We start from the raw sequence: 71,074 nt of genomic DNA, 5'->3' as shown, positions 1-71,074 counted from the left end.
CAGTTTGCAGAAGTGAAAGCCATTCAGCTGGCTTTAGACATTGCTGAATGAGAAAAATGGCCAGTTCTCTATCTCTACACCGATTCATGGATGGTAGCAAATGCCCTGTGGGGATGGTTACAGCAATGGAAGCAAAACAACTGGCAGCGCAGGGGCAAACCCATCTGGGCTGCTGCATTGTGGCAAGATATTGCTGCTCGGGTAGAGAACCTGGCTGTGAAAGTACGCCACGTAGATGCTCATGTGCCCAAGAATCGGGCTACTGAAGAACATCAAAACAACCAGCAGGTGGATCAGGCTGCTAAGATTGAAGTAACTCAGGTGGACCTGGATTGGCAGCATAAAGGTGAATTATTTATAGCCCGATGGGCCCATGACACCTCAGGCCATCAAGGTAGAGATGTAACATACAGATGGGCTCGTGATCGAGGGGTGGACTTGACCATGGACGCTATAGCACAGGTTATTCATGACTGTGAAACATGTGCTGCAATCAAGCAAGCCAAACGGTCAAAGCCTCTTTGGTATGGAGGACGATGGCTGAAATATAAATATGGAGAGGCCTGGCAGATTGATTACATCACACTCCCTCAAACTCGCAATGGCAAGCGCCACGTACTTACAATAGTGGAAGCAACCACTGGATGGCTGGAAACATATCCTGTGCCTCATGCCACCGCCCGGAACACCATCCTGGGCCTTGAAAAGCAAGTCCTATGGCGACATGGCACCCCAGAAAGAATAGAATCAGACAATGGGACTCACTTCCGAAACAACCTTATAGACACTTGGGCCAAAGAACATGGTATTGAATGGGTGTATCACATCCCCTATCATGCACCAGCCTCCGGGAAAGTTGAACGATACAATGGCCTGTTAAAGACTACCTTGAAAGCAATGGGCGCTGGGACGTTCAAAAACTGGGATACGCATTTGGCAAAGGCCACCTGGTTAGTCAATACTAGGGGATCTACCAACCGAGCTGGACCTGCCCAATCCAACCTGTTACGTACTGTAGATGGGGATAAGGTTCCTGTAGTGCATGTAAAAAATATGCTGGGTAAAACAGTCTGGGCTACTCCTGCCTCAGGAAAAGGCAAACCTATTCGTGGAATTGTTTTCGCTCAGGGACCTGGATACACTTGGTGGGTGATGCAAAAGAACGGAGAGGTGCGGTGTGTACCTCAAGGAGATTTAATACTGGGTGAGAATAGCCCATAAACTGAATTGTACCATGTTAATTAGTATATTACACTGTATGTTATCACTACCATGATTACTATAGGTGACTAATTAGAACGTATGGAAAAGAGTGTAACCTAAGCATGACATAAATGGTATGGAATAAGGGGTGGATAGATGTCCTGGTTTCAGTTAGCACAGAATTAATTTTCTTCCTAGTAGCTGGTGGAATGCTGTGTTTTGGCTTAGGATGAGAAGAGTGCTGATAACACCCCGATGCTTTAATTGTTGCAGAGCAGTGCTTATACTAAGCCAAGGACATCTCAGCCTTTTGCTCTGTCCTGCCAACGGGCAGGCTGGGGGTGCAGTAAGAGCTGGGAGGGGACAGACCCAGGACAGGTGACCCAAACTAGCCAAAGGGGTATTCCATACCATCTGACGTCATGCTAAACAATATATAGGGGTGGCTAGCCGGGGGAAGGGGGCCGGACTGCTCGGGGTTAGGCTGGGCATCGGTCAGCGAGTGGTGAGCAATTGCATTGTGCATCACTTGTTTGTACATATTATTATTATTTCCCTATTATCACCATATTATTATTATTGTTATTATTGTTATTATTATTTTGTTATTATTATTTTCCTGTCTTATTAAACTGTCTTTATCTCAACTCACGGGCTTCACTTTCCATTTCTCTCCCCCGTCCCAGAGAGGGAGGGGGGAGGGTGAGCGAACAGCTGCGTGGTGTTTAGCTGCCGGCCGGTTTAAACCACGACACCTCTGTTGTTGTGCTCCTCAGTGCCTCCAAGCCGTCTCTCCTTCTCTCCTCTCTGTGTGCCAGCTGCGGTCAGAGCCCCCAGCCCTGCTGCGCTCTGCGGAGGAGCTGCTCCTGGGCACAGCTGGCTCTCTGCACCAGGGCCCTCTTGCCACGAGCTCTCTCTGTCCCATGAGCCCAGCCCAGCTCAGCAGCACAGCACCCGACCATGGCATCGCTTGCTCTGTGCCTTTGGGCTCCCTTGAGGTGTCCCCAAGGCCTCAGGGCTGACAGCTCCCAAAGGCAGCAGGGTCTCTGCTGGGGTGTGGTGGTTGAAGCAGACTGAAGGCATCACCAACTGCTTCTCTCTGTAGATGTCCGAGACTGATTTTTTAAAGTGTGATTTGTGCTGTTGGACTGTGGTTGTCAAACAAGAGTACAAATGTTTCCCTCCCTTAACCCCTATTCTGTTCCCACTGCATGGCAGGACACTTCAGCCACAACTGCCAGGGATCATTTCACCCCTCTGAAGGTGTCCTAACAAGAGAGGGGGGAACTGAATGCTCTAAAAGGTTGTCCAAGAAGGGAATTGGACACTAAGACACCATTTGTTGAGTTTTCCTAGTAATCCACATGGAAGATCCTCCACCCATATACAAATCTCTTCTTCCTCTCTCACATGACCAGCATGGAGACTTGGATGTGGAACACACTCAACACTGTGCTGATGCCTGCAACCTGCAGATGCCGTGCTTCCTTCTGGGGACCATGTCCTACGGTCAGCCCTGGGCTGTATGCCATCCCTGTTCTCTGCAAGGCTCGAGAAGTGGAAGGTCTGACTCCAGAAGGCAGCTGTACCTGAACCAGGGGAATTTCTCTCATGTACAGGAATTATTTCTTCTCCTCCCAGCAATCCTTCTGTGGCCCCAGTGTCATACATAGCTTCTGTGGTTTTGTCCCATTGCTGGAGCTGTCCTGCAGTGTCAAGGTGATACTCACAGTCTTTGATTTCATAATCTAGATTTTTGGATCCAATCTTCCTCTTCACTCTCATGCAGTTTTCAGGTGTGTGTGTGTCCTGTATTGGCAGGCCAAGGCCTTATCCACCTGCTCTTCCGTCCTCACGAGTGTCACTGTTTTCTATGATACCGTTTCTATGATATCATTATCTAATTGAACAAAGAGTCACTCTCCATCTTTTTATAAGCTCCCTTTAAGTACTGAAAGGCCACAAAGAGGTCACCCTGGAGCCTTCTTTTCTCCAGGCTGAACAGCCTCAGCTCTCTCAGCCTTTCTTCATAGGAGACATGCTCCAGCCCCTTGATCATCTTTGTGGCCCTCCTCTGGACCCGTTCTAACAGATGCACACCCTTCTCATGCTGGGGGCACAAGTCCTGGATGCAGGACTCCAAGTGGGACCTCACAAGGGCAGAGTACAAGGAGTAGAAGTAGAAGTGACCTCCCTGTACCTGCTGGTCACTCCTCTGCTTATGGAGCCCAGGATGCAGTTGGCCTTCTGGGTTACAAGCACAGAATGTACTCTCATTGTCAATCTCACTGTCTGTCACAGATAAAGATATTATACAGCACCAGTCCCAGGACAGACTCCTGAGGTACAACACTTGTCACCAGCCTCCACTTGAACATAGAGCCATTGAGCACCACTCTCTGGGTGTGACCTTTAGGCCAACTCCTTACCCACTGAATTGTGCACCCATCAAATGCATATCTCTCCAATTTGGAGACAAAGATGTCATATGGGACAGTGTCAATGGTCTTACAGAAGTCCAAGTGGATGACATAGGTCGGTCTTCTCTTGTTGTCTGATTTGGTCACTCCATTGTAGAAAGCCATCACATTGGTCAGGCACAATTTACCCTTTGGAGAAGCCATGCTGGCTGTCTGAGATCACCTCTTTGTCTTGCATGTGCCTTGACATCGATTCCAGGAGGATCATTTCCATGATCTTGCCAGCCACAGAGGTGAGGCTCACTATTCGGTAGTTCCATGGATTCTCCTTTCTACCCTTTTTAAAAATGGGAGTGATGTTTCCTTTTTCCAGTCAGCAGGGACTTCACCTGACTGTCAGGACTCTTCAAATATGATGGAGAGAGGCTTGCCAACTGCATCAGCCAGTTCCCTCCGGACCCTGGGATGCAAGTCAGCAAGCCCCATAGACTTGTACTTGTTGAGTTCCATCAGGTTGTCTCAAACCTCCTCTTCACTTAGAGCAGGAGGGACTTTGCCCCCCAGCCTCCATCTATGGCTTCAGGGAATGAAAGACTTGGGAAGCCTGACTGGCAGGGAAGACTGAGGCAAAGATGTTGTTGAGTCCCTCAGGCTTCTCCATGTCTGTCATTACCAGTTCACCCTTCTCATCCCTCAGAGGGGGTACACTCTCCTTGGCCTTACTTTTCTGAGCAATATACCTATAGGATCTCTTCCTATTATTCCTTGCATCCCTTGAAAAGAACAGTTCCATCCATGCCTTGGCTTTCCTTATCCCATCCCTGCACATATGAAACTGAAACATGTGAGAGGTCCTGGGAAAAGTAACCCCGGATGCACAGAACCCACTTGGGAAAAAAAAAACTTTGTAGGAAGCATGATTTTGTGGAAGTGCAGAGCTGATGGGCACATTGTGCAGGATGCTGCTAAAGACCTTTGTGTCCTTTTCTCTCCTGAGTACAATGCGACTTCCTTCTCAGGAATGGAGGAGCCAACAGAGGTGAGACAGATACTCTGCGATCATGGATGTCATCAGAGAGCTGATTCCAGGAAGATACGCAGAGGTCAGGAGCAGCCTGAACAAGAGACATGTGAGATTTTGGGGTGGGAAGAGGAGCATGGCCAGCAGAAATTAGTGGTTTCATAGTGGTAAAAGCATTCCTGCAATGCCCATACTGCAGTAACAATGACTTAAAAAAGTCACATATGGCCCTTACCTAACTGGAAACGGTAATTTTAATCCCTAAACCTAAATGCTACTACAACACTCTGAAAGGAATCAATTTTCTCTCTTGATAACCATAATCCCTTCCCTTAAAACTAACATTAAAATGCTCTATTTAACCCTAGACTCCCTGGAAGACGTAAAACACCTGTAAACCACAGAGCTTGTCCATACCTGAACTACAGACATGACAGCACAAGCAGAACACCAAACAATCCCACTAAAACTTTGCTTACTCTAACCCAGAAAGTGAAAAAGAGATACCAAGGGGCCTAGAGAAAGCTCAGCTTTACCTCAGGATCTCCTGCCCCCGCAGGAGCAATGTGACTGTGGCAGGGACTGTGAGGTCACTTCTGTCTCTGCACTTGATAGGGCAGCTGCAGGAACATGTCACAGAAAGGGACTGTGAGGTCACTTGTGTCTGGAGGTGGCAGGTCAGCCTTGACTTCTCCCTGGGAGCTGCACTTTTGGGCTGACAGCTGGCAGTGGCCCTGCTAGGCCAGCAGAAGGCACCTGCTTGGCATGCTGACTGGGGGATCCCCTCTGCCTCCAGACCCAGGAGGACCCAGACACAAAGAAGGCCTCCAGATGGGTTGTCCTGTCCCTTCTGCTTGAGTCCATGAGTGGGAAGCAGCAGGCACAAGGCTTGGCTGTGTCTAGCCAAGAAGCTGCAAGGCCAGCAGCAGGCCCCTCGCTTGGAAGATGCTGCTGAGGTGACTTGTGTCTGCTTGGCTGAGAGGCCACACAGAGCCTGCTGGGTTGGGATGCCTACTTCAGGAGTGGTTTCCACCATGCTGATGCCATACGAGCAGTGGTGCTTTCTCACCAGGAACCAGGCCAACTTTCTACAGAGCTGGCTTATGTGATATTTGTGTCCATGGCTATGGCTATTGTCTCTGCCACTAAACCTTTTTAAGAGACAGCTAATCATTAAAGCACCAGAGCCTAATTGACTCCTCGTGGGCTCATTTAATTGGTGATTCCAATTCCTTGGGCTGGGTCACTGTTAATGAGCTGGGCCGGTTTTGTGGGACAGAGAAAACACATTCAAGGAAGTCCCATGAAGCAGAGAGACAGCTGTGCCCAGGAGCAGCTCCTCTGCACAGCGCAGCAGGGATGGGGGCTCTGACTGCAGCTGACATGGGGAGAGCCGAGAAGGAGAGAGTGGCTGAAGGCAGTTGGCAGTTGGCAGTCGGAGGCTGCTGAGAGCTGCCTGCAGGAGAAACCTGCACAGCCCTTGACAAGGGAAGTACCTGGCTGCAGGGCCATGCAGCTGCAGGTCCTGGAAGGGTCTCCTGCTGTGTCTTGTTTCTGGGAGGGCAGTGGGCAATGCAGTAGGCTTTGAGAGTCCTGCTGGGTTGCAGTGCGAGGTGAGGAAGTCTGGCAGAAGCCCCTTGGAGTGCCCTATGCCAAGTGCCCTTGGACAGCAATGAGCAGAGTGGCCAAGCCTCCTCCAGACTCTGCAACGCTGCAGCTGGGATATGGGACACTGCAGCTTTCAGATATCCAGCTGTCTGTGGGGCATCCTCCTGGCTGCAGGCTGCTCTCCCGCAGGATGCAGCTCTCCTGTGGCATCCTTGTGTTATCCTGGTGCACCAAGGAGAAGACACCTCCATGCTAACACCATGGCCTTGCGTCTTGATTGCTGTCTGTGGGAAGCTGCAATGACGTGAAATAAGGGCAATGACCTCTACACCTCATGCTACGAGGGAAGAGCTGAGAACTTGCTCACAATGCACAGACAAGGGGAGGTTTCTGTCCAGCTGCACTTGGAGTGGGGCTTCTCTGCTCTCAGCTGTCTCCTGTTCCTTCTCAGGGCAGCACCTGAGAGGGATGGTCTTCTAGCTCATAGAGGGGTAGCCCAGGGCAGCAGAGAGCAGGACTGATGGGCAGAGCTGCTCTGCTCAGTCTTCCCCAGAGGACAAGTCCTTTGCCTCTTGGCACCCACAGGATATCACCTGGAGTGTGGAAGTAATGTCAGGGAGTTCCACCATTCAATACCTCCCCTATGTGTTATACGGACAACTAGGATAAAATAAAGTGAGGAAAATAGTCGCAGCTTTGCTCCACAATCAGCTCAGTTGTTTGCAACAATACTGCAAAGCTCATTGGTCTGACATTTTTCTGACTTTGAGTTATCCACCCTTCCGTTTTATTTCCTATTTTCCTCAGAGAGGTCTGTTCTAACATTGCTCTGCCTTCTCCTCTTCAATAGAGAAGCAAGTAGAAAGTCAGAGAATGCCCAACAGCAGCTCTGTGAGTGAGTTCCTCCTGCTGGCATTTGCAGACACACGCGAGCTGCAGCTCCTGCACTTCACGCTCTTCCTGGGCATCTACCTGGCTGCCCTCCTGGGCAACGGCCTCATCCTCAGCACCGTAGCCTGCCACCACCGCCTCCACACCCCCATGTACTTCTTCCTCCTCAACCTCGCCCTCCTCGACCTGGGGTCCATCTCCACGACTCTGCCCAAAGCCATGGCCAATGCCCTCTGGAACACCAGGGCCATCTCCGATCAAGGATGTGCTGCCCAAGTACTTTTTTAATTTTTTTTCTTTGATGCAGAGTTTTCCCTTCTCACCGTCATGGCGTACGACCGCTACGTTGCCATCTGCAAGCCCCTGCACTACGGGAGCCTCCTGGGCAGCAGAGCTTGTGCCCAGATGGCAGCAGCTGCCTGGGGCAGTGGTTTTCTCAATGCTGTCCTGCACACAGCCACTACATTTTCCCTGCCCTTCTGCCATGGCAATGCTGTGGACCAGTTCTTCTGTGAAATCCCCCACATCCTCAAGCTCTCCTGCTCAGATTCCTATCTCAGAGAAGTTTGGGCAATTCTGTTTAGCATTTTGTTAGCATTTGGTTGTTTTGTTTTCATTGTGGCATCCTATGTGCAGATCTTCAGGGCAGTGCTGAGGATGCCTTCTGAGCAGGGCCAGCACAAAGCCTTTTCCACGTGCCTCCCTCACCTGGTTGTCACCTCCCTGATGATCAGCACTGCCATGTTTGCCTACCTGAAGTCCCCCTCCATCTCCTCCCCATCCCTGGACCTGGTGGTCACTCTTCTGTACTCAGTGGTTCCTCCAGTAGTGAACCCCCTCATCTACAGCTTGAGGAACCGGGAGCTAAGGGATTCCATCAGGACTCTACTTGAGGACACACATCTTCAGCAAATTTACCTATAATACTATCCCTAATATTAGAAATCCCAGCTCTTCTCAGAAAGAAAATAATATGATGTCTTCTATTATTAAATGTCTGTATTATTATTTTCTCTCATTATTACACATTTGATTAACTATTATTCCTAGCCCCCTACAAGTCAATTATTTTTCTGTAGAAGATGGCTTCCTGTGTAGATAAACCTAATAAGAAAGCCATCAGGAATTCATGGCTCTGAGCTGCCATCTCTTCCTATCCCCTCTGGAGCTGGGGGAACAGCCCCAGCATGCAGGAGGGGCTCATGGCCAAGAGTCCAGCTGCCACATGCAGGAGCAGCCCCGGTGTCTGTTGGGGCTGCCCCTCACTGCCCGCTGGGCTCTGCCTCTCTGCTGCCTTCGGGTCGGGGCTGCTGCTTCCCTGGAGCCATGGCCATGGCCAGCAGCAGGACGTGGCCTTTTCCCTGCTGCTCTCTTTTGGCTTCCACATTGTGCTTCTTTTTTTCTGGGTAAGCCCTGATATCTCGTGTACCTTGGTGACAGTCCTGTTGTCTCTGCAGTGGCATCCCTGTGGCTGCAGGCAGCAGCAGGCACTGTGCAGGCCTGGGTCACAGCTGCCTCCCTGCTAGCACCACAGTAACAAGAAGGGCTGCTGAGAGCAAACCCAGAAGTCTGGACACCTCTTTGAAATGTGCTATCAGGAACACAGCCAAGGGGTTGCTCCCTGTTCTTCTCTATTCTGGGGGTTTGTCATAGAGTGAAGGACACAGGGTGAAAGTCCCAGGGTGGTCCCTGAGGAACCAAGGGCAGCACACAGAGCTCCTGTTATGGCAGAACTTGCCTAAGGACATGACAGCTGATCTTAAACTTATCTGCATGGGACTGCACCCCCTGCAGCGGGGTTGACAGCCAATGCCGACCTGGAGAGGAATCTGGATCTGCCAGGAGAAGTCAGGGGGTCTCCAGGGACAGGGTGCTCAGTGAGTAGTGATTAGAACCTCATAAAATGACCGTGCAAGGTAGTGTCTGGTAACAAACAAGGTGAATCTGAGGAGTGCATGGGCTGCTCAGACTGCTCAGGCTGGGTCAGCTGTCACTGCAGGTTCTCCTCCCAGCCTCTTGCCCACCTGCAGCCAACTGACTCCTGGGGCAGAGTGAGAAGCAGAGAAGGCCTTGATGCTGTGCAACCACAGGTGACCAACACTGCTCTGGTCACATATCAAAAACACAGCACCACACGGCCTGATCTACAGAGAGAAACTCCGTCCCAGCCATGAGCCAGTATCCCCACAATGGAAAAGAAGCTCTGCAAGGAGTCAGGAAGGTGCTAATAAGCACCAGGACAATTCAGAAAGCCCAAAGTCCCTTCTGAAGGGTCACTGAATGCCACCTGAGAGGCAGTGATGGGCAGTGGGGAGGGCCAGGAGAAAGACTTGTGAGAAGGCTGTGAGAAACAGAGACACTCAGGGCTTTAGCAGCTGTCTGTGGGTGGACTAGGAAGACGAGGTCACTCCTGAGACTGGGGCAGGGCTGAAGGTCCCTGTGTGAAGCTGGACTGATGGAGGCACACCTTGCATGTGTGCCTCAGCCTGGGAGCAGGGACCTGCCCGCAGTGCGGAATGGCTGGGCTGTGCTCAGCCATGCCCCAGGAGATGACCTTGCTCTCTTCCTCCCCACACGGGGCAGGCCCTCAGGAAACACCCCTGAGCCTGGAGATGCGCCAACCTGCTGATGTGAGGTGCCACTACTGCAGGGGCAGAGGGGAGGCTTGGAGAGACACACGGGGGCTGTGGACAAGAGTGGTGTGGCCTGGGGAAGTGAGTGCCTGGGAAAAGTTACCCTGGAGCCGTAGGAGCCATTCTGGAAAGAAAACTTGTAGGCAGGAATCGCACTTTTGTGGCACTGCAGAGCTGCTGGGCACATTGTGCAGGGTGCTCTGATGGACATTTGTGTCCTTTTCCATCGTGTCTTAAGCGCCACTTTTCTCAGAAATAGAGTAGCCAACAGAGCATTGACAGATAGTCCAAGGTCATGAAAGCCACCAGAAAGATGCCCCTAAGAATATAACTGATATAAGGAGGTCAGGAGAAGCCCTGGTCAGGAGAAATGTGAGTCTTGGAGGAGGGAATAGGGGATTATCCAGGTGAAATTAAGTATTTTTTAAAATGTAAGAGGGTTCATGCTATGTGGAAACTGCTCTAACCGTGTCTTAAAACAGTTATATGAGGCTATTCCCCAGCTTCAAAAAGTAAACTTAATTCCTAAATTTAAATGCTAATCCACACCCAGACAGGAATCGACTACTCCTATGCCTGACTTCTAAGTATGCACTGAATCCAAAACTCAGCCCACAGCCTCTTTTCCTTACCCTTACTCTCTTGCTTACCTTGATCCCTACCCTTAACGCTAGATTTAAATGCTCTATTTAGGCCTAGAATTATTGGAAGAACTAAACAAACCCTAAATCACAAAGCTTTTCCATACTTTAACCACAGACCTGATACCCAAAGCAGACCACCAAGCAATCCCAATAAATCTTTCTTTAAACTCAAACCCAGAAATGTGAGCTCTAGCCCCTGATCCCATGCATGAACACCTAACAGCTGATTCCCCCGGTCCTGTGCATTGACTTCCTCACCTTCAGCCCCTCTCCTAACCCTTACCTTTAGGTACCATACTGGGTCTGGCCCTTAGTGCAGGCCAAGAACTGTGAGGCTGCAATGCAGTCATATGGCATGCAAAGATGGATGTGAGGGGTCACGGGTCTGTTATAAATTAGACCACACAATTTACTGGTCTATTGAAATTATTTTATTAATCAAGTAAGCAGACACAAGCAAAACAACGCTGGGCGGCTGGGGAGTCTCCACTCCGCAACAGCACGCAACTTCCCTTTCCAGGGTTGCTGTTTTATAGCAGAGTTCCAGCTTATCGGGACTCGTTGAACTGGCTGAGGCTGCGCAGTCTATTGTAGAGAGGGGGATCGTTGTTCCTCTGCTGGTGATCACGCGTTGTGCTAGTGTTCAGGTGGGGGTAGTGAAGCGGCAAGCAGGATGTCTGGTTTCACTCAAGGATGTTTACCCAACACACCCTCCTGTTATCTGCTTGCTTAATCCTCCCCTTTACCAAGGCCGTTAAATTGTACAACCTTATCTCCACAGCAGATTCTCCAAATTCCTCAAAGACAATGAACAAACCCCCACTAATTTATCACAATCCCTCCTTTTTCTTTTTCTAACATATTTTGTTCATTGAATTTTTGCAATATTTGCTTGCTGAGCATCAAAGTTTCTACGTCGTCCTCCTCCTGCTCAAGAGATTCATACTTAGCATGCACAAGCATAAGATGAGCAGCTTCTAATCGACTTTTTACAATTGCAATTACCCTATTGAAAATACATGGCCCAAAAGTCAATGCTATTATTAGTAGTAGTAAAGGTCCCGCTATAGTTGACAATAGTGTGGTAAGCCAAGGTGAATAATTAAACCAGGACTCATACCAATTCTGACGAGCCTCATTTTCCCTTTTGCATTTTTCTAATCCTTCCCGCAATTTAGTCATTGTATCTCTTACCACCCCAGTATGATCTGCATAAACACAACATTCTTCACATAGAGCTGCACACAGTCCTTTTTGTTGTAAGAAAATCAAATCCAACCCTCTATGGTTTTGGAGTACCACTTCGGATAATGACCTAACCAATTTTTCCAGAGCTGTTACTGATTGCTCTATACGGCCCAGATCCTCGTCTACGGCAATTAGAAAAGTAAATTCCTGGCTTTGTTTTATCAGGGAAGCAATTCCAGTTGAACCTGCAGCCCCGAGGGCCATTAAAGTGGCTAAGGTGATGGCCGTAATAGGCTCCCTCTTTACCAGATGGTATTCAGCCACTGTGTGATGGGTATACATATACTCTTCAGTGTGGTATAGAATCCTTGGTATAATGACCACCTGTACACAAAAATCATGAGATGTGCTAAACAATTTTAAAGATAGGCAAGGAGTGACTCCCAACGATGAACATACCCACCTAGTGTTATTTGCAAGAATTAACCATTTGTGTGTTTGGCCCATTTTTTTCAGTGGCATGGCACAGATCATTTTTATCTCTTGGAACTGTGCCGATACATCTACCTTTTCCCGTAACTTGAGTCAAAGTTATCCCGATTTCCTGACCCCAACTGTACTTGGAAGGATTTGACTCATTTGAATATTCAGACCTCCCCATGTCTCCTATAGCTTCATAATATGGGGGCTTAACACTTACACAAAGCCAGCACCCTTCAGTTATCTCAGGATTAGTTTGATTTAGTACCTGAAAACTAGCATTTATAACTTTCCACATACTACTCTCGGGTACAACCCCTTTCTTTTTTTTTTTTTTCAATGCTTGGAAGCAGTGTGGGAAAGGATAACTCTGTCGACTTATTAGAAAACACTGGAGTAGGTTGGGCAGTCCCAGGTATCTTTACAGTCTGGACAACCAAACCTTCCCCTAAGAACTCTTTATTAGGCCCGACTACCTTGGAAGTCCCGGGTTTTTCCTTCTTTATTAGTATGAGTCCTCCCCTGTCAGTTCCAGGTTCTGTATACCTTATTCCCCACACTCTTCCCATGTTCCACCCTCTATCCGTGGGTTGGGTAACATTTAAAAAGAGATATTTACAGTTTCCACGTCCTCCCCACCCTTGCGGTGGAATGCACCCATATGGACCCCATTGGACCCTTAGGTATTTATCTCTACTGTATCCCGGTATCCAACTAGGGCCAATAGCTGCAGTAATATTGATTAAGGGAGTTGCAGTACCCCTTTCCAGGATTCGAACTCGGGCACATATAAAATCCCATATATTCCCAGCATCGGGGCCTTGGGATCAGCTGACATAGTGTAGAAGTAAAGCTTGCCCCCCCCAATGTTATCTGGGTTACAATAATGTTGATCTTTGAATAATGTTGATCTTTGAATCAACTTAAAGTCCGTTTAAAAGGTTGGTGGGGGTGGTGTTGAGTCGCTATGCAGGATGAAATCACTGGGAGAACCCCCAAATACCGATAGGAATGGCTGAGGCCCATTTCTTTCCCCACTTATTCACTCCTCTGCCTCACTTGTCAGTTGGGTTGCAGCCAACTACGAGGTTTTAGTTCTTGGCAGCAGTAGTGTTCTTCAGGGGAGAGCCTCTACCTTAACCCACGGTACCTATTGATTTCGTCGCAATGTGAGCTTCAGGTCTTTGTTTCCTGGAGCGATCTCCCACTTCTTGTCACAGATGGGTCCTTTAACATGGCTGGCATGTGTCCATCCTTTCTCTGCAGTCCGGACGACTGTTTCTGTAGTAAGCAAAACAACATAGGGGTCTTTCCCATCGTGGTGTTAAAAAAAAAAAAAAAAAAAAGTCTCTTTCCAAGTCTTAATTAGAACTGAGGGTGATCAAGTGGCAAGTCCAAGTCATAGGGCATACCATATAGCAGGAGAAATTCCTACGTCAATTCTGGGCTGTGTCCATATGTTTAACAGTGCAAGGGGTAAGCATTTTACCCAAGAAGCCTTAGTTTCCAGCATAAGTTTTGTTAGTTGTTTCTTAATTTCACCATTCATTCGCTCTACCTTTCCAGAAGAGGAGGGGTGCCAGGGGCTGTGAAAATCCCACTCAATCTCTAAGGCCTGCTTTAATCCTTGCAGTAAAGCTTTACACCCATTCAGTCACGTGGTCAGTTAGGACAAACAAGTAACTCAGTAAAGTCTACCTGTATACTTTGGAAAGGTCAAAGCCCTGGCTCCCGTCCCCCTCTAGGTAGGTTACAGAAGACCTTTTTATTTACCTTTTGACATATAGTACATCCTCTGTATGTGTGCTTCCCTAAAGTATATATTCCTACACAGACATGCTTTCTTAGAACAACATCACACATTGCTTGCACCTCCCAATGACTCTTCTGATGTAAAACAGTTAATATTTGCCTCATTATCACTTTATTCAGCATTTCTCTCCCATCAGGGAGTATCAATTTTCCTTAAAATGATCCACATATTTGTAACATTAATACCTCCTTGGGAGGTTGTAATTGCTCCAAAATCTTTTTTAGAATTTACCCAAATAGATAGGTGGCCCTGTAAACCCCTGAGGTAAAATTGTCCACCTATATTGTTGCTTCCACCCCCATTTCAGGGTCTTTCCAGTCAGAGGTGAATATACATGTATGTTTGCTCTCAGGGCCAGAGAGCACTCCATTAATAGGTTTGATGGCAAGGTTCGGGGGGGTGTGAGGGGTGTGGGGGTGGGAAACTGCAGTGGCAGCACCTGTGAGAAAAACCCCGAAACCTCCCCGTGGTAGATAAGGGACAATTTCATCTGGCCCTAAAGGGGCCCACTGCTGCCCAGAGCCAAGCCATGAGCAATACAGTCCGTGCCTCTGTGAGAGCACATCCACGAAAACAAACAAACAAAAACCTGCGGCTCAACAGCAGTTGGGAGACCGAGAAACCCCCCCTCAGACACCAAAGTCAGTGCAGAAGGAAGGGGAGGAGGCGCTCCAGGCGCTGGAGCCAAAGCCCCCCTGCGGCCGCTGGAGAGGCCCCTGGCGGAGCAGGCTGTTTCCCCCTCCCCGATGCTTGGGAAATTGATCAAACACCACAGCAAATATGCAAATATACCAAAACTTCTAGACTGTTACTTAGATAATGCCTACATCACCTTTCCCTGCTCATTCAATTTCAAACAGCTCTGCTAAATACTACATGCCACACCTTTAACACCTTCAGCAACCCTTTTAACACTTCCTTTATCTTTCTCCAGCCCGTACTTTTCTAATACCAGCACCAAAGGCTCAGTCAGGGTCCAACATAATTCCATACCTTTTCCCTCCAAGATACAGAAACAACGTATCAATCAATATACCATATTTCATCCCATTTTCCTTCTTTCCACAAAAACAACATTGACTGTAATATGGTGCTATAATTAATAGTTCCATTTAGGGGCCACTCCGCTCCATCCTCTAGTTTATAAAGTGGCCACCATTGATTACAATATTTGATAAGAGTTCTTTTACTCTCTGTACCCTCTCACCCCACTATATCCCTCCAATGTGTTAGTATACATCCTAGGGGGCTTTTCCTCGGGATTTCTTTGCTTTGAACTTTTCCTATTGTAATCTACAGTGGTTAATATTCCACCGTTTTCCTAGAAGCTCTTTACTAGTCAATCCCAATCCCTCCAAAATCCACAATATATGGATACACAAGTAAAATCAGACCACTGTAAATTAACTGCCTGTAGACAATTACACTGAGGACATTTAAACCTGATGAGCTGATAATATGCCTGGGCAAATTTTGTTCCCTTAGATATACACCTCAATGGCAGTTCTTATATTTACATATTTACATATTTACATATTAACATATGTATAAAAGAACACTTTAACAAAAACGCCAGGGCTTTTGTATATACAATATACAATGTACAGTTATTGTTCCAGTTAGAATTATTCCTCAGCAGCTGCAAACATTATGCCAGTTGCCATTAAAGCTCGCTTACCCTCCTCCTGTCTCTTTCTTAAAATCTCGGACGTCCCCGGAGTTAATGGGGATGGCCACATATTCCTAGTCACTGGTCCCTGAGTGCTAGAATCAGAGTTGTTATTGGCATCTCCCTGGGGTTGCAGATTAAGAAGCCCAGGAGTCGGAGGGGCTGCAGGTGGGGGTGGTGGAATATAGAGAGGCAGTGGGGCTCTCGTTTTTTTCTTACGCCTCCCATCCCCTCCTTTTTCTTTTAAAGGATATAAATTGGCTCGAGTTTCCGAGCTGATTCACAAACGTGCATATTCACTTTCTTCCAAACTAAAAGGTTCCTTTGAGTTTACACAAATATTTAGGCCTGACAAACCCAATCTTCAAAAGACCCAAATATGGGCCAGTAAAGGTGGTCTCCTTGGATCTGTTTACCACCCCAAACTTCAACACAATAATGTATCATTTTTACTTTATTCCTTCCCCTCCTAAAAGGGGAATCCTGCCAATTTTTAATCATTAATCCCGGATAACCTAACATCAGACGTTACCCCACCCATGGGACCAGAAGGCTTACTCTTCTTCTGTCCCATCTTCTGGAACACCTTCACACACACACACATGAATCGCTTCCCCCTTTTTGTGGCCCAGTCCCTCGCGGGATATGGGAACCGCACTATCGAGGGGTCCACACTCGCTTCATCCGCAATTGGACGTCTCGTTTGTTGTGTTCTAGGATACCCAACCCCAACCGAACGGATCACCGGCCTATACTTACCCACCCCATGGGTCTTCGTTCGGGCTTCGTGCACAAATGTTGCCTGGGGTTTACCGGTTTTATTTGCTTGTGTCTAATTTTGGGTCCGTCTGTGAAGGATCTGAATAAAAGTAGTCCTAGCGAAGGCCGCTGATAACAGCAAGGCGCCCCCTCCGAAGGTCTTTCAACCAGGTTGCCTTCATCCGAGTCACGGCACCAAATTGTTATAAGTTAGACCACACAATTTACTGGTCTATTGAAATTATTTTATTAATCAAGTAAGCAGACACAAGCAAAACAGCGCTGGGCGGCTGGGGAGTCTCCGCTCCACCATGGCACACAAATTCCCCTTTCCAGTGTTGCTGTTTTACAGCATTGAAGTTCCGGCTTGTCGAGACCTGTCGCCTTGTCGACTTGACGAGACTTGTTCTGAGGCTGCGCAGTCTGTTGTTGGGGTTCGTTATTCTTCCTCCGGTGATCACGCGTTGTGCTTGTGTTCAGGTGGGGGCAAAACAAGATGTCTTGCAGTGGATGGGTAATATCATACAGAATCTTTGTTTTAACAAAGATGTTTACCCAACCCTCCTTCCCCATTTGTCCCCGTGTTACAATGCCGTGAGTTGTGAAACCTTATCTCCTCAGTAGATTCTTTAAATTCTCAAGGACAATGAACAAACCCCTACTAATTTATCACAGGCACAAGGCTTGGCTGTGTCTAGCCAAGAAGCTGCGAGGCCAGCAGCAGGCCCCTGGCTTGGAAGCTGTTGCTGAGGTGACTTGTGTCTGGTTGGCTGAGAGGCCGCAAGGAGCCGGCTGGGTTGGGATGCCTACTTCAGGAGTGGTTTCCACCATGATGGAGCTTTCTGTGGTAGTAGGAAAGAGCAGGAGAAAAAAAAAAAAAAAGATACAAACCACCCTAAAAGGTGGGCACTGGCCATGAGGAGGAAGAAATGTCCAGGGGAACAACTGGTCTTGCTGCTAGAGACTGAGGCAAAGAAGGCATTAAGTACCTCAGCCTTTACCTCATCTCTTGGCACCAGGTTTCCCCCCACATCCAATAATTTATGATGACTCTTAATCCTCTTTTATTTAAAGTATTTCTATAAGCAGTGTTTATTGTCTTTGACATGAATGCATTGATTAAGCTCCAGCTGGGCTTTGGCCCTTCTAACTTTGTCCTGCACAGGCCCACAACATTTAGGACACAGCTCTAAAGAAACTGACAGCATGCATGAGAATGAACAACAGAAAAAGTAGAATCTGGCAGCCTTCCACACATTACCTTTCTGTGACTGTGTTGCAGTCCCATTCAACTGGTTACTCCTGTATTATCCAAACGCTGGTTAGTGGAGGACTAGCTAGTGTTAGGTCAGAGGTTGGACTCGATGATCTTGAGGTCTCTTCCAACCTAGACAATTCTGTGTGATTCTGTGTCCCCTGTACCTGCCAATGTTGCTGTCTTGTCAGAGACAGCACAATCACATGAAGGCTGAACTGTCTGCCTGCAGACAGGAACAGCTGACAGAAGGGAGCATCAGTGTGGTGGGAGCTTGAGAAAGTACACAGTTTTGTCTAAAGAAACCTCTTGACATTTACAAGGAGAAGAGCCCAGTCCTGAACGAGAGAGAGAGAGTAACGCCACACATCAGAGCAGACTGGGACACTGCTGAGTACACAGGAGGAGGAGGGCCTGGGCACCACGAGGGATGTCATACGAGCAGTGGTGCCTGCTCAGCAGGAACCAGGCCAACTTCCTACAGAGCTGCCTTCTGAGGAGCATGGCCACCAAGAAGATCTGAGTTACCATCCTCAGCTCTGATCCGGTATGACACCACAAGGACAACTCTCTACAACTAACCAGTAACTCTCTACAACTAACCTGGTTTGGAGAGGAGCAAGGGCTATGGCAAGGTTCAAAGTCCCAACAGGACCCAGGTCTTTGTGTCCATGGCTATGGCTGTTGTCTCTGCCACTGAGGCCTATGAGGAGACAGCTGATCGTTAAAGCACCAGGGCCTCATTGCCTCCTCACCCCCAACCATGAAGCAGGCAGGGGTCGTACCATTCTCCTGCACTTGGCCATGCACATCCCCATCTCCTACTGCCCCACAAAGAGCCCTGAGCAAGGTGTGAAGGAAAGGATCTCCCTTCCTAGAGACCAGGGGTCAAGGCCTGGCGCTTGTGCTTGGTGACACACATCCAGTTTTCCTACACATCTGTGTCACCTTCACATTGCCTTTGTCTCCTTGTCCTCACTGCCTCCAGGGTTCTGCTCTAACGAGCTCCAAGGGAGGCTGTGTCAGTGCTGGCCCTCAGGGGGACACTGCAGGAATCTTCCCTCTGACTTGCACTTTTGGAGAGATGTCTTCAATTGTCTCTGAGTGCCTGAGGTTCGTGGGCTCATCAGCAAAGCCCCCAGAGGGGTGATTGCAGTGCCTTGGGCTGGTGCTGTGCTGCTGAGCTGGGCCGGGCTTGTGGGGCAGAGAAAACACATTTCAGAAAGTCCCACGAAGCAGAGAGAAAGCTGTGCCCAGGAGCAGCTCCTCTGCACAGCTCAGTAGGGCTGGGGGCTCTGACTGCAGCTGGCATGGGGAGAGGAGAGAAGGAGAGAGGGCTTGGAGGCAGTTGGCAGTGGGAGGATGCTGAGAGCTGCCTGCAGGAGAAACCTGCACAGCCCTTGACAAGGTAAGGGTCTGGCTGCAGGGCCATGCAGCTGCAGGTCCTGGAACGGTCTCCTGCTGGGTCTTGTTTCTGGGAGGGCAGTGGGCAGTGCAGTAGGCTTTGAGAGTCCTGCTGGGTTGTAGTGCAAGGCGAGGAAGTCTGGCAGAAGCCCCGTGGAGTGTCATAACCTAGCTACCCCTGGTCAGATAAGACAGGGGTGGACAAGCCTCCTCCAGACACTGCAGAGGGTGCAGCTGGGCTATGGGACACTCCAGCTTTCAGATATCCAGCTCTGTCTGTGGGGCATCTTCCTGGCTGCAGGCTGCTCTCCAGCAGGATGCAGCTCTCTTGTGGCATCCTTGTGTTATCCAGGTGCACCAAGGAGAAGACACCTCCATACTAACATCATGTCCATGCTACTGGATGGATGGCTGTCTGTGGGCAGAAGCAATGAGACCTGTCTAGGAGGGAAGAGCTGAGATCCTGATCAGTCCCCTGGAGAAAAGGTGAAGATTCTGTTCAGCTACACTTGGACTGGGGGTTCTCTGCTCTCAGCTGTCTCTTGTTTCTTCTCAGAACAGCACCCCAGAAGGATGGTCCTGTAGCTCATAGAGGGGTAGCCCAGGGCAGCAGAGAGCAGGACTGATGGGCAGAGCTGCTCTGCTCAGTCTACCCCAGTGGACAAGTCCTTTGCCTCTTGGCACCCACAGGATATCACCTGGAGTGTGGAAGTAATGTCAGGGAGTTCCACCATTCAATACCTCTCCTATGTGTTATACGGGCAACTAGGATAAAATAAAGTGAGGAAAATAGTCGCAGCTTTGCTCCACAATCAGCTCAGTTATTTGCAACAATACTGCAAAGCTCATTGGTGTGACATTTTTCTGACTTTGAGTTATCCACCCTTCTGTTTATTTCCTATTTTCCTCAGAGAGGTCTGTTCTAACATTGCTCTGCCTTCTCCTCTTCAACAGAGATGCAAGTAGAAAGTCAGAGAATGCCCAACATCAGCTCTGTGAGTGAGTTCCTCCTGCTGGCATTCGCAGATACGCGCAAGCTGCAGCTCCTGCACTTCGCGCTCTTCCTGGGCATCTACCTGGCTGCCCTCCTGGGCAACGGCCTCATCCTCAGCGCCGTAGCCTGCCACCACCGCCTCCACACCCCCATGTACTTCTTCCTCCTCAACCTCGCCCTCCTCGACCTGGGCTGCATCTCTACCACTCTGCCCAAAGCCGTGGCCAATGCCCTCTGGGACACCAGGGCCATCTCCTATCAAGGCTGTGCTGCCCAAGTACTTTTTTTAGTCTTTTTTTTTGATGCAGAGTTTTCCCTTCTCACCGTCATGGCCTATGACCGCTACGTTGCCATCTGCAATCCCCTGCACTACGGGAGCCTCGTGGGCAGCAGAGCTTGTGCCCAGATGGCAGCAGCTGCCTGGGGCAGTGGCTTTCTCACTGCTGTCCTGCACACGGCCAACACATTTTCCCTGCCCCTCTGCCAAGGCAATGTTTTGGACCAGTTCTTCTGTGAAATCCTTCACATCCTCAAGCTCTCTTGCTCAGATTCCTATCTCAGAGAAGTCTGGGCAATTCTGTTTAGCATTTTGGTAGCATTAGTTTGTTTTGTTTTCATTGTGGTGTCCTATGTGCAGATCTTCAGGGCAGTGCTGAGGATGCCCTCTGAGCAGGGCCGGCATAAAGCCTTTTCCACGTGCCTCCCTCACCTGGTTGTCACCTCTCTGATGATTAGCACTTCCATCTTTGCCTACCTGAAGCCCCCCTCCATTTCCTCCCCATCCCTGGACCTGGTGGTCACACTTCTGTACACCGTGGTTCCTCCAGTACTGAACCCCCTCATCTACAGCATGAGGAACCGGGAACTAAGGGATTCCATCAGGACTCTACTTGAATACACACATCGTCAGCAAATTCACCTATAATACTATGCCTAATATTAGAAATCCCAGCTCTTCTCAGAAAGAAAATAATATGATGTCTTCTATTATTAAATGTCTGTATTATTATTTTCTCTCATTATTTCACATTTGATTAAATATTATTCCTAGCCCCCTAGAAGTCAATTATTTTTCTGTAGAAGATGGCTTCCTGTGTAGATAAACCCAAAAAGAACACCATCAGAAATTCATCGGTCTGAGCTTCCATCTCTTCCCATCTCCTCTGGAGCTGGGGGAGCAGCCCCAGCATGCAGGAAGGGCTCATGGCCAGGAGCCCAGCTGCCACATGCAGGAGCAGCTCCGGTGACCCCCGGGGCTGCCCCTCACTGCCCGCTGGACTCTGCCTCTCTGCTGCCTTCAGGTCGGGGCTGCTGCTTCCCTGGAGCCATGGCCATGGCCAGCAGCAGGACTTGGCCTTTTCCCTGCTGCTCTCTTTTGGCTTCCGCATTGTGCTTCTTTTTTTCTGGGTTAGACCTGATATCTCGTGTACCTTGGTGACAGTCCTGTTGTCTCTACAGTGACATCCCTGTGGCTGCAGGCAGCAGCAGGCACTGTGCAGCCCTGGGTCACTGTGCAGCCCTGCCTCCCTGCTAGCACCACAGTAACAAAAGGGGTTTTATTTGGGACTTCCTGGAGCAAAGAACATAGATTTAAATTCCAACGACAGTCTGTGAGGGACCAAAGGCTTGACCAAGAGCTTTATGGCAGCACCTGACAACAAATGGTCTTGGACTCATCCGCATGGCACTGCCCCCCTGCAGTGGGGCTCATGGCCACTGTCAGCCTGGAGAGGAATCTGGAGCTGCAAGGAGATGTCAGGGGATCTGCAGGGAAAACATGCAACGCTGAGTTGGTAGGGATTAGAACCTCATAAAATTAATGGCCATCCAAAGAAGAGTTTGGTAAAGAAAAAGGGGAATCTGAGGAGTCCATGGGGTAAGGACAGCTCTGCCATGCCAGGAGTGGTGGTGATGTGCCAGCATCAGAGACCTCTAAGTGTGTAGAGTAATTGAGGATAACCTTCTTGAGGTCTCATGGACCAGGTCTGGTGCAGCACTCACCTGCCCTTTGTGCTCTCAGAGACACCCCATGGCCCTGCCCAGCACTGCCCTGTGCTGCTGAGCCATCAGGGCAGATGGAAAGGGGCTCAGCAGCAGAGATCCCCACGGATGTAGGTCTCCTGCCCAGCCTGAGCAGCACAGGCAGGGGAGGAGACCCCCGGGGATCCAAGGGCACCACAGCCCCTGGCTCTCACAGCAGCACCGCCAGCTTGGGGCCTTGAGGGGAGTACAGGGAGGGAAGCAGCAAGGGCTGGCCAGGCCAGCATGGACACACTGCCCTGGGCAAAGCTCTCTGGGAACAGGGATGGCCCTGGGGAAGAGCAGGGCAGCATTTCTGGGCCTGCACTGATGGGGAAAGGGCAAAGGGAAAGCTCTTTGTGCAGGCCCCTGCTCGGGGCAGGCTGCACTGTGTCTGGGCCAGGCCTCTTGTGCTGGCCTGGGGAGCGGGGCTGGCCCTGCGGGGCACAGACACTGTGTTCTGGGGATCTGCCAGGCAAGAGAGCAGGGCTCCTGCAGCTTCACGGACCTTCTCTTTATAAGTACATTAAAGGAGGCTGTAGTGAGTTGGGGGTTGGTCTATTCTCCCATCTGCCTGGTGACAGGATGAGGGGGAATGGGATAAAGTTGCGCCAGGGGTGTTTTAGTTTAGCTATTAGGAAGAATTTATTTACCGAAAGTGTTGTGAGGCATTGGAATGGGCTGCCCAGGGAAGTGGTGGAGTCACCATCCCTGGAAGTCTTTAAAAGACGTTTAGATGTAGAGCTTAGTGACATGGTTTAGTGGAGGACTCGTTAGTGTTAGGTCAGAGGTTGGACTTGATGATCCTGAGGTCTCTTCCAACCTAGACGATTCTGTGATTCTGTGGGAAAAAGAGCTTGGCCAGCAGAAACTTATGCTTTCATAGAAGTAAGACGGTTTATGTAATGTAGATGCTGCAGTAACACTGACTTAAAACAGTCACCTATGCCCCTTTCCTTACTTGAAAAAGTCATTTTAATCTCTAAACCTAAATGCTACTACAGTACTCTGAGAGGAATCCTTTTATCTTTTTTTTTTTTTTTTTCTCTTCCTAACCTAATGCCTTCCCTTAACACTAACATGAAAATGCTCTATTTAACCCTAGACTCATTGGTAGACCTAAAAAACCCTAAACCATAGAGCTTGTCTATGCCTTAACCACAGACCTGACACCACAAGCAGAACAACACACATTCCCAGTAAAACTTTGCATAGGCTCTAACAAAGAAAGAGAAAAACAGGTACCTAGGGGGTGCGAGAGAAGTCAGCTCTGCCTCAGGATCTCCTGCCCCAGCAGGAGCAATGTGACTGTGGCAGGGACTGTGAGGTCACTTCTGTCTCTGCACTTGATAGGGCAGCAGCAGGAATGTGTCACGCAAAGGGACTGGGAGGTCACTTGTGTCTGTAGGTGACAGGTCACCCTTGACATAGACCTGGGATCTGCACTTTTGGGCTGATATCTGCCAGTGACCCTGCTAGGCCAGCAGAAGGCACCTGCTTGGCATGCTGACTGTGGCATTCCCTCTGCCTCCATAGCCAGGAGGACCCAGACTGCAATGTAGAGGACACTCAGCAAGCACACAGCAGGACTCCAGACAGGGAGATAGACAAAGGTCCTCTTGAAACAGGGAATTTAAGGCTTTCACTGGGAATTAACTGAATTTTGCTGAGACATTACTCGTGACACTCCCTTATTTATATTTTTTTCTCATTTGGCAGTGTCCATGTGCAAATCAGCAAATGCCGAACATCAGCTCTGTGAGCGAGTTCTTCCTGCTGGCATTCTCAAACAAGCGCGAGTTGCAGCTCCTGCACTTCGCGCTCTTCCTGGGCATCTACCCGGCTGCCCTCCTGGGCAACGGCCTCATCCTCAGTGCCGTAGCCTGCCACCACCGCCTCCACACCCCCATGTACTTCTTCCTCCTCAACCTCGCTGTCCTTGATCTGGGCTGCATCTCCACCACTCTGCCCAAAGCCATGGCCAATGCCCTCTGGGACACCAGGGCCATCTCCTATCAAGGATGTGCTGCACAGGTCTTCTTTTTTGTCTTCTTCTTTGGAGCAGAGCTTTCCCTCCTCACCGTCATGGCCTATGACCGCCATGTGGCCATCTGCAAGCCCCTGCACTACGGGAGCCTCCTGGGCAGCAGAGCTTGTGCCCAGATGGCAGCAGCTGCCTGGGGCAGTGGTTTTCTCAATGCTGTCCTGCACACAGCCACTACATTTTCACTGCCCTTCCGCCATGGCAATGTTGTGGACCAGTTCTTCTGTGAAATCCCCCAGATCCTCAAGCTCTCCTGCTCAGATTCCTATCTCAGAGAAGTTTGGGCAATTCTGTTTAGCATTTTGTTAGCACCTCCTGGTTGCTGAGGCTGCTTCCCCAGCTCCAGAGGAGATGGGAAGAGAGGGATACTGAGACCAATGGATTTCTGATGGTATCTTTATTGTCTTTATCTATCACGGAAGCCTGGTTCTCTATGTATGTTAGAAGATATGGTCAAAGCAAACACAAAATGTAACATTTAGAATGGTAAGAATTACATTATTAAAAACAAAATAAATTATTTTTACAGTTCTAACAGAGAAAAATAATTTTTAAAATATTGTATCATTTTCCCAAATAACATTTTATTTCTGTTAGGATTATTATTAATTAAAATGTTTTGATAACACTAGTAATGATAAAAATGATATGATATAATATGAATCAAAATTGCATATTATCAGAAATACATCTTCTGAACACAGCACTGATGATCAAGAAACATGTATTGAAGAAGTTTCCTCACTGCATCCTTCACCTCTTGGTTCCTCATGCTGTAGATGAGGGGGTTCAGTGCTGGAGGCAGCAGCGAGTACAGAAGTGCGACCACCAGGTCCAGGGATGGGGAGGAAATGGAGGGGGGCTTCAGGTAGGAAAATATGCCAGTGCTGACAAACATGGAGACCACAGCCAGGTGAGGGAGGCACGTGGAATAGGCTTTGTGCCGGCCCTGCTCAGAGGGCATCCTCAGCACTGCCCTGAAGATCTCCACATAGGACACCACAATGAAAACAAAACAACCAAATGCTAAAAAAATACTAAACAGAACTGCCCCATCTTCTCTGAGGTAGGAATCTGAGCAGGAGAGCTTGAGAATATGGGGGACTTCACAGAAGAACTGGTCCACAGCATTGCCTTGGCAGAGGGGCAGGGAAAATGTGTTGGTGGTGTGCAGGACAGCATTGAGAAAGCCACTGCCCCAGGCAGCTGCTGCCATCTGGGCACAAGCTCTGCTGCCCAGGAGGCTCCCGTAGTGCAGGGGCTTGCAGATGGCAATGTAGCGGTCATAGGCCATGACAGTGAGAATAGAATATTCTGCTGCTATAAAGAAGAGAAAGAAAAAGACCTGTGCAGCACATCCTTGATAGGAGATGGCCCTGGTGTCCCAGAGGGCATTGGCCATGGCTTTGGGCAGAGTGGTGGAGATGCAGCCCAGGTCGAGGAGGGCGAGGTTGAGGAGGAAGAAGTACATGGGGGTGTGGAGGCGGTGGTCGCAGGCTACTGCGCTGAGGATGAGGCCGTTGCCCAGGAGGGCAGCCAGGTAGATGCCCAGGAAGAGCGCGAAGTGCAGGAGCTGCAGCTCACGCGTGTCTGCAAATGCCAGCAGGAGGAACTCGCTCACAGAGCTGATGTTGGGCATTTGCTTACATTGGACATAGTTGTCTGTTGAAGAGAGAAGGCAAAACAAATTTAGAAGAGGCTTCTCTGAGGAAAATCTATTGCAAGTTTTGGACCAACCCTCTGCCTTAGCCTCTCTTTGCCAGAGAACCTTTCCACACCTTCCTTACTTGAGCTTGCAGACGACTCCTTCCTGCTGTTCATCATGTGGAAGCAGGAACATGGGGGAAACTCTAGTTCAGTTCACCGATCAGGACACTGGAATTCGCAATGCTGTTTCAAACAATGCATCTCAATGCAGAACAGAGCTTCAGATGTAACTGCTGAACACTGCTCTTCTCAGCTGCCCTGTGTCAGCCCTCTGTGAGTTGCAGGACCACCCCCCTTAGGTGTTTCCCTGAGATGGAATTGGAGAATGGTGAGAGTAAAGAAGCCGCAGTCCAAGTGCAGCTGGACAGAAACCTCACCTTGTCTGTGGGTTGTCTAGCCAGAGGTGCAGAGGTCATTGTCTTTATTGCACCTCATTGCAGCTTCCCACAGACAGCCATCCAGCAGCATGGACATGATGTTAGGATGGAGGTGTCTTTTCCTTGGAGCACCTGGATAACACAAGGATGCCACGAGAGAGCTGCATCCTGCTGGAGAGCAGCCTGCAGCCCAGGAGGATGCCCCACGGACAGAGCTGGATATCTGAAAGCTGGAGTGTCCCATATCCCAGCTGCACCCCCTGCAGGGTCTGGAGGAGGCTTGGCCACTCCTCTCTTATCTGACCAGGGGTAGCTAGGTTATGACACTCCAAGGAGCTTCTGCCAGACTTTCTCACCTCGCAGGGCAACCCAGCAGGACTCTCAAAGCCTACTGCATTGCCCACTGCCCTCCCAGAAACAAGACCCAGCAGGAGACCCTTCCAGGAGCTGCAGCTGCATGGCCCTGCAGCCAGACCCTTACCTTGTCAAGGGCTGTGCAGGTTTCTCCTGCAGGCAGCTCTCAGCATCCTCCCACTGCCAACTGCCTCCAAGCCCTCTCTCCTTTTCGTCTCTCTGTGTCTGCCTCTGTGTCTCTTTCCTGCTGCGCTGTGCAGAGGAGCTGCTCCTGGGCACAGCTGTCTCTCTGCACCAGGGCCCTCTTGCCACGAGCTCTCTCTGTCCCATGTGCCAGGCCCAGCTCAGCAGCACAGCACCAGCCCAAGGCACTGCAATCACCCCTCTGGGGGCTTTGCTGATGAGCCCACGAACCTCAGGCACTCAGAGACAATTGAAGACATCTCTCCAGAAGTCCATGTCAGAGGCAAGTTTCCTGCAGTGTTCCCCTGAGGGCCAGCACTGACACAGCCTCCCTTGGAGCTCGTTAGAGCAGAACCCTGGAGGCAGTGAGGACAAGGAGACAAAGGCAATGTGAAGGTGACACAGATGTGTAGGAAAACTGGATGTGTGTCAGCAAGCACAAGGGCCAGGCCTTGACCTCCAGCCCCTTGGAAGGGAAATCCTTTCCCTTCACACCTTGCTCAGGGCTCTTTGTGGGGCAGTAGGAGATGGGGATGTGCATTGCCAAGTGCAGGAGAATGGTATGAGCCCTGCCTGCTTCGTGGGTGGGGGCAAAGAGGCAATGAGGCCCTGGTGCTTTAACAATCAGCTGTCTCCTCTTTGGCCTCAGTGGCAGAGACAACAGCCATAGCCATGAACACAGAGGCCTGGGTCCTTTTGGGATTTTCAGTCTTGCCATTATCATTATTCCTCCGAGCAATGATAATGAGGATATCCTAGTGACTCCCAGACCTGCACCTCTTTACTGGCTAGTTGTTGGCACTTGTTCGTGTGGTGTCTCAAGGGATCTGAGCTGAGTCTGATACCTCAGATCCTTGGTGGCCATGCTCCCCAGAAGGCAGCTCTGTAGGAAGCTGACCTGGTTCCTGCTTAGCAATCACCACTGCTCGTATGGCATCTCTCGTGGTGTCCAGGCCTTCCTCCATCTCGCTACTGCTCACTCAGCAGGGTCCCAGTCTGCCCTGATGTGTGGGGTTCCTCTTCCTCTGGTTCAGGACTGGGCTCTTCTCCTTGTAAACATCAAGAAGTTACTTTAGGCAAAATCCTGCAGTTTCTCAACATTCCCCCACACTCATGCTCCTTTCTGTCAGCCATTCACGTCTGCAGGCAGATGGTTCAACCTTTGTGTGACTGTGCTATCTCTGACAAGACAGCAGCATTACGAGCTGTGGGAACATTTGGATAATACAGGAGTAACCAGTCGAATGGAACTGCAACACAGAGTCACAGAAAAACAGTGGGTGGAAGGCTGCCAGATTCTACTTTTCCTGTGCTTCCTTCTCATGCATGCTGTCAGTTTGTCTGGGGCTGTGTCCTGAATGTTATGGGGCTGTGCAGGTCAAAATTAGAAGGGCCAAAGCCCATCTGGAGCTCCATCTGTCTTTTACTGTCGAAGACAATAAAGACTGCTTATAGAAATACTTTAAATAAATGAGGATTAAGGAGAATCATCATCCTTCATTGGACATGGGGGAAATCTGGTAATGATCTAGAGATAAGGTCAAGGCTGAGGTACTTAATGCCTTCTTTGCCTCAGACTCTAGCAGCAAGACCAGTTGTTCCCCTGGATATTTCTTCTTCCTTGTAGCCAGTGCCAACCATCCATGGTGCACTTTGTGGCAAGTTCTTCTCTCCTGCTCTTTCCTACTACCAAAGGAAGTTCCATCTGGTAGGAAACCCCTCCTGAAGTACGCATCCCAACCCAGCAGGCTCCTTGCGGCCTCTCAGCCAACCAGACACAAGTCACCTCAGCAGCAGCTTCCAAGCCAGGGGCCTGCTGCTGGCCTTGCAGCTTCTTGGCTACACACAGCCAAGCCTTGTGCCTGCTGCTGTGCAGTCATGGACTCAAGCAGAAGGGACAGGACAACCCATGTTGGGGCCTCCTTTCTGTCTGGGTCCTCCTGGCTCTGGAGGCAGAGGGGATCCCCCAGTCAGCATGCCAAGCAGGTGCCTTCTGCTGGCCTAGCAGGGCCACTGGCAGATGTCAGCCCAAAAGTGCAGCTCCCAGGGAGAAGTCAAGGTTGACCTGCCACCTACAGAAGTGACCTCCCAGTCCCTTTCTGTGACACGTTCCTGCTGCTGCCCTATCAAGTGCAGAGACAGAAGTGACCTCACAGTCCCTGCCACAGTCACATTCCTCCTTCTGGGCCACGAAATACTGAGGCAGAGCTCATCTCTCCCTTGTCCTCTATGGACTGGGGCTCACCTTTCTGGTTTAGTGATTAAACAAAGTTTTAGTTGGAAGGTTTGGTGTTCTGTTTGTGGTGTCAGGTCTCTGGTTAGGGTATGGGCAAGCATTATGGCTTAGGCTTTTGTTTAGGTTTGTGAAGAATTCTAGGGATAAACAGAGCATTTAATGTTAGTGTTAAGGTCAAGGAATTAGGGTGAGCAAGAGAGGAAATGTATGAAAAAGGGGCTATGCTCTGCACTTTTCTTTAGGTGATATTTTGAGTTCTGCTTTACAATAGTGGATTCCTGTCAGGATGTTGCACTTATGTTTAGGTTGAGGGATGCTGTTGAAAATAGTTTACAGGCCCTACACGAATGTTTGCAATCAGTTTTACAACAGCATCACATTACATGAACCCTCTTACCTCTACAAAGGTAAGCTTCTGAGCTCCTCTTCCCTTCCTCTTCCCTCCCCCAAATCTGACATCTCTCCTGGCCAGGCTACTCCTGACCTCCCCATATCAGTCATCTAACTGGGATCAGCTTTATGATGGTTGTCATTATATCAGAGGTTCTGGAGTCATGTGCGATGCCCATGATATCATGTGAAAGACAATGATATGACACCTTCCAGTGTTTGCACAGGGATAAAGTAGAATACATGGTCCCAATGCCATGAGTATAACACGTCTCCTCACAACCCATGGCTAAGGGGACAAAGTTGTCAGTGCTGCTGCAGCCTTCTATTCTTGTCAGAGTCACAGAATCACAGAATCACAGAATCACAGAATCACAGAATTTCTAGGTTGGAAGAGACCTCAAGATCATCGAGTCCAATCTCTGACCAACAGTAACAGTCCCCACTAAACCATATCCCTGAACTCTACTGTCTCCCCTGAGCTTCCCCTTCTGCACACTAAACAATCCCAGTTCCCTCAGCCACTCCTCATAAGACCTGTGCTCCAGAACCCTCAACAGTTTGGTTGCCCTTCTCTGGACATGTTCCAGGATCTCGATGTCCTTCTTGTAATGAGGGGTCCAAAACTGAACACAGTGCTCGAGGTGTGGCCTCACCAGAGCTGAGTACAGGAGAATGATCACCTCCCTGCTCCTGCTGGCTGCACTATTTCTAATACAGGCCAGGATGCCCTTGGCCTTCTTGGCCACCTGGGCACACGGCTGGCTCATGTTCAGCTGAGCATCCATCAACACTCCCAGGTCCTTTTCCTCTTTACAATTCTTTAGTCACTGTGCCCCAAGCCCATAGCGTTGCATGGAGTTATTGTGGCCAAAGTGCAGGACCCTGCACTTGGCCTTGTTGAACCTCATCCCATTCACCTTAGCTCAGCAATCCAGCCTATCCAGGTCCCTCTGAAAGGCCACCCTACCCTCATGCAGATCGTCACTACCTCCCAACTTGGTGTCATCTGCAGACTTACTGAGAGTACACTCAATCCCATCATCTAGGTCATCAATAAAGACATGAAACAAGATAGGTCCCAGTACCGACCCGTGGGGGACACCACTTGTAACAAGATGCCAGCTGGACTAACCAAAAATCTTGGTTAAAATCTCTGAGGGGAGACATTATGGGCTGCAGAAGGACAATGGTAGCAGTGTCACAGATAATCATAGAAACATGGGATCATAGAGTCATAGAGTGGTTTGGGTTGGAAGGGATCTTAAAGATCCTCTTATTCCAACCATCCTCCTACTAGACCTGCTTGCTCAAAACTCATTTCAACCTCTCCTTGAACACTTCCAGGGATGGGACATTCACAGCTTTTCCAGGAAATCTGTTCCAATGCCTCACCATCTTAAGAGGAAAGAATTTCTTCCATATATCTAATTTAAACCTGCCCTCTTTTAGTTTAAAGTCATTACTCCTTGTCCCATCATTACACTCCCAGACAAAGACTGCCTCCCCAGCTTTCCTGTAGGTCCTCTCTAAGTACTGGAAGGCTGCTCTAAGGTTTCTCCGGTACTAAGTAGTACCAGTTCTCTCAGCACGCCTTCATAGCAGAAGTGCTCCAGCCCCTTGATCGCCTTTGTGGCCCTCCTCTGGACCTCTTCAAATAATTCCATGTACTCAAACTGCCGCGTTAAACCACAGAAGTCTTTTTGGCACATGGTGTGGGGCACAAAGGGTTGAGTTAAGGACAGATCTTACCACAGAGTGCTAAAGTTAAATTGTTATAAGCATTAGACCAGTTTAATAGTTGTTGATCACAAGGTCGACATTTTGGATCTCAGGTCTGTTGGGCTTTCATTCAGAAATGTGTTGTATAGCACATTACTTACTGCATGTGTTCCCATTGTGCTGTTTATCATTTTTGGGTCTGGTTTAAAGATATTTTGCTATGTTGTGTAACACTACCTTATGAGTCTATAAAATTACTGGTCATGTGACAAATCTGTTCTTTGTACTGAGCATTGCCATCACATCCATTCCTCAGGAACCATTACTCAGAAACTTAAGAATTACACGTTTGACCTTTTTGCTTTAGGGAGCCAATCTAGGAGAGGAAAAGGGAGGGACACTTCTCCACTTCTTCAACTCCCCCTTGTCCTCCAGGCTAATTACACTAGCTCTACAAAGCTTAGAATATCCATGGGATAGTCCTACTGTGATGTCTCCTGAATGTGTTTCAACTGTTGTTTAAGGATAAACAACTCTTGAAGAATGCCCTCCAGAGACCTGCCCCAAGGCCGGAGAGTGAGGAGTGGCAGGGAGCATGGGAGGATTTGGGCAGGCACCTAGAGCAGTGGGCACCTCCAGTGCTTTGGAACTTCCCCCCTGAGCACGTGCAGAATCCTTTAAAACTGCAGAAGTGCTTGAAAAGGAGAGGTTATCACCTTGGCAATTCCAAAGGGAATTCCAAAGAGAGACTCAGTCAGTGCCACTCCAACCCCTGTGATGGGCCCTGAAGCTACTCCAACACCTCTGACATGTCCCGCAGCCACTCCAGACCCTGGGACGGGCCCCAGCTCTACTTTGGGGACTAGACCAGACCCCCCAGGTCTGCTCTTGCTAGGCCAGAGCACCAACCTGTGCCAGGATCCGTTCCCTCTACATGCAGGAGAAAACAGAGGGTGTGAAAATCAGGCTCCTGAGAATGGAAAGAACTACTGCCCAGAAAAGAAAAGAGGGAGAAGAATGTTGATCTATGAAACCTTGACATAAACTTCCCCACGAGAGGGTATTTCCAAGATTCAAAAGGGTACAGGTGGGGTTTTGGGATAGCTGCCTTCGAAAGAGAGGATGTTAAAGAGCTGTCTACCTTTCCCAGTCCCTGGGAGGACCCTTCCATTTGTGGACTTGTTGAAGGTCAAAGAAAAACAGGTGCAGATGTTTACCGCAATGTTCTACCAGATGGGGACAGGCTGGACATCAGTCAGTAATGAGCAATTGCACTGTGCATAGCTTGCTTTGTACATAAGAATAATAGTACTAAAAATAATTGCTATTATAATTCTTTCTCTACCATTTCAGTCCTTTCAACTGCCCTGACCTCAACCAATAAGCATGTGGGGGGGTTGGTGTGAGCTAAAAGCTGTGTGGTGCTGAGCTGCCTGGCAGGTTAAAGCACATCATGTTTGACAACCACAGTCCAACAGCACAAATCACACTTCTAAAAATCTTGTGTTCAGAGAGGAGCAGTAGATGATCAGTTCAGTCTGCCTCAATGAGCAGAGACCCTGCTGCCTTGGGGAGCTGTCAGCCCTGCGGCCATTGGGACACCTCGAGGGAGCCCAAGGGCACAGAGTAAGCGATGCCATGGTCGGGTGCTGTGCTGCTGAGCTGGGACGGGCTCCTGGGCCCAAGGGGAGCTCCTGGTAAGCGCTGCAGAGAGACAGCTGTGCCCAGGAGCAGCTCCTCTGCACAGCGCAGCAGGGCTGGGGGCTCTGACCGCAGCTGGCACACAGAGAGGAGAGAAGGAGAGAGTCCTTGGAGGCACTGAGGAGCGCAACAACAGAGGGCAGCGTGTGGCAGGACACATCTGCAGGCTCTTGGCATTGTGAGGCTCTGGCAGCAGGGCAATGCAGGTGGGGCTGCCAGAGGGGTCTTCTACAACTGGCACATCCGATGGCTGATAGCATCTGTCAGGGTTGGTCTCTCTGTTTCTGCAGTGCTTTAGATAATGGCATTATGAGGGGCAATTCAGGAGGAAGATCGAGGCTTGGCATATGTGAAGGGGAAGACTTTTTCTGCAGAGTGTGCCTGCAGACTCCTGCAGTGGACGGGAGGCAGGTTTCATTTTCAGGATTGTGCAGGAGACTGAGACTGCTGGAGCATTGCATTGAGAAATCAGTAACTCGGTGATCAAATTTGTAAAGTACCTTCCCAGACATCATCTGATGGACTGCACCAGCATCATCATAATGTGGTCCTCTCAGGTTTTATCCTAGCTGATCTTTACGAACTGTAAGCTCCCCGATGCCCAGTGCTGGGAGACATCCCTGTCTTTCTGAGGTCTCTGCTGGCTTGAAGTGAGCACAGATCATTTGCAATGAGCATGAGTTGCTTCCTCTGCAGGCAGAGCTGCAGCACAGGAGGGTCTGCTGAGTGTCCGTCTGTCCCTCCCTGGCCTTGCCTCCCCTGGCAGCAGCACGCTGGCATTCCTCCTGGCTTCTCCAGCTGGCCGTGCTGCTGCTGGTCTTGTTCCCAGGCTGGCTGGGGATAGGGCTTTCACATGCCCATGGAGTGAGCCCTCAGTGTGCTTGAGGGAAGGGGAGTACAGGGACATGGTGATGGGACTGGAGATGGGCACTTTGAGCCTGGATTCCTCTGCTCTCAGCAGGGTCTTTGTTCTTTTCAGTCAAACGTGTAGATCTTCCCTGCAGCTCTCACAGGGCATCCGAGACCGTACTTGATGGACAGACTGGCTGTCCTCCCTGAAGAACACTGCGCACTAAAGTGTTGGTGAACTGGGAGCAACGCTGGGGAAAAACTCTTTGAGATCAGGAGGGAAGTGAAACTGACATTTCCACATGTTCCTCTTCACCTCTTGCTGTAGGACAGGACTGACTTCTGCACTGCCCACAGTAGACCCCCCTGTTCCAACAGAAACCCTCAGGCAGAATGAATTAGGAAGCATGAAAGGGATCTGCCAAATGTCTGCCAGAAAGTGCACAATATAAGTGATGATTTTAAATGAGAAATTGAATTCATTTTCCTCTGATATGTTTCTTGTACTTTGTTACTCTCATCCCCTTCCTTGTTCAGGATCACATCCCCAGAAAAGCAGATGTCCAACAGAAGCACCATCACTGAGTTCCTCCTGCTGGCATTCGCAGACACGCACGAGCTGCAGCTCCTGCACTTTGCGCTCTTCCTGGGCATCTACCTGGCTGCCCTCCTGGGCAACGGCCTCATCCTCAGCGCCGTAGCCTGTGACCACCGCCTCCACACCCCCATGTACTTCTTCCTCCTCAACCTTGCTCTCCTTGATGTGGGATCCATCTCCAACACCGTCCCCAAAGCCATGGCCAATGCCCTCTGGGACACCAGGGCCATCTCCTATCAAGGCTGTGCTGCTCAGGTCTTCTTTTTATTCTTCTTGTTTGGTTCAGAGTATTCCCTTCTCACTGTCATGGCCTACGACCGCTACGTTGCCATCTGCAAGCCCCTGCACTACGAGAGCCTCCTGGGCAGCAGAGCTTGTGCACAGATGGCAGCAGCTGCCTGGGGCAGTGGCTTTCTGTATAGTATCCTGCACACGGCCACTACATTTTCCCTGCCTCTCTGCCAAGGCAATGCTGTGGACCAGTTCTTCTGTGAAATCCCCCACATCCTCAAGCTCTCCTGCTCAGATTCTTATCTCAGGGAAGGTCAGCTTCTCATCTTTAGTGCCTTCTTAACCATTGGATGTTTTGTTTTCATTGTGCTGTCCTATATTCAGATCTTCAGGGCAGTGCTGAGGATGCCCTCTTCTCATGGCCGACACAAAGCCTTTTCCACGTGCCTCCCTCATCTGGCCGTGGTCTCCCTGATGATCAGTACTGGCATGTGTTCCTACCTGAAGTCCCCCTCCGTCTCCTTCCCATCCTTGGACATTGTAATAGCAGTTCTGTACTCGGTGGTGCCTCCAGCACTGAACCCCCTCATCTACAGCATGAGAAACCAGGAGCTCAAGGATGCAGTGAGGAAACTTCTTCAATACATGCTTCTTAAGCATCCATGATGTATGTTCAGAGGATGTATAATTACTAATATTATGTTCCATATTGTGATTCATACTATATCACATTATTTTTATCGGAAGTAGTGTTATGATAACATAATCAATAACAGTAGTCCTAACTGAAATAAAAGGGTATTTGGGAAATTAATAGCACAATTTTTAAAATTATTGTTCTCTGTTAGTATCTTAACAATATTTTATTTTGTTTTAAATAACATGGTTCTTAGCATTCTGAAAGTTACATTTTGTGTTACCTTTAAATATATTATCTAATGTGCATACGGCACCAGGTTTCCTTTTTAGGTAAGACACTAAAGAACTGAGCAGAAATACATTGGTCTCTGTTTCCTTCTCTACCCATCTCCTCTGGAGCTCGGGGAGCAGTCCCAGCATCCAGGAGGGGCTCAGGGCAAAGAGCCCAGCTGCCAAAGGTTAGAGCAGTGTATTTGGATTAGACCTTGTGGATCTAGGTGACAGACCTGTTGTACCTGTCGTCTCTATAGCAGGGCCAGCACAAAGCCTTTTCCACATGCCTCCCTCACCTGGCCGTGGTGTCCGTCTTTCTCAGGCCTGTCATGGTGGCCCATCTGAAGTCCCCCCCCATCTCCTCCCCATCCCTGGACCTGGTGGTGGCAGTTCTGTACTGAGTGGTGCCTCCAGCTGAGCACGTCCTCATCTGTAGCATGAGGAGGCAGGAGCTCAAGCATGCCTTGTGGAAATTGATGGCAAGATGTGTCTTGGATGCAAGAAATGTCTGATCTGCTTCTGCATGTGAGTTGCAATGTCAATAATTGGAGGAAGAGCCAGTATACCTGTTTTATTTTATTTTATTATTTTTTTTGGTGGTTGTGTTTGTGCATATTCTTATTACATTAATTCAGCTAATAAGCACCCATTAAAATGATATGGATGTACCTGTTGAATATACACGTAGCTCATAGACTCTGTGCTTGTGAAGCCATGCTCTCTGTGACTTTAACCTTAAGGAAGTTCAGATTTAACTCCCTTTTTTGTCTGACATCCTTCCTCTGAGACCAGGCCTGGCTCTGCAGGGGCAGTGCCCGTGTGCAGGGGTGCAGAGGAAAAGAGTCCCATCCCAGCAGCACGGCCAGGGAGCACCAGCGCTTGGGGCATGCAGAGCTGCTCTCTTGCCACTGCCGCCCTGTCCTGCTGAGCCCTGCTGGTGGGGTCAGGCCCGGCTGCTCCTGGAGCTTGGTGCCAGTGCTGCTGTGGGGCTGTGCTGGAACTGCAGGCAGGGACAGGCAGTGGGCACGGCAGTGGCACAGCTGGCCTCCACTGCAGCACTTCCCTCCTAAGGGGGGATCTCCTCCAAGGTAGACTGAGCAGAGCTCAAGTGCTCAGTCTGCTGTGAGCAGGCAGAGGAGAACTCTGCAGCCCCAGGGCACACAGCAGCCCCAGCAGAGGAGCCTGGTGAGTGATTCCTTGCAGCCCTGGGGCAATGTCAGTGACCCCAGGAGCTGGGTCTGCCTCCCAGCCTGCCCAGCACAGCCCTGCAGAGTGCCCCCATGCCCCGGGCACCACAGCCCCCTCACTCTGCAGAGCAGCATCACCAGCTGGGGTTGGGGTTCAGGCTGGGGCTGGGAGGGTGCTTCCCCTGAGTGTCTTCTAGGCTGGCTTCAGGCTTCTGGACTTGAGTGTGATCCCCACTGTGCACAAGGACCTGAGAGGCTGCCAACAGGCATGGGCCTGGAACTTTGCCTGCAAGGTCCCTCCTGACCTAGAACCACCCAGGACTGGCACAGAACTGGCTCCTGTGTGTCAGAGAAGCTGGGAGCCCAGCAGGTGTGCCATGTGCTTGGAGGATCACAACCAGCTCACTTTTTACCCGGGCAGGTCCTGGCCCAAAAAGGGGGTGTTTTGTAGGTGTGGTATTACAAGTTCAGTGGTGCGTCAGAAACACTAAGTCCAGCAGGAAGCAAATGGCTGTTAAATGGCCTGTGAGTTGAGCTCTTTCTGAAGTAGCTGACAGGTCACCCTTGACTCCTGGCTGGGATCTGTGCCTTTAGGCTCACATCTGCCAGTGTCCATGCTAGGGCAGCAGAAGGCACTTGCTGTGCATGTAGTTTCTGAGATCGGCTCTTTCTAAGTACCTGGTAGGCCCCATAGAGGAAGAGGTCTTGGATAGGGGTTGTCATGTCAGAGGTGTCAGCTTTTGCCTGAAGTCATCTTTTAGGACTGCTTTCAGTTTTCGACACAGAGGGGGCCACTGCCTCCAAGACGCTTGGGGCAAACTGAACCATGCATGAGGGTTTGGAGAAAGGTTCCCTGGGTGCAAAGAAGGTTTTCCGTATCCAGAAGTTGGAGGTAGGAAACAAAATTTTGGGGTGGTACAAGAACTGCAGGACACATTGTGCAGGGTTCACCTACAGCCTTTGTGTTCTTCACCATCCTGACTTAGGTGCCATGTCAGTCTCAAAAAAGGAGTAGTTAACGGATATGAGGCAGATACCCTGAGATCATGAAAGCCATCAGAAAGCTGCCCCTGTCAGATGACTGATATGATGAAGTCAGGAGAAGCCTGGCCAGGAGAGGTGTGAGATTTGAGGGAGGGCAAAAGTGTTTGGCCAGCAGAAATTAATGATTTCTGTGAGGTTAGAACATTCAGGCAATGTTGATTCTGCTGTAACGCTGGCTTAAAACAGTCATGTAAAGCCCTTCCCCTATTTTAACGAGTGACATTCATGTTGCCTTCAGGGGGCAGTGGCGACCTGGTTCAGGAACGGCACGGCGGCCAACCCCAGGCTGCTCAGTCCATCGGCTCACAGACACCAATGTGGTGGATGGCAAATGGCGTTTATTGTCGAGTCACATGGGCTTATATACCCGAGGCCCATAGCGTCACTTCCGCTTGCTTACATCACAGGCCACACGCCACTGTCCATCAAGGGAGGGGCTCCACCTTTCCGTACATCGCGACATCTTCCGGCCGCCAGACCCTAACTACCCACATTTCCCCCCTCCCTATGCACAACCAAATTAGCTAAAATATAACAATCTTAAGACGTAGACATCATAACTTAACTAAAAAACATAAGGCACAATAACCAGGAGAAAACTAAGAGGTAACTGGTAACCCTGAGTAAATACACTCTTAAAGTAGTTGTTGGTGTTCTACCAACATAATGTTAACTTTCTCTAACCAACTTTTAACAAACAACACAAGCATATTTAGTATAGAAGGTCCAAAGATAAGATCACACAAACGCATTGCAGCCCCCCACCCACGGAGGCCGCTTCACTGGTGTCTGGATTCTGCCAGTGTGGAACTCTCAGACTTAGACAGGACGTTTGCTGACTTATTGTCTTCTCTTGTCACCGGGGTATACAGATTACGGGGGTGTCCGATGATCCGTTCCTGTGAACAGAAACTCAGTTTTCATTAGTTTTATTCTGAGTCGCGGTCAGGTCACTCTGCCAAACTGGTGCCAGTGCCCGATCCACCGTGACCTGGCAGATAGTAGGCAAGTTGATCATTCCTTGAGGTAGCATTTTCCACTGGAAGTTGGGGCGTCGGCTGTTTGGAGCTTCTCTGGCCGCATGAGTTGCCATGACTTCATGGGCCCTCAGGCCCTGGACTTGCACCTGGGGGGTGATCACTGTTGGGTCCGTACCCATTAGCCGCTGCAGACTAGAGCCATACAGTGTGTGATCTGCCCCAGTTACTTGGGCCAGTTGTCTCATACAGTTGTCCCCCCATTCTCGTTTAAAAATGATCATCCCCCCCCCGTCAAAGATCAGTCTACAAGTTTGTTTTATATCAAACGGGAGCATGTCGTCTCCCCTGAAAACACCATCTATGAGGGTGGAGACCATTGCAGAATGAAGCCCTTTATCCGCAATGGCTTTAACAATCGCTTGGACATCCTTAGGGTTTATTGGTGAGTGAACCCTCTGCCCCCTATCTGTCACCCAGACCGGGAACGCTAGCGTGGCCGATAGAGCCCAGACAGCACACGCAATCTTAATTTTCCTCCAATCTGTGAGAGGAATTTCTCTGCCTCGCGGTGCAGCTTTATTTCGGATGGGGATATTTTTGCTATCTGTCCCCATTTCCTCCTCCTCCTCTGAATTTGAATCGGTATCTGATCCGCAGTCGGAACTCGACTGACTGCTCACCTCCGAGTTCCGGTACCCTCCCATCAAGTTCTGGCCCCGCCCACCACCCCTGTGGGGGGGCCGCTCTCTCCATCATGGCTCGCCCCGCCGCCTTCTCGGTGAGGTGTTTGCCCCACAAGAGCGTATTTTCGGATGGCCGTTCCGATTGGCTCTCTGCCCCTCTCTCCCGCTTCTACCTCCTCCCCAGTCTCCCCCACAGCCGTTCTCTTTCTCGCATTTCCACGTGTTAGTAAAACCTAGCACTTCATCCCTGTTCCCTCCGGAGGCTTCTTCGCCGGACTCTTCGTCTTCTAGTTCAGCGCCGTATTGGGGCGCACATGGCGGTGGTCTCTCCCAGATTTCCTCAGGCCATGGTTCCCCACTGGCACCCCTGGCTTCCTCAGCTGAGCCACCCCATAGCTTCCATAATTTTGATACGACCTTCACAAGGGTTTCCATCTTCCTTGTTGGTCTGGGAGCGTCCTCCCTGCTGGGCTGGTCCTGCCGCTCCGGCCGCCGTTCACCCAAATCCAGGAGTTTTCCCGGGTTTCGGCACCACTACCCACAGTCCCCTTGGCCATTGCTTATGAGGAGACATCTTATACTTGCAATAAATGAGTCCCAAATAGGATTGCAATTAAAGTTTACAATTTCTTAAAGGAATAGAAGCAAGCAAACAGCACTGGGTGCGCCAGGAGTCTCCGCTCCACCAAGACACACACCTATTACATCAGGTGGCTGTTTTTTATGCTCCTAGGCTAATACATGTTCTACACCACTTTTTGAAAAAGGCAGGGTTATTATAATTAGTTTCCCGGCATCCAAACCATCCCACGGACGCATACATATCAGTCTCCTGTGGTCCCTCTGAGGGGTCGCTTGTACTGAAGGCTCATAGTCTTCCTTCAAGGCTTGGTTTTTCAATTGTTCTTCATCTTCCCCCCTTCTTCATATTTGGTCATCTCTTAGCCAGATCTCAGAGACCTGTGCAGCGCCACATGCAGTAGTTAGCAGTTATTTTGAAACCCCTTTGTTCTCTTCTCCCAGATATCAGAGACTTGTCCCATGCGAAAGTCAGCAGTTTTGGGAAACTCCTTTGTTCTCTTATCCCCTAGACCCGAGTCTCAAGGTTTACCCTTCAAACGCTCTATTGACACGAACTGCTAGACAATTCTTTTGCAAGATACAAGAACTATATACATTAACCACTCTGTTTCACTTAGACATGTGGTTATCCAAGGGTATGTAAGCCAGAAGGTCACATTCATCATACCATGCAGCCCTAGCATTTTTCCATATTGACACGAATCAGATGAACATATTTCACATACTCGTGTCATTGGGACAATGTATTCTCCTTTGAACCATGTGAAAACGCAGGATGGTGTCATAATGCTGTCCTTCACATGATATTAGGGGCATCTTCCCATACCCGACAGACCCCAGGAAGTGCCCTGAGTGAGACATGGAGGTGCTGGGGGTGCAGGATCTCTCCTCCCAGTGGCTGGGGTCAGGCCTTGGCCTTCTGCTTCAGCAAAACAAACCAAGACTTTTCTCAGCACAGTGCCTTTGCCTGTCTGTAATCAGGGCCTCTAGTTATCTGCCATAACAGTTCCCATGTGAGGCTTTCATAGAAACAGACTAGAATGACTAACAGAGTGTAGAGTATAGAGCAGTCTAATACTACGGAATAGAGTAGCCAGCAGAGGAGAGACAGGTACTTTGATATAATGAAAGCCATCAGAAAGCTGATCCCAGTTAGATGACTGATATGGGGAGGTCAGGAGTAACCTGGCCAGGAGAGACGTGAAATTTGGGGGAGGGAAGAGAAGGGAGGAGGAGCTCAGAAGCTTACCTTTGTAGAGGTACGACGGTTCATGTAATGTTAAGGCTGCTGTGACACTGACTTCAAACAGTCTTGTAGGGCCTGTAAACTATTTTCAACAGTAACAATAATCCCTCAACCTAAACATTACACAAACACCCTGACAGGACTCCACTCTTGTAATGCAGAAATCGAAGTATCACCTGAAGAAAAACTCAGCCCATAGCCCCTTTCCCTTACATTCACTCTCTTGCTCACCCGAATCACTGCCCCTAACACTAACATCAAATTGCTCTATTTCATCCTAGACTTCTTGACAGATGTAAACAAAACCCTTAAGCATAATGTGTGCCCATACCCTAACCAGAGACCTGACACCACGAGCAGAACACCAAACGCTCCATCTAAAACTTTGCTTAATCTATAACCCAGAAAGATCAAATCTAGTCCCTAGGAGAGTAGAGGGAGGTCAGCTCTACCTCAGGATCTCTTGCCCCAGTAGGAGGAATGTGACTGTGGCAGGGACTGTGAGGTCACTTATGCCTCTGCACTTGATAAGGCAGCAGCAGGAATGTGTCACAGAAAGCGACTGTGAGGTCACTTCCGTGTGTAGCTGACAGGTCACCCTTGCCTTCTCCCTGGGATCTGCACTTTTGGGCTGACATCTGGCAGTGGCCCTGCTAGGCCAGCAGAAGGCACCTGCTTGGCATGCTGACTGGGGGATCCCCTCTGCCTCCAGAGCCAGGAGGACCCAGGCAGAAAGAAGGCCCCCAGATGGGTTGTCCTGTCCCTTCTGCTTGAGTCCATGAGTGGACAGCAGCAGGCACAAGGCTTGGCTGTGTCTAGCCAAGAAGCTGCAAGGCCAGCAGCAGGCCCATGGCTTGGAAGATGCTGCTCAGGTGACTTGTGTCTGGTTTGCTGCCAGGCTGAAAGGAGCCTGATGGGTTGGGATGCCTCTTCAGGAGGGGTTTCCACCCTGATGGAGCTTCCTTTGATATTAGCAAAGAAGAGGAGAGAATAAGCTGCCACAAAAAGCAATGTGGAAGGTTGGCACTGGCCTCGATGAAGAAGAAATGCCAAAATGAGAGCAAGGTGGTGAACAGACATGGGTGTCTGCAGACTTCAGGAAAATAGGGCAAAGTGTGGGACAGCATTGTAAAGCCTGCAGAGGAGAAGGCAGAGGGTGCTGGCGAGAATGGAAAGCCCCAACAGCCCTGAAGTTTTTGTCCCCTTTTATAGAGCTTATGAGGTGATGAGATGTAGTCATTGCAGTGGGGCCTCCTTCCTCCCTTGCAACCCTTGCAGAGGCTGGGAGGTGTCATTCCAGTGTTCTCATGGCATCACACTGCCCAGAACATCCCACAGATCCCCAGGAAGAGCCCTGACACAGACATGGGGTACAAGATCTCCCCTCCAGTAGCTGGTGGTAGGCCTTGACTCTTCTGCTTCACTAAAACCAACCAAGACTTTTCTCAGCATAGCACTTTGCTTGTCCGTAATCATGGCCTCCAATTACCTGCCCTAACAAGGCCCCGGGGAGGCTTCATTAGTAACAGCCCTCAGTGGGGCCCATTAATACTCCAAGTCACTTCAACTTTTGTGCCTCCCGACTTGACTTGCTCAAGCGGTTACATCACTCTCCTCTCAGTACCTGCTACCAATTTGTACAGCTATACCTTGTCTCTCCAGTCAATGAACCAGCTAATGGATGGCAATCAGGGAGTCCCGGTTAGCATGATGCTGCCTCAAGTGCGCCACCATGGTAGCCATTGGCACCTGCTGTTCTTCAGCCCTCAGCAAATTCACAACAGAAGGATTCTGTGGAAGACCATGCAAGGTAGACAACTGTTTAAGATCCTCCATCTCAAAGGCAGGTATGCCAAAGCCCCAGTGGTGGTGCCCTCTTGGAACTTTGAAGTTCCCTCTCCTGAAACAGTCTATGCTGAGAATGCACAGGCCAGTCCCAATGGGATGATTTTGCCATTCCTTCCCAGTTAGACTCCCTTCAGCCTCCAGACAGTTAACTGCTGGGATCCTCCTGTCACTCCAGAAATACAGTTGGGTTCTACCTCTTTAAGTCTTGATGGCATTAGGGTACCCCGTGCACCGGTATCCAGTAGAGCCTGACACATTTGTGGGTCTGATGTGCTAGGCCATTAAACATACACAGTCCAGTAAACTTGATTGTTCAGAAACACCAGGAGAAGCATCGCAAGGGGTGGTTCTGCTGGTGAGGACACGTTTGTGCCAGCAGCCTGAGTGGGCAGCAGCTGTGTGCTGGTGAGGGGAGGCCAGGAAGCGCATGCTAAGAGCGCTTCTGCCAGCAGAGCCAAGGTTGGGGCCAAGACCAAGGGGAGAGGCAGGCCCAGGGCAGGGGGCTTCAAAGGCCATGCTGAGCTCCCTGCCCCTGCAGCAGCCGCACTGGCCTTCAGCAGATGTGCTGGCCAGTACGCACTGGCAGATCCTGGCGTGCATCAGAGAGCAACAAGGAGGGCGCTCGAGAGGTCCAGGGTGAGGTGGGTGGCAGAGCCCCATGCAGGGGCGGGCTGGGGGTCTCCTCTGGTGCAGCCACTGCACGAAGTATGGCAGGAGGAGGGCAGGCAGGACTCGTGGCCACGGGGCAGATCCTGGCCCTGGATGCTCTATGAGCGCCTTGCAGCTCCTGACAGGCTGCCGTGAGGTGCCCCTCAGCCTTCCCTCCTGTGTTCCCAGGGCACACGGCTGCCTCCTGCCCGGCTCACTGCCCACCAAGAACGTCCGACAGGGCTGCTTCCCAAGCTGGGCCTTGCCCAGTGTTAGTTCCCTGCAGGGGCAGAAAATGGCCCTTGTCTTCATGGCTTTTCATGGCGTTCCTTTTGGTACATGCTCTTCTCATCCTTTATCTCTTTTACTGAATAGAGAGGCCTAGGAGAACTTTTTGGTACAGAGTACTACAGAAAAAAACATGGAGTCCCTCAGCCACATCTCTGCTTTTCCTCCACATTGCATCTGGGCTCTTCATTCCACAACCTCTGCTGTACCGGAAGAGAAATTATGAGAAACAAGAGTCACAGAAAATGACTACCTCTGGTTATTTTATTTGGTTAGTTACAAAGCTTACCAGCACCTGCAAATGAGGTCTTTGGGTTAAAAAACAATGACAACAACAACAAAAGGTCAAAGAAGTGAGATGGAGAAAAATGTTTTTATTGGACTAGTATTGCAAAGAATGAAAAGCAATTTTGAAATACATGAACAAAGCTGTTTCTGCCTTGCCCAGGTTTATGTGAGGAAGATGTGCAGGTACCTCATTGATGGGGAAATACTGTAGATTAGAATAACATCCTCAGTGCCTCCTTTAGCTCCTTGTTCCTCATGCTGTAGATGAGGGTTTCACTGCTGAAGGCAACACCAAGTACAGAAGTGAAACCACCAGGCCCAGGGAGAGGGAGGTGGTGGAGGGAGGCTTCAGGTAGGCAACCATGGCAGTGATGCTATACAGGGAGACCACGGCCAAGTGAGGGAGGCATGTGGAAAAGGCTTTGTGCTGGCCCTTCCCAGAGGGCATCCTCAACACAGCCCTGACGACCTGCACATAGGACAGAGCACAATGAAAACAAAACATCCAAATGCTAAACAGACACTGAACGCAAGTACCCCAGCTTCCCTGAGGTAGGGATCTGAGCAGGAGAGTTTGAGTTGAGCTCTGAGGAGAGCCTGAGGAGAGTTTTGACTCAAAACAGAGCACTTTGACACAGAACAGCACATCTTTACACTTGCTGAGTGCTCTTCTTAGCACACTTCTCATCCTAATCCAAAACATAGCACCCTTCCACCTACTAGGAGGAAAATGAACTCTGTTCTAACTGAAACCAGGACAAGGGTGCACTCTATTCCATCATCCAGGCCACTGACAAATAACTTGAACAGGACTGGACTCAGTGTAGGTCCCTGGGAGACACTTCCGGCTACAGGCCTCCAACTAGTCTCTGTTCCACTAAGCACGACCCTCTGAACTCTGCCATCCAGCCAGCTCACCACCCACCTCACCGACCACTCCTCCATCTCACACTTCCTGAGCTAGCTTATGAGGATGTTATGGGAGACAGTGCTGAAAGCCTTGCTGAAGTCAAAGTAGACAACATCTTCTGCTCTCCCCTCACCCACTCAGCTAGTCATTCCATCATAGAAGCCTATCAAGTTGGTGAAGCATGGTTTTCCTTGGTGAACCCATGCTGACTACTCCTGATCACCTTCTTCTCTTCCACAGGCTGGAGATGACCTCCAGGATGAGCTGTTCCATTGCCTTTCCAGGGACGGAGGTGAGACTGACCGGCCTGTAGTTGCCTGGGACCTCCTTCTTGCCCTTGTTGAAGACTGGCATGACATGAGCTTTCTTCCAGTCTTCAGGAAGCTCTCCTGTTATCCATGACATTTCAAAAATGATTGGCCAGCAGTAACATCTGCCAGCTCCCTCAGAACTCATGGATGTATCCATTAGGACTCATGGATTTGTGGCTGTCAAGTTTGCCTAAGAGATCTCTGACCTGTTCCTCTTCAACCAATGGAGAGTCCTCGTTTCTCCAGATTTCCTCCCTTGTTCCTAATGCCAGAGATTCCAGAGGGCTGCTCTTAGCAGTGAAGACTGAAGCAAAGAAGGCATTCAGTAATTCTGCCTTCTCTGTATCCTTTGTCACGAGGGCACCCAACTCATTAAGCATTTTCCTTCCTCTTCCTTCTGCTCTTGATATATTTGAAAAGGACCTTTTCTTGGACAGTGTCCTTATATTCTTCCCAAGTGGCTTGTCCCTTTTTTCCACGTTCTGTACACTTCCTTCTTCCATTCAAGTCACTCATGGATCTCCTTGATCATCCAAGCAGGTGTCCTGCTCCCTTTGTCTGACATTTTGCTCACAGGAATACATAGCTCTTGAGCTTGGAGGACTTGGAGGTCAGTACGCTATTGCTGCCGGTGCACCATTGTGGCAGCCATAGGCACCTGCTCTTCGGCTCTCAGCAACCCCACAACAGAAGGGTCCTGTGTGAGACCAGGCAAGGTAGACAGCTATTTGACGTTCTCTGTATTCATGGCAGTTATGCCAACAGCCCTCTAGTACCCCTTTTGTTTACTTGTTTGCCGTTGGAAAAAGCCAGAAACGCAGTCTGGAGGCATATCATTAGGGTTACCTAATGATGTTCAAATTACTCAAGAGCTATCGTGTCCGGCCTGAAAGAAAGAAGGGGAAGGTGCCATGCCTTGTTCCCTCCACCAAGTGGATTCATGAGCGTCATACCAATAGCACCTCAAATAATATTTATTGGTGCAGAGTTATGGAAAGCATCACAAGCCCATATTTGCTTTCCTAGTGGTAACTTAATAGTTTCTTGCAATAAGTAGTTGCTTTACAGGTAGGGATTTGTAGCAATTTGTAATACAGACATTCACAAAAACAGAGCAATGAGGTGACCGTGTCCTTTTGTACTACGGAATCCTACCAACCTACTGCTGTGATCCATGGGCGAGCTGACCCACATAGGTCCTGATCGTTGATACTTTGATGCCCTTGGAGAGGTCCTCAAAGCTGCAGGAGCAACCACAGACCTGGGGCTTGGAGACATCCCTTTGCTGCAGAGAACAGATTCAACCACAGCGACTGGACCATTCAGATACCGGAGTGACAAGAAACTGGCTTTTTTTCTGCTCAGGTCTGCTGCCCCCTCGCACACAGCCAGGCCTGTGGCTCATCTCCATGTAGAGGACGAGGAGTAAAAGCTCTGCTGGTGCCCAGCTAAGAAAGAAATACTCCACCTATGGAAGGGCAGGGCGGGCAGGGAAGTGGCACAGGACAGGCACTCACTTCTTTCTCTTATTCCCCACCCAGGGAGCCTTGAGACCACGGGTCAGTGCCTGTACTGCCCACAGGTGCCTGCAGTCTTGTATCCTCAAGATCCATCTTCTGTATGTAACATTTTTACTTTTTTTTTTTTTTTTTCCTCGCAGTGTGGGGCCAGCATTGGTTGACCTGGTACCTGGCAGTGAAAGGCTGTGTCTCACACTGTTGTGGTTTAACCCAGCCGGCAGCTAAACACCACACAGCCATTCAGTCACCCTCCCCGCTCCCTCTCTGGGATGGGGGAGAGAAACAGGAAAATGAAGCCTGTGGGATGAGATAAAGACAGTTATTAGGACAGAAAAAAAAATGATAATAGTAATACTACTAATAATGTGTACGAAACAAGTGATGCACAATGAAATTTCTCACCACCTGCTGACCGATGCCCAGCCTCTCCCCAAGCGGCTGCCCCCCCGACCCTGGCTAGCCACCCCTATCTATTGTTTAGCATGATGTCAGATGGTATGGAATACCCCTTTGGCCAGTTTGGGTCAGCTGTCCTGGGTCTGTCCCCTCCCAGCTCCTGCTGCACCCCCAGCCTGCCCACTGTCAAGAAAGAGCGAGAAGCTGAAAAGTCCTTGGCTTGGTGTAAGCACTGTTCTGCAACAATTAAAACGTCAGTGTGTTATCAACATTATTCTAATCTTAAATCCCAAACACACCACCCTACCAGTTGCTAGGAGGAAAATTATCTCTATCCTAGCTGAAACCAGGACAAGTGAGCAGCTCCTTGGGTGTATTCCTGATACCAGCTTTGCAAGAAGCAGAGGTGTGGCAGAGATGCCACTGCAGAGACAACTTTCACCAAGGTACACGAGACCTAAGGGCTTAGTGAAGTACAAGAGCTCAAGAGAACAACATAGAAGCCAAAAGAGAGCAACAGTGAAAAGGCCACATCCTGCTGCTGGCCATGGCTCCAGGGAAGCAGCAGCCCCAACCTGAAGGCGGCAGAAAGGCAGAGCCCAGCGGGCAGTGCGGGGCAGTCTCAAGGTCCACTGGGGCTGCTCCTCTGTGTGGCAGCAGCTCCAGAGGAGATGGGAAGAGATAGCATCTGAGACCAATGAAGTTCTCGTGGATTCTTTGTTCTCCTTATCCAAACAGGAAGCCAAGTTCTGCAGGTATATAGGATGATTGGGTGAAAGCAAATAAATTAAAAAAAATATAATAGACAGAATGCCATGAACAGAATTCAACCAAAATCACAATTTTAAGAGATAATATTAATAATAAAAACAGAATTGCAAGCTATTGTACAAAGAGATTGTTCAGATAACCTGTGCATCCATTTAATATTATAGGCACACTATTGATGCAAAAGAAGCATGTATCCAATGAGTTTCCACAAGGCGTCCTTGAGCTCCTGGTTCCTCATGCTGTAGATGAGGGGGTTCACTGCTGGAGGCACCACTGAGTACAGAAATGACACCACCATGTCCAGGGATGGGGAAGAGATGGAGGGGGGCTTCAGGTAGGCAACCAAGGCAGTGCTGAGAGTTAGAGAGACCACAGCTAGGTGAGGGAGGCATGTGGAAAAGGCTTTCTGCCGGCCCTGCTCAGAGGGCATCCTCAGCACTGCCCTGAAGATCTGCACATAAGAAAATGAAATGAAAACAAAACACGCGAATGCTAAACAGAAACTAACTACAAGAAGTGCAGCCTCCCTGAGGTAGGCATCTGAGCAGGAGAGCTTGAGGATGTGGGGGATTTCACAGAAGAACTGGTCCACAGCATTGCCTCGGCAGAGGGGCAGGGAAAATGTGTTGGCCGTGTGCAGCACACTGTACAGAAAGCCACTGCCCCAGGCAGCTGCTGCCATCTGGGCACAAGCTCTGCTGCTCAGGAGGCTCCCGTAGTGCAGGGGCTTGCAGATGGCAACGTAGCGGTCGTAGGCCATGATGGTGAGAAGGGAATACTCTGCTCCAACCTAGAAGAAGAAAAAGAAGACCTGTGCAGCACAGCCTTGATAGGAGATGGTCCTGGTGTCCCAGAGGGCATTGGCCATGGCTTTGGGGACAGTGGTGGAGATGCAGGCCTGATCGAGGAGAGCAAGTTTGAGCAGGAAGAAGTACATGGAGGTGTGCAGATGGTGATCGCAGGCTACGGCTGTGAGGATGAGGCCGTTGCCCAGGAGGGCAGCCAGGTAGATGCCCAGGAAGAGCACGAAGTGCAGGAGCTGCAGCTCGCGCGTGTCTGTGAATGCCAGCAGGAGGAACTCACTCACAGAGCTGCTGTTGGGCATTTGCTGGTTCTGGACATGGACACTGCTAAATGAGAAAAAAGTAAAATAAAATAAATAGAGAGTGTTACGAGTAATGTCTCTGAGCAAAATTGAGAAAATTCACAATTAAAGCCTTACATTCCCTGTTTCCAAGAAGACCTTTGCCTATATCCCTGTCTGGAGCCCTGCTGTGTGCTTGCTGAGTGTCCTGTACACTGCAGCCTCCTCTGCCCAGCAGCTCCCAGTGAGCCTGCTCTGCTCCATTCAAGGTTCCAAAAGGGAAGGTTCCTGGGCAGTGGCTCCCTCTGCTGAGAGAGGGATGTTTGGCTGTGTGACTCTGTGTGTTTTCTGTGTTCAATACCCAGCAGACAAAATCAGCAGATGGATCGTGCATGTCTGGCCAGAGAGAACAGGGAGCATGCCCTCCTGCTTCACCCGCCATGCACAGCACTCCCCGTCAGAATCAGACACCACCAGCTGCCACGCTGGGCAAGGGAGAGAAGCAGGCATGGGCAGGCAGGGCGGACCCAACCCAGTGCAGAGGCTGCGGTGTTGGTAAGGTAAAGCCTGTCCTCACAGCCCTGTGCCATCTACCCTGCACAGACAGCAGAGGGACAAGAGTTCTGGAGTGGAAGAAGCATTTGGAATATGCTCCTGGTCATATGGTAGGAATTTGGGAGTAAGACCTCTGTGGAGCCAGGAGCTGGACTCGATGATCCTTGTGGGTCCCTTCCAACTCGGGATACTCTATGATTTTGTGATTCTGTGACTTCTTCCATGGAGGAAGGTGGAGGGGGCCTGCAGCAAATGTGACTAACTACACAGAGATTTAGGGTTCAGACACCCCATATTCTCAGCCCCCCATATTATACAAGCCATGACAGAAGCTCTGAGGGGAAGAGAGGAGACCAGGGGGTGCTGCAAGGAAGGTGCCTGCACTGCAGGGGAAGGCAGGGAGGGAGCAGCTCCCTCTCACTGCCTGCCCATGTCCCTGCTGCCTGCAGTTGTCCCTGCCAGCAGCTCTTTCTCTGTCCCCACGGCTCCTCCCGTCAATGCTCACAGACCCCATTCCACCCGCTGTGTGCCAAGCTCAGCCCTGCAGACAGCTGCCGGGGATGAGGACAGCTCTGGGGAGATCTCCCTGTCTGCAGGTCCTTAATGAAAATCTCAGCAAAGCCCTGGTGCAGTGTGTAAGCAGAGAGACCTGAAGGGATACTCTCGGGTTCATCACTAACCTGTTTATGTCTTATTCAAATGCAACAGGAAGCTCCATCACCTGGGCAAACCCAGCCACTCTGTTAATGCAGAGTCTGCCCTGCAATCATAGCAGGATGAGGCAGGCAGAGAGTGCAAAGTGCCTTCTCTTTGCAGGCAGACCCTGACCTGCTCATCTTCTGTCCAAAGCTGCCCTGCAGCATCTTCTCCTCCACACCGCACAAGCCACGAGAGGCATCCTGGCAGCTCCTGGCCAGGCAGAGACATTCCGCATACAGAAGCCCCTTCCAGGAGCCTGTCCTGCACTGTCGTGCAGCCAGAGACTTACCGTGGGCAGAGCTGTGAAGGTTTCTCCTGCTCTGAACTCTCCTTTGCCCACAGCCTCCAGGCTGCCTGGAATCCCTTTCTGCCCGGGTGCCTGCGGTCAGAGCCCCCAGCCCTGCTGCGCTGTGCACAGGAGCTGCTCCTGGGCACAGCTGGCTCTCTGCACCAGGGCACTCTTGCCATGAGCTCTCTCTGTCCCACAAGCCCGGCCCAGCTCAGCAGCACAGCACCAGCCCAAGGCACTGCAATCACCCCTCTGGGGGCTTTGCTGATGAGCCCACGAACCTCAGGCACTCAGAGACAATTGAAGACATCTCTCCAGAAGTGCAAGTCAGAGGCAAGTTTCCTGCAGTGTCCCCCTGAGGGCCAGCACTCACACAGCCTCCCTTGGAGCTCGTTAGAGCAGAACCCTGGAGGCAGTGAGGACAAGGAGACAAAGGCAATGTGAAGGTGACACTGATGTATAGGAAAAGTGGATGTTTGTCACCAAGCACAAGGGCCAGGCCTTGACCCTGAACCTGTGGGAAGGGAGATCCTTAGCAGTCACACCTTGCTCAGGGCTCTTTGTGGTGCAGTTGGAGATGGGGATGTGCATGGCCAAGTGCAGGAGAATGGTACGACCCCTGCCTGGTTCATTGGTGGGGGGTGAGGAGGCAATGAGGCCCTGGTTCTTCAATGATAAGCTGTCTCCTCATGGGCGTCAGTGGCAGAGATAACAGTCATAGATATGAACACAAAGACCCGGTCCTGTTGGGACTTTCAGCCTTGTCACAGCCCTCTTTCCTGTCTATACATGGCTTTCCTAGGGACTCCCAGACCTCCACATCTTTCCTTTTTGGCTGCATACCATTATCTCTTTGGTGTCACAGCAGATCTGAGATGAGTCTGATAACTCAGATCTTCTTGGTGGCCATGCTCCTCAGAAGGCAGCTCTGTAGGAAGCTGGCCTGGTTCCTCGTGAGTAGACACCACTGCTCGTATGGCATCCCTTGTGGTGCCCAGGCCCTCTCCTTCTGGCCACTACTCACTCGGCAGGGTCCCAGTCTGCCCTGATGGGTGGGGTTTCTCTCCCTCTGGTACAGGACTGGGCTCTTCTCCATGTGAAAGTCAAGAGCTTTCTGACGTCAAAATCCTGCAGATTCTCAAGGTTCACCCACAGTGATGCTCCATTCTATCAGCTGTTAATGTCAGCAGGCAGACAGTTCAACCTTCGTGTAATTGTGCTATATCTGACCAGACAGCAGCAGCAGCAAGAGTTGCAGGGAAATTTGGATAATTCAGGAGTAACCAGCTAAATGGCATTGCAGCACAGTCACCCAAGGGCAGGGCATGGAAGGCTGCCAGGTTCCACATTTGCTGTGCTTTCTTCTCATGCATGCTGTCAGTTTGTCTGGAGCTGTGTCCTGAATGTTATATGGCTGTGCAGGTCAAAACTGGACGGGCCAAAGCCCAGCTGGAGCTCTATCCATCTATGATTGTCATAGACAATAAAATAAAAATAAAAATAAAAATACTTTAAATGATGGAAGATTAGGGAGAATCATCATGCTTTATTGGATTTTGGGGGGAAAACCTGGTGACAAGGAATGAGGCAAAGGCTGAGACACTTAATGCCTTCTTTGCCTCTGTTACTAGCAACAAAACCAATTGTTCCCCTGGATATTTCTTCCTCCTCATGGCCAGTGCCATCCTTCCAATTCACATTTTGTAGTACTTTTTTCTCTCCTGCTCTTTCCTACTACCACAGACAGCTCCATCAGGGTGGAAATCACTCCTGAAGTAGGCATCCCAACCCAGCAGGCTCCTTGCGGCCTCTCAGCCAACCACACACAAGTCACCTCAGCAGCAGCTTCCAAGCCAGGGGCCTGCTGCTGGCTTTGCAGCTTCTTGGCTAGACACAGCCAAGCCTTGTGCCTGCTGCTGTCCACTCATGGACTCAGGCAGAAGGGACAGGACAACCCATGTTGGGGCCTTCTTTCTGCCTGGGTCCTCGTGGGTCTGGAGGCAGAGGGGATCCCCTAGTCAGCATGCCAGGCAGGTGCCTTCTGCTGGCCTAGCGGGGCCACTGCCAGATGTCAGCCCAAAAGTGCAGCTCCCAGGGAGAAGCCAAGCGTGATCTGCCACCTCCAGACACAAGTGACCTCACAGTCCCTTTGAGTGACATGTTCCTGCTGCTGCCCTATCAAGTGCAGAGACAGAAGTGACCTCACAGTCCCTGCCACAGTCACATTCCTCCTGTTGGGGCAGGAGATCCTGAGGCAGAGCTCGCATCTCCCTAGTCCCTTAGGGACTAGGACTCACTTTTCTGGGTTAGAGATTAAACAGAGGTTTTTTGGGAACGTTTGGTGTTCTTCTGTGGTTAGGGTATAGGAAGCTACGTAGTTTATTTAGGTCTGCCAAGAAATCGAGGGATAAATAGAGCATTTTAATACTAGTGTCCACGGAAGGCATTTGGGTGAGTAAGCCTCATCTCGGCAAGGAATGCAAGGAATAATAAGAAGAGATTCTAGAGATACATCACTCGGAAAAGAAAGGCCAAGGAGAGTGTACCCCCTGCGATGGATGAGAAGGGTGAACTGGTAATGACAGACATGGAGAAGGCTGAGGGACTCAACAACATCTTTGCCTCAGTCTTCCCTGCCAGTCAGGCTTCCCAAGTCTTTCATGTCCTTAAAGCCATAGATGGAGGCTGGAAGTGCAAAGTCCCACCCACTCTAAGTGAAGAGCAGGTTTGAGACCACCCGATAGAACTCAACAAGTACAAGTCTATGGCACCTGATGACTTGCATCCCGTCGTCCTGAGGGAACTGGCTGATGCAGTTGGCAAGCCTCTCTCCATCATATTTGAAGAGTCCTGTCAGCTGTGTGAAGTCCCTGGTGGCTTGAAAAAGGGAAATATCACTCCCATTTTTAAAAAGGGTAGAAAGGATAACCCAGGGAACTACTGACTGGTGAGCCTCAGCTCTGTGCCTGAAAAGATCATGGAAAAGATCCTCCTGGAATCAGAGTCAAGGCACAAAAAGGTGATCCGAGACAACAAGAATGGCTTCACCAAAGGGTAAATGGTGCCTGGCCAATCTGGTGGCTTTCTACAATGGAGTGACCACATCAGACAAGAAGGGAAGACCAACCGATGTCATCTAACTGGACTTCTGTAAGACCATTGCCATGGTCCCACATGACATCCTGGTCTCCAAATTAGAGAGATACAGATTTGATGGGTGCACCATTCAGTGGAAAGGAGTTGGCTTAAAGGTCACACCCAGAGAGTGGTGCTCAATGGTTCTATGTCCAAGTGGAGGCTGGTGATGTCTTGTACCTCCGGGGTCTGTCCTCAGACCCATATGGTTTAATATGTTTATTAGTGACATAGACAGTGGGGTCGAGTGCACCCTCAGCAAGTGTGCAGATGACAGCAAGCTGAGAGATGTAGTTGATGCAACAGAGGAAGGGATTCCTGTGCAAAGGGCCCTGGGCAACCTGTTCTCATGGGGGGCATCCCTGTTCATGGCCAGGGGGTTAGCAATAGGTGATCTTTAAAGTCCTTCCAACAGGAGCCATTCTCTGATTCTATGGTCTCACGAGCTCTACCTCAAGCATGACTCCCACCCCATCAGCCTTCTTGTGGTCTTTCACCTGACCAGAACAGAAGATGCCTCACCATCATCTTCAATGCCATGTGCATGCTTCTGGCCTTTACGGTCCCTATCTGTGACACATTCCTCCTGGAGGTCCGTCACCTCCAGAGACAGAAGTGACCTCCCAGCCTCCTTCACATCTACATGCCTCCTGCATGCCCAACAGATCCTGAGGCACACCTGATCCCATCACAGCATTCCCAGCCAGCTCCTCCTTGTGGCCTCTGATCTGATCACATACCTGTCACCTCACATACCTCTTCCAATGCTGCGTGACTGCTGCAGGACCTCACAGTCCCTGCCCTACCCCAAGCATAAAAACCGCACAATATAGGGGTAAGAGTGGGGTTGAAGCTGAGATGTGCTGTGTGCATGCTGGAGGGCTTTGGGGGTAGATGATCAGGTTAATGTTTAGGAATTAGAGGTCACATTCCAGGGTGAAAGGAATGGCAAGGGCTTCAAGGAACGGTTTGGTGTTGTGCCTAAGGATCCTGCTCAGGGTTTAGAATAAGGGCAAGCTTTGAGGACTTCAGTTTAGGTCTGGTTTGGCTCCTAAGGCGAAAGCTGGCACTTTTCTCTTTGGTTAGGCTTAATCATCCTTCTGCTTGCCCCTCTACTAGAAGATGGGTTTAACATCTGCCTTTTCCAAGTCCCGAGGAAAGTCTTTGATCCATCTGTCCTTTCCAAGGTATTTGAGATAGGTCTTATGACAGTGTCAGCACCTCCCCTAGCACCTCTCTCATCCTTCCCACACCACCGCTAAGGAACCTGAGGATTGACCAGGGGATGATGAATGTTCAGAAAGAACTTGCTTAAGATCTGTGAGGTGGGCATCTGCATGATTAGGAAGAGGAAGATTGGATACAAATGCAAATTTTGAAAGCAAAACCAAGAGTATCACCGTGGCACTGCAGGACAGCTCCAACAATGGGGCAAAACCACACAAGGGTTGCTTGACACTGGGGCCACAGAACAGTAGCTGGGAGGAGGAGAAAGAATTCCTGTACATGAGAGAAATTCCCCGGATTCAGGTACAGCTGCCTTCTGGAGTCAGACCTTCCACTTCTCGAGCCTTGCAGAGAACAGGGGTGGCATACAGCCCAGGGCTGACCGTAGGACATGGCCCCCAGCAGGAAGCACTGCGGTCATGCAAGAGGTGCAGCTGAGAGTGCTGCCACCTCTGTGAGCGAAGGGGGTGCTGTCCCCAGCCAGGAAGCTGGCTAGCATCTGGCACAGGGTGCTGGAGCTGTACAAGGCCTGCAAGGAGGAGAAATCTCCCTCATGAAGAAGGCCACGGGCATCTGCAGGTGTTTGGTGTCAGGCACCAGCATAGTGATGAGGGTGTTCCACATCCCAGTCACTGTGCTGGTCATGCAAGAGAGGAAGAAGAGATTTGTGTATGGGTAGAGGATCTTCCAGATGGACAGCTAGGGAAACTCAATGAATGGTGTCTTAGTGTCTCATTCCCTTCATGGAAACCCTTTACAGCATTCTGGTCCCCCCTCTTTTGTTAGAACACGTTCAGAGGGGTGAAATGATCCCTGCCTGTCATGGCTGAGGTGTCCTGCCATGCCATGGGAACACAATAGGAGTTAAGGGAGAGAATCATTTGTACTCATGTTTGACAATCAAACTATAATAGCATAAAATCAGTCTCTCCCAGATTCATCAAGGAGCAGCCAGTGATGAATTCAGTCTGCCTCAATCAGCACACTCCAGCAGAGACCCTGCTGCCTTCGGGAGCTGTCAGCCCTGAGGCCTTGGGGACACCTCCAGGGAGCCCAAGGGCACAGAGCAAGAGATGCCATGGTCGGGTGCTGTGCTGCTGATCTGGGCCAGGCTCCTGGGCCCAAGGGGAGCTCCTGGCAACTGCTGCAGAGAGACAGCTGTGCCCAGGAGCAGCTCCTCTGCACAGCGCAGCAGGGCTGGGGGCTCTGACCGCAGCTGGCACACAGAGAGGAGAGAAGGAGAGAGGACTTGGAGGCACTGAGGAGCGCAACAACAGAGGGCAGCGTGTGGCAGGACACATCTGCAGGCTCTTGACACCGTGAGGCTCTGGCAGCAGGGCCATGCAGGTGGGGTTGCCAGAGGGGTCTTCTACAGCTGGCACATCACATGGCTGATAGCATCTGTCAGGGTTGGTCTCTCTGTTTATGCAGTGCTTTAGATAATGGCATTATGAGGGGCAATTCAGGAGGAACATCAAGGCTTGACTTATGGGAAAGACTTTTTCTGCAGTCTGTGCTTGCAGACTGCTGCAGTGGACAGGAGGCAGGTTTCATTTTCAGGATTGTACAGGAGACTGAGACTCCTGGAGCATTGCATTGAGAAATCAGTAACTCCGTGATCAAATTTGTAAAGTACCTCCCCAAACATCATCTCATGGACTGCACCAGCATTATCATAATGTGGTCCTCTCAGGTTTTATCCTAGCTTATCTTTAGGAGCTACAAAAGCTCTGATACCCCCTGTGTTTGGGAGGTGTCTGCAGGCTAAAGCAGAGCAAACAGCATTTGCAATGAGCATGAGTTGCCTCCTCTGCAGGCAGAGCTACAGCACAGGAGGGTCTGCTGAGTGTCCATCTGTCCCTCCCTGGCCTTGCCTCCCCTGGCAGCAGCACGCTGGCATTCCTCCTGGCTTCTCCAGCTGGCCGTGCTGCTGCTGGTCTTGTTCCCAGGCTGGCTGGGGATGGGAATTTCACATGCCCATGGAGTGAGCCGTCGGTGTGTTTGGGTGGAGGGGCAGGGTGAGGGGTGTGGAGATGGGCACTTTGAGCCTGGATTCCTCTGCTCTCAGCAGTGTTCAGGTTCCTTTCAGATGAACTACTGAGTCCAACTTTCCTGCAGCTCTCACAGGGCGGCTGAGACCAGCACTGATGGACAGATTGTCTGTCCTCACTAAAGGACACTCTGCACTGTAGGGACAGTCCCTTTTTCTCTGAGCAGACACAAAGTTTCCCTTCAAGTGCAGGGGAATGCCCAGGATTTCTGTTTTAGAAAAACTCAGCAGTGTCCAGGTTCTGTAGGCACTGGAAGAGGCACCACAGGGAGGTCACAGCACTAATGCTGTCAGAATTTATATATTTGGGCAACTCCCTCAGGCATATAGACTGATTTTTGGGTGGTCATGTACAAATTCAGTGGTGGGATCTGATGATCCTTGTCGAACACTTTCAAGTCAGGATATTCTATGATTCTATGACACTAGGAACATAGGAGCAGAATTGCACTGTAGCTAAAAGACTGGCCAACATAGAGCAGCTGAGCCCAGAACTGATGGACTCCTCTCGGAAGAGCATTCTGCTCTAAAATGCAGTATCTGTGACTCTGAAGATGTACAAGGTTTCACTTGGAGTGCAGCTGAATGCCCAGGATTTATGCCTTAGAAAGACTCATCAGGTGTGGTGGAGCAGCTGAACAAAGAGTACAAATCAAATAAAGAAACAAATAAACAAATAAATCTCCACAAGTCTGCTCTGTGATGAACTTCAAGCAAAACTAGGGAAATCTCTGATATCAGGAGTGAAATGAATCTGAGACTGCCCCATGTTCCTACCATGTTGCTACCTTGAGCTGTAGTGCAGGACTGATTCTTCCATTGCCCACAGAACAGCACTCTTCTCCCAGAGAGACTCATTATCAGGTGAAAGTCATTAAAGGGACCTTAAAAATAACTGCCTGCAAGTGGACAATCAATTGGTTTTAAATGAGAAAACTGAGTTTTCCTCCGATAAGTCTGTTGTACATTACTACTATTCTTTCTCTTTGTGCAGGACCACTTCACAGAAATAACAGATGTCCAACAGCAGCTCAGTCACTGAGTTCCTGCTCCTGGCATTTGCAGACACGCGCGAGCTGCAGCTCCTGCACTTCGCGCTCTTCCTGGGCATCTACCTGGCTGCCCTCCTGGGCAACAGCCTCATCCTCAGCGCCATAGCCTGCGACCACCGCCTCCACACCCCCATGTACTTCTTCCTCCTCAACCTCGCCCTCCTCGACCTGGGCTGCATCTCCACCACTCTGCCCAAAGCCATGGCCAATGCCCTCTGGGACACCAGGGCCATCTCCTATCAAGGCTGTGCTGCTCAGGTCTTCTTTTTTGTCTTCCTTATTGGTTCAGAGTTTTTTCTTCTCACTGTCATGGCCTACGACCGCTACGTTGCCATCTGCAAGCCCCTGCACTACGGGAGCCTCGTGGGCAGCAGAGCTTGTGCCCAGATGGCAGCAGCTGCCTGGGGCAGTGGCTTTCTCAATGCTGTCCTGCAAACGGCCAACACATTTTCCCTGCCCCTCTGCCAAGGCAATGCTGTGGACCAGTTCTTCTGTGAGATCCCCCAGATCCTCAAACTCTCCTGCTCAGATGCCTACCTCAGGGAAGTTGGGGCACTTGTGTTTAGTTTTTATTCAGCTTTTGGTTGTTTTGTTTTCATTGTGGTGTCCTATGTGGAGATCTTCAGGGCCGTGCTGAGGATGCCCTCTGAGCAGGGCCAGCAAAAAGTCTTTTCCACGTGCCTCCCTCACCTGGCTGTGGTCTCTCTGTTTGTCAGCACTGCCATGTTTGCTTATCTGAAACCTCCCTCCAAATCTTACCCATACCTGGACCTGGTGGTAACATTTCTATACTCGGTGGTGCCTCCAGTATTGAATCCTCTCATCTACAGTATGAGGAACCAGGAGCTCAAAGAAGCCCTGTGGAGATTGATGACTTAATGTGTTTCAAGAGAATAAGTGCTCAGACTGCTTCTGCAGATGAGTGTTAATGTCACTTATTATAGGAACAGCCTATATTCTGTTCCTTTGTGTTTGTGTGTGTGAATTTTATTAATGGATTTCCTTAGTTTTAGTTTAGTTAATGTTACCCACTAAAATGATATTGGTCATCCAAATTCCACTTCGGTATGTATTTGTCAAGTCTAGCTCAGCAACTGTACACAAAGAGACCTGTTCTGGCTCTGCAGGGGCAGTGCCCGTGTGCAGGGGTGCAGAGGAAAAGAGTCCCATCCCAGCAGCACGGCCAGGGAGCACCAGCGCTTGGGGCATGCAGAGCTGCTCTCTTGCCACTGCCGCCCTCTCCTGCTGAGCCCTGCTGGTGGGGTCAGGCCCGGCTGCTCCTCTCACTTGGTGCCAGTGCTGCTGTGGGGCTGTGCTGGGACTGCAGGCAGGGACAGGCAGTGGGCACAGCAGTGGCACAGCTGGCCTCCACTGCAGCACTTCCCTCCTAAGGGGGGATCTCCTCCGAGGTGGCCTGAGCAGAGCTCAAGTATTTGATCTGCTGTAAGCAGGCAGAGGAGAGCTCAGCAGCCCCAGGGCACACAGAAGCCCCAGCAAAGGAGCCTGGCGAGTGATTCCTTGCAGCCCTGGCGCAATGGCAGTGACCCCATGAGCTGGCCTCCCAGCCTGCCCAGCACAGCTCTGCAGAGTGCCCCCATGCCCCAGGCACCATAGCCCCCTGGATCTGCAGAGCAGCACCGCCAGCTGGGGCTGGACCTGCTGTTCGGGCTGGAGCTTGGAGGGTGCTTCCCCTGAGTGTCATCTAGGCCAGCTTCAGGCTTCTGGACTTGAGTGTGATCTTCACTGTGCACAAGGAGCTGACAGACTGCCAGCAGGCATTGGGCTGTAACATTGCCTGCAAGGTTCCTCCTGCCCTATCACCTCCCAGGACTGGCACGAAACTGGATCCTGTGTATCAGAGAGGCTGGGAGCCCAGCAGGCTTGAAGGATGAAAACCAGCTCACTTCTAGCTGGGCAGGTCCTGGGCCAAAAAGGGGGTGTTCTGTAGGTCTGGTATTATGATGGCAGAGGTGCCTCAGAAGCTGTCAGCCCAGTAGGAAGCTAATGGCTGTTAAGTGGCTGGGAGTTGACTTCTTTCTGAAGTAGCCGACAGCTCAACCCTTGACTCCTGGCTGGGATCTGTGCCTTTAGGCTCACATCTGCTGGTCTTCATGACAGGCCAGCAGATGCACCTGCTCTGCACACAGTTTGTGAGATTCCCTCTTTCTAAGTAGCTGGTAGGCCCCATAGAGGAAGAGGTCTTGAATAGGTGTTGTCATGTCAGAGGTATCAGCTTTTGCCTAAACTCATCCTTCAGGCCTGCTTCTGTGGTGTTGCAGAACTGCTGGGCACATTGTACACAGTGCTCCTACAGACGTTTCTCTCCTTCTCCATGCTGGTTCTCCAAACTTCCCCTAAGAAGATGACTGATATGGGGAAGTCAGGAGAAGCCTGGCCAACAGAGATGTGAGATTTGTGGGAGGGCTAAGGAGCGTGGACAGCAGAAGATGATGATTTTGCAGAGGTAAGAATGTTCAAGTAATGTTGGTCCTACCATAAAGCAGACTTAAAGCAGTTATGTGAGGCCATTGCCCTATTTTAACCTGTAACATTAATCCGTAAACATCAAAGCTACTTCACACACTGACAGGAATCCACTGCTCTAATATTAGACCACAAGATCCCTTGAAGCCAAAACTAGTCCATAGCATCATTACATCACCCTTACTCTCTTCTTCACCCTGATCCCTGCCCTTAACACTACCATTAACATGCTCTATTTAGCCCTAGACTTCTTGCAGACCTAAATAAAACCAAAGAACTTGTACATACCCTAACCACAGACCTGACACCACAAGCCAAACACCAAACCCTTCCACTACTCATTTGATTAATCTCTATCACAGAAAGCTGAGCCTTAGTCCCTAACCCCATACATGAATGGCTAAGACCCAAAACCCTGATTCCTTTGCATTCACTTATTCACATTCAGCCTTTTTCCTAACCCTTATCTTAAGCACTTAAGGTGCTTGGCACTTATCCCAAGCACTTAAGGTGCTAGGCACATGGGGCAGGGTAGTAACCATGAGATTGCTCTGCAGTCACGTGGCATACAAAGATGAATGTGAGGGGCCATGGACCTGATCAGCCTGTGGGCCACAAAGAGGAGATGGATGGGAGTGCTCTGAAGATCTCAGCTCTGCCTCAGGATCTCCTGCCCCAGCAGCAGGAACATAACTTTGGCAGTGACTGTGAGGCCACTTTTGTCTCTGCACTTGATAGGGCAGCAGCAGGAATGTGTCACAGAAAGGGACTGTGAGGTCACTTGTGTCTGGAGGTGGCAGGTCAGCCTTGACTTCTCCCTGGGAGCTGCACTTTTGGGCTGACATCTGGCAGTGGCCCTGCTAGGCCAGCAGAAGGCACCTGCTTGGCATGCTGACTGGGGGATCCCCTCTGCCTCCAGAGCCAGGAGGACCCAGGCAGAAAGAAGGCCCCAACATGGGTTGTCCTGTCCCTTCTGCTTGAGTCCAGGACTGCACAGCAGCAGCAGGCACAAGGCTTGGCTATGTCTAGCCAAGAAGCTGCAAGGCCAGCAGCAGGCCCCTGGCTTGGAAGCTGCTGCTGAGGTGACTTGTGTCTGCTTGGCTGAGAGGCCGCAAGGAGCCTGCTGGGTTGGGATGCCTACTTCAGGAGTAGTTTCCACCCTGATGGAGCTTTCTTTGGTAGTAGGAAAGAGCAGGAGAAAAAAAACAAAAAAAGAAAAAAAACCCTGCCACAAAATGTTCCATGGAAGGCTGGCACTGGTCACAAGGAGGAAGAAATGTCCCTCAAGGCGTCATGCAATGGTTCTATACATCACCTTCTGATAAGACCCTGGCTTAGTGTTTCAAGGAACAGCTGCTCAGGGCTGACCAGATATCGGTGAAAGCAAGGCATGAAAGCAAGATGGTGAACTGAGATGGGTGTCTGCAGACTTTAAGAAAATAGGGTGATGTGTGGGACAGCATAGGAAAGCCTGCAGAGGAGAAGGCAGAGGGTGCTGGCAAGAATGGCAGGCCCCAACAGCCCTGAATTTTTTGTCCCCTTGGCTAGAGCTTATGAGGAGATGTTATATTCATTGTGATGGGGCCTCATTGATTCCTTTCAACCCTGTGCAGCACCTCAGAGGTGTCATACCACTGTTCTTCTCATGGCATCCTACTGCCCACCACAGCCCACAGACCCCAGCAAGAGCCTTGAGCTGGACTTGGTGGTGCAGGATCTCCCCTTCCAGTGGCTGAGGTCAGGCCTTGGCTCTTCTGTTTCACCAAAACCAACCAAGACTTTTCTCAGCACAGTGCTTTGCCTGTCTGTAATCATGGACTCCAATTATCTACCCTAACGAGTCCCTGGGGAGGCTTTGTTAGTAACAGCCCTCAGTGGGGCCCATTAATTTTCCAAGTCACTTCAACTTTTCCTTCTGACTTTACTTTCTCTAGCAGTTGCATCATTGTCCTCTCAGTACCTGAGCTTCATAGACTCAGCACCACAATACACCATGGAACTCATTAAAATGAAGAAAATCCTAACATCTCTTCCATAGTTTTCTTCAAGGCTTCATGCCTTGTGTAGCTAATTACAGAGCGTGCATGATGTAGTCAAAGAAGATTTCAAAAAGTACCTAATATAAAATCTTTTGTACTTTCAAAGGCTGATTTTTGCTGCATTTCAGTTTTGAGCATCATTCTCCTCTTGCTATTGATCCAGGGTAATTTCTTTGGAGACCTCCGTAGGGAGGAATAGCAGAGTCTGGAGGTCTGACACCTCCACTGCCAGCAGTGGTCTTTGTCCCTGTAACTGCAGCCCAGCCCTGCACATGAAATCCTTTCTAAAACAAGTCACGTGTTTTTTTTTTGGGGGGGGGAAATAAAATAAAATAAAATAAAATAAAATAAAATAAAATAAAATAAAATAAAATAAAATAAAATAAAATAAAATTGAAATGACAATTGAAACCAGAGTAATTCAGATTAAATATTAGTAGGTACCTGGTCATCCATGGTCTCTCTTGGGTCTTCTGTAGAAAACTCGGGATGAAAGGATACTCTGAGTTCAGGTATTACAGCAGTGGATTTCTGTCAAGGTGTTGAAGCAACATTCAGGTTTTGGGATTAGGGTTACTGGTCAAAATAGGGTAAGGGTTTTACATGACTGTTTTAAGCCAGTTTTAAAGCACCATCAATATTACATGAAACCTCTTACCTCTACAAAATCGTTAATTTCTGCTTCTGTTGCCTTCAGGGGGCAGTGGTGACCTGGTTCAGGAACGGCACGGCGACCAACCCCAGGCCACTCGGTCCATCGGCTCACAGACACCAATGTGGTGGATGGCAAATGGCATTTATTGTCGAGTCACATGGGCTTATATAGCCGAGGCCCACAACGTCACTTCCGCTTGCTTACATCACAGGCCACACGCTATTGTCCATCAAGGGAGGGGCTCCACCTTTCCGTACATCGCGACATCTTCCGGCCGCCAGACCCTAACTACCCACATTTCCCCCCTCCCTATGCACAACCAAATTAGCTAAAATATAACAATCTTAAGATGTAGACATCATAACTTAACTAAAAAACATAAGGCACAATAACCAGGAGAAAACTAAGAGGTAACTGGTAACCCTGAGTAAATACACTCTTAAAGTAGTTGTTGGTGTTCTACCAACGTAATGTTAACTTTCTGTAACCAACTTTTAACAAACAACACAAGCTTATTTAGTATACAAGGTCCAAAGATAAGATCACACAAAGGCATTGCATCCCCCCACCCACGGAGGCCGCTTCGCTGGTGTCTGGATTCTGCCAGTGTGGAACTCTCAGGCTTAGACAGGACGCTTGCTGACTTATTGTCTTCTCATGTCGCCGGGGTATACAGATTACGGGGGTGTCCGATGATCCGTTCCTGTGAACAGAAACTCAGTTTTCATTAGTTTTGTTCTGAAGTTGGGGCGTCGGCTGTTTGGAGCTTCTCTGGCCGCACGAGTTGCCATACCTTCGTGGGCCCTCAGGCCCTGGACTTGCGCCTGGGGGGTGATCACTGTTGGGTCCATACCCATTAGCCGCTGCAGGCTAGAGCCATACAGTGTGTGATCCGTCCCAGTTACTTGGGCCAGTTGTCTCATACAGTTGTCCCCCCATTCTCGTTTAAAAATGATCATCCCACCCCCGTCAAAGATCAGTCTACAAGTTTGTTTAATATCAAACGGGAGCATGTCGTCTCCCCTGAAAACACCATCTATGAGGGTGGAGACCATTGCAGAATGAAGCTCTTTATCCACAATGGCTTTAACAATCGCTTGTACATTCTTAGGGTTTGTTGGTGAGTGAACCCTCTGTCCCCTGTCTGTCACCCAGACCAGGAACGCTAGCATGGCCGATAGAGCCAAGATGGTGCACGCAATCTTAATTTTCCTCCAATCTGTGAGAGGAATTTCTCTGCCTCGCGGTGCAGCTTTATTTCGGATGGGGATATTTTTGCTATCTGTCCCCATTTCCTCCTCCGAATTTGAATCGGTATCTGATCCGGAGTCAGAGCTTGACTGACTGCTCACCTCCGAGTTCCGGTACCCTCCCGTCGAGTCCTGGCCCTGCCCCCCACCCCTGCAGGGGGGCCGCTCTCTGCCTCGTGGCTCGCCCCGCCGCCTTCTCAGCGAGGCGTCTGCGCCACAGGAGCGTTTTCTCGGATGGCCATTTCGATCGGCTGTCTGCCCCTCTCTCACGCTTCTACCTCCTCCCCGGTTGTCCCCGCAACCATTCTCTTTCTCACATTTCCACGTGTTAGTAAAACCTAACACTTCATCCCCGTTCCCGCCGGAGGCTTCTTCACCCAACTCTTCGTCTTCTAGTTCGGCACCGTACTGGGGCGCACGTGGCCGTGGTCTCTCCCAGATTTCCCCAGGCTCTGGTTCCCCACCGGCACCCCTGGCTTCCTCAGCCGAGCCACCCCATAGCTTCCACAACTTTGATACAACCTTCACAAGGGTTTCCATCTTCCTTGTTGGTCCGGGAGCTTCCTCCCCGATGGGCTGGTCCCGCCGCTCCGGCCGCCGTTCACCCGAATCCAGGAGCTTTCCCGGGTTTCGGCACCACTTGTTGCCTTCAGGGGGCAGTGGTAACCTGGTTCAGGAACGGCACGGCGACCAACCCAAGGCCGCTCGGTCCATCGGCTCACAGACACCAATGTGGTGGATGGCAAATGGCGTTTATTGTCGAGTCACATGGGGTTATATACCCGAGGCCCATAGCATCACTTCCGCTTGCTTACAGCACAGGCCACACACTACTGTCCATCAAGGGAGGGGCTCCACCTTTCCGTACAGCGCGACATCTTCCGGCCGCCAGACCCTAACTACCCACATGCTTCCCAAGCTCCTCTTCCCTCCCCCAAATCTCACTTCTCTGGTGGCCAGGCTTCTCCTGTCATCCTCATATTGGTTTTCTTATTGGGATCAGCTTTCTGATGGCTTTTATGGTCTCAGAGTATCTGTCTCACTCTGCCGGCTACTCTGTTCCTGAGACAGAAGTGGTGTTGTAGTCAGTAGGGAAAAGGGCACAAAGTTCTGTAGGAGCATCCTGCACCTGCCCATCAGCTCTGCGCCTCCACAAAAGTGTACATCCTATAAACAAGTGTTGGTTCCAGAATGATTCCTATGGATCCAGGGTAACATTTTGCAGGCCTTCGTGCAGGATTTACCTCCCTTCAAGAATCTGAAAGGCAGTAGATTCCCCTATGGAGAAAACTAAAAACAGCTATGAGGTATGAGTTTAGTCAAAAGCTGAGATCTCTGACATGGCAACCAGAGGTGCTGCTCTGCAGAGCTAGGGGGCTGTGGTGCCTGGGGCATGGGGGCACTCTGCAGGGCCGTGCTGGGCAGGCTGGGAGGCAGACCCAGCTCATGGGGCCACTGACATTGCCCCAGGGCTGCAAGGAATCACTCGCCAGGCTCCTTTGCTGGGGCTGCTGCGTGCCCTGGGGCTGTAGAATTCCCTTATGCCTGCTCACACCAGATAGAGCACTTGAGCTCTGCTCAGTCCACTTCAGACAGGCTCACGCTCTGTGGGCTCCATTCACTGCTGTCTCCTGGGCTCACGCTGGCCTGACAGAGGAGGCCAGTGAGTGATTTTTTTCAGGCCTGGGTCAATGGCAGTGATATTTCCTTGTTTCTCACTGCCTTCTCACAGGTCTTTCTCATAGCACTTCCCACTGCCCAGCACTGCCCCCCAGGTGGGACTAAGACAATGTTCAGAAGGTCTTGGACTTCCTCAGTCATCCTGCTTATTAGGACCTTCCTGACTCCCCACAGAGCTCAGAGGGAGCCTTCTTGTCCAGTGTGTGGCCCTGCACTGGCTCTGTCTGGGACGGATTTAGTCTCTGCAGAGCAGCCCCTGTGGTGCTGTGTTTTCATTATGTGACTGTACTGGGTCTGGCTGGGATGGAGTTACCTTTTCCTGTAGAAGCCCACCCAGTGCTGTGCTCTGCTTGAGTAGCTAGAACAGCACTGGTATCACGGTTGTGTTTTGTCTTCTGCTGAACAGTACTGTCATAGCATCAGGAATCCCTCTAATCCCCCCTCCCCAAAAAGCCATCAGGCTGCGGGTGTGCAAGAGAGAGGGAGGGGACATCACCAGGGCAGCTAACCTAAACCAGCCACAGAGATATTCCATACCATATGATGTCACACTCAGCAATAAAAGGTGGAAAATGGAAGGAGAGGGGAGAGGTGGGCTCCCGTTACGAAAAAAATTTGTCCTCCTGAAAATCAGCTGTGTCTATTGAGGCCCTGTTTCAGGAAGTGGTTAAGCATCACGGTCACAAATAGCTTTCTTTTGTTTTTTTTTTTTTTTTTTTTTTAAATAGCTTCTTTGCTAGTTCACAGGTGATGGGAATACACTGCAGCTGAGACCTACAAATTTCTGCTCGCTTCTTTATTGTCTATAGGTACACAGAAAACCTGGCTTTACATATGCATGAGATGATTAGGAAAAGTAAAGAGATAAATGAACAGGTAGGAGGCTAACAATGACATTATATAAACCGACTCCACAAACTTGGAGAACATATTTATCAAGAAAAATAATACCAAATTACTTTCCTATCTGTTTCTGAGATAAACTCGGAATGTAAAGGCACATTATAGTTTCTTAAGAAATATGTATTCAAACGATTTCCTCAGTGCATCCTTGAGCTCCTGGTTCCTCATGCTGTAAATGAGGGGGTTCAGTGCTGGAGGTAACATGGAATACAGAAAAGATACTGCAAGGTCCAGGGATGGGGAGGAGAATGGGGGGGGCTTCAGGTAGGCAAACATGATAGTGCTGACAAACAGGGAGACCACAGCCGGGTGAGGGAGGCACGTGGAAAAGGCTTTGTGCTGGCCCTGCTCAGAGGGCATCCTCAGCACTGCCCTGAAGATCTGCACATAGGACACCACAATGAAAACAAAGCAACCAACAACTAAACAAAAGCTAAATGCAATAAATCCAACTTCCCTGAGGTAGGCATCTAAGCAAGAGAGCCTGAGGATGTGGGGGATCTCACAGAAGAACTGGTCCACAGCATTGCCTTAGCAGAGGGGCAGGGAAAATGTAGTGGTCATGTGCAGGACAGCATTGAGAAAGCCACTGCCCCAGGCAGCTGCTGCCATCTGGGCACAAGCTCTGCTGCCCAGGAGGCTCCCGTAGTGCAGGGGCTTACAGATGGCAACGTAGCGGTCATAGGCCATGACAGTGAGAATGGAATACTCTGCTGTGATAAAGAAGACAAAGAGAAAGACCTGTGCAGCACATCCTTGATAGGAGATGGCCCTGGTGTCCCAGAGGGCATTGGCCATGGCTTTGGGCAGAGTGGTGGAGATGCAGCCCAGGTCCAGGAGGGCGAGGTTGAGGAGGAAGAAGTACATGGGGGTGTGCAGGCGGTGGTCGCAGACTATGGCGGTGAGGATGAGGCCGTTGCCCAGGAGGGCAGCCAGGTAGATGCCCAGGAAGAGTGCGAAGTGCAGGAGCTGCAGCTCGTGCGTGTCTGTGAATGCCAGCAGCAGGAAATTACTCACTGAGCTGACGTTGGGCATTTTCTGACATTGAGCACTGTTGTCTGTAGAGAAGGAGAAGGCAGAAAAAAATTTTAGAAGACAATTCTCTGAGGAAAACCTACTGCAAGCCTTAGAGCACTCTCATCTTAAGCCTCTCTCTTTGCAAAAGGAGCTTTCTGCAGCTCTATCGCTTGAGTCCCAGCTGATGCTGGGTGAGACTGGCACTGCAAGCATGGATTGCTGGGGACTTTAGAGGTGTCCTTCCTTCTGTGTAGCAGTCAGAAAGCAGGAACAAGGGGGAAACTCAAGTTTAGTCCACTTACGAGATCCATGAACTTTGCAGGGTTGTTGCAAAGAACACCTCCAACCACACTGTAGAGCAAGTCAGATTTTCTTATGCATTGTATAACAATCACACTCTTGTGTTTCCAAAGAAGTGGAGACAGCTTAAAGCAAAGAAGCCCCAACCCCAGTGCAAATGGACAGAATCCGCACCTTATCTCCAGGTGCATGAGCAGGATCTCAGCTTTTCCCTCTTCGCAAAGGCTGCAGAGGCCTCATTCCAGCTGCCCACAGACAGCCATCCAGCAGCACAGACATGGTTTTATACAGAGGTGTCTTCTCCTTGAGGTATCTGGATAACACAAGGATGCCAGCAGAGAGCTGCAACCTGCGGGAGAGAAGCGTGCAGCCCAGGACAATGCCCCACGGACAGAGCTGGATATTAGTAATCTGTGGTGCACCAATATCTAATCTGCATCCCCTGCAGTGTCTGAAGGAGACCTGGACACCAACTCTTGGCTAAAAAGGGCAGCTTGGTTATGACACTCCATGGGGCTTCTGCCAGACTTCCTCACCTCGCACTGCAACCCAGCAGGACTCTCAAAGCCTACTGCATTGCCCACTGCCCTCCCAGAAACAAGACCCAGCAGGAGACCCTTCCAGGACCTGCAGCTGCATGGCCCTGAGGCCAGACCCTTACCTTGTCAAGGGCTGTGCACATTTCTCCTGCAGGCAGCTCTCAGCATCCTCCCACTGCCTCCAAGCCCTCTCTCCTTCTCTCCTCTCCCCATGCCAGCTGCAGTCAGAGCCCCCAGCCCTGCTGTGCTGTGCAGAGGAGCTTCTCCTGGGCACAGCTGTCTCTCTGCTTCATGGGACTTTCTAAAATGTTTTCTCTGTCCCATGAGCCTGGCCCAGCTCAGCAGCACAGCACCAGCCCAAGGCACTGCAATCACCCCTCTGGGGGCTTGGCTGATGAGCCCACGAATCTCAGGCACTCAGAGACAATTGAAGACATCTCTCCAGAAGTGCAAGTCAGAGGCAAGTTTCCTGCAGTGTCCCCCTGAGGGCCAGCACTGACACAGCCTCCCTTGGAGCTCGTTAGAGCAGAACCCTGGAGGCAGTGAGGACAAGGAGACAAAGGCAATGTGAAGGTGACACTGATGTGTAGGAAAACTGGATGTGTGTCACCAAGCACAAGGGCCAGGCCTGGACTCCCTACTCAAGGAAGGGAGATCCTTTCCCTCCACACCTTGCTCAGGGCTCTTCCTGGGACACGGGAAGATGGGGATTTGCATGGCCAAGTGCAGGAGAATGGTACGACCCCTGCCTGGTTCATGGGTGGGGGTGAGGAGGCAATGAGGCCCTGGTGCTTTAACGATCAGCTGTCTCCTCAAAGGCCTCAGTGACAGAGAAAACAGCCATAGCCATGGACACAAAGACCTGGGTCCTGTTGGGACTTTCAACTTTTCCACAGACCCCTATTCTTTCTAAACCTGGCTCTTAAAAGGACTCCCATAACTGCACATTGTTCACTGCTGGCTGCAGACCCTTGTCCGCGTGGTGTCACAGCAGATCCGAGCTGAGTCTGATAACTCAGATCTTCTTGGTGGCCATGCTCCTCGTAAGGCAGCTCTGTAGGAAGCTGGCCTGGTTCCTCGTGAGGAGGCACCACTGCTCGTATGGCATCCCTCGTGGTGCCCAGGGCCTCCTCCTCCTGGCCACTACTCACTCAGCAGGGTCCCAGTCTGCCCTGATGGGTGGGGTTTCTCTCCCTCTGGTACAGGACTGGGCTCTTCTCCATGTGAAAGTCAAGAGTTTTCTGAAGTCACAATCCTGCAGATTCTCAAGGTTCACCCACAGTGATGCTCCATTCTATCAGCTGTTAATGTCAGCAGGCAGACAGTTCAACCTTCCTGTGATTGTGTTATCTCTGACTAGACAGCAGCAGCAGCAAGAGTTGCAGGGAAATTTGGATAATTCAGGAGTAACCAGTTGAATGGAATTGCAGCACAGTCACTCAAGGGCAGGGGATGGAAGGCTGCCAGGTTCCACATTCGCTGAGCTTTCTTCTCATGCATGCTGTCAGTTTGTCTGGAGCTGTGTCCTGAATTTTATGGGGCTGTGCAGGTCAAAATTAGAAGGGCCAAAGCCCAGCTGGACCTCAATCCATCTATTACTGTCAAAGATAATTAAAATAAATAAATAAATAAATAAAAATTAAAAAATAAAATAAAATAAAATAAAATAAAATAAAATAAAATAAAATAAAATAAAATAAAATAAAAATTAAATAAAATAAAAATGACATTAATAGTTTAAATGAAGGAGGATTAGGGAGAATCATAATCATTTATTGGATTTTGGGGGGAAAACCCAGTGACAAGGGATGCTGTAAAGGCTGAGACACTTAATGCCTTCTTTGCCTCTGTTACTATCAGCAAGACCAGTTGTTCCCCTGGACGTTTCTTCCTCCTCATGGCCAGTGCCATCCTTCCATTGCACAATTTGTGGCAGTTTTTTCTCTCCTGCTCTTTCCTACTAAGAAAGGAAGCTCCATCACATAGGAAACCACTCCTGAAGTAGGCATCCCAACCCAGCAGGCTCCTTGCGGCCTCTCAGCCAACCAGACACAAGTCACCTCAGCAGCAGCTTCCAAGCCAGGGGCCTGCTGCTGGCCTTGCAGCTTC

General features: G+C 50.1%; 2 protein-coding genes and 1 pseudogene across 2 annotated transcripts; 1 reads left to right on the top strand and 2 right to left on the bottom strand.

The window, feature by feature from the left end:
• Positions 1–24,724: 24,724 nt before the first annotated feature.
• Positions 24,725–25,684, bottom strand: LOC113842066 (olfactory receptor 14C36-like). Its single transcript, XM_027448739.3, has one exon. It carries the CDS (start codon positions 25,682–25,684, stop codon positions 24,725–24,727), a length of 960 nt encoding a protein of 319 aa, XP_027304540.3.
• Positions 25,685–48,176: 22,492 nt separating this feature from the next.
• On the bottom strand, positions 48,177–49,112 carry LOC119714737 (olfactory receptor 14C36-like; annotated as a pseudogene).
• An 8,950-nt stretch (positions 49,113–58,062) lies between these two features.
• On the top strand, positions 58,063–58,977 carry LOC140000078 (olfactory receptor 14J1-like). Its single transcript, XM_072029811.1, has one exon. It carries the CDS (start codon positions 58,063–58,065, stop codon positions 58,975–58,977), a length of 915 nt encoding a protein of 304 aa, XP_071885912.1.
• The last annotated feature ends 12,097 nt before the right edge of the window (positions 58,978–71,074 follow it).

This window comes from Anas platyrhynchos, chromosome 31 (assembly GCF_047663525.1).
Source record: "Anas platyrhynchos isolate ZD024472 breed Pekin duck chromosome 31, IASCAAS_PekinDuck_T2T, whole genome shotgun sequence".
In the NCBI taxonomy this organism is placed as follows: Eukaryota; Metazoa; Chordata; class Aves; order Anseriformes; family Anatidae; genus Anas; species Anas platyrhynchos.
The sequence above is the reverse complement of the archived record's forward strand: the minus strand, read 5'-3'. Positions and strand labels throughout refer to the sequence as shown.

Bases quoted from the DNA above. Each gene is read 5' to 3' on its own strand.
- LOC140000078 (XM_072029811.1), top strand. From the start codon at position 58,063: ATGTCCAACAGCAGCTCAGTCACTGAGTTCCTGCTCCTGGCATTTGCA.
- LOC113842066 (XM_027448739.3), bottom strand. From the start codon at position 25,684: ATGCCCAACATCAGCTCTGTGAGCGAGTTCCTCCTGCTGGCATTTGCA.